The 72,089-nt window shown below is 37.8% G+C and overlaps 1 protein-coding gene and 2 long non-coding RNA genes across 6 annotated transcripts in view; all 3 read right to left on the bottom strand.

The window, feature by feature from the left end:
- Positions 1-40,860: 40,860 nt before the first annotated feature.
- Positions 40,861-54,705, bottom strand: LOC140037678 (uncharacterized). The gene is made up of 3 exons (XR_011841654.1): positions 54,335-54,705; positions 41,634-41,691; positions 40,861-41,080 (listed from the first exon to the last, which is right to left on the bottom strand). It is a non-coding gene; the product is annotated as an uncharacterized lncRNA (long non-coding RNA).
- Positions 54,706-59,337: 4,632 nt separating this feature from the next.
- Positions 59,338-62,473, bottom strand: LOC113733728 (uncharacterized). Its single transcript, XR_003459127.2, has 3 exons — positions 62,164-62,473; positions 60,111-60,168; positions 59,338-59,557 (listed from the first exon to the last, which is right to left on the bottom strand). It is a non-coding gene; the product is annotated as an uncharacterized lncRNA (long non-coding RNA).
- A 5,289-nt stretch (positions 62,474-67,762) lies between these two features.
- Positions 67,763-72,089, bottom strand: part of LOC113734921 (inositol transporter 1-like) — an 8,534-nt gene continuing 4,207 nt past the window's right edge. For 2 of the 4 annotated variants that reach the window (XM_027261690.2, XM_072082529.1), the window contains exons 4-6: positions 70,492-70,599; positions 70,220-70,405; positions 67,763-68,800 (exon numbers count right to left, since the gene is read on the bottom strand). In XM_027261690.2, coding sequence (XP_027117491.1) covers positions 68,150-68,800; positions 70,220-70,405; positions 70,492-70,599 — 945 coding nt within the window. In that variant the 3' untranslated portion in view covers positions 67,763-68,149. The remainder of the gene's footprint in view (positions 68,801-70,219; positions 70,406-70,491; positions 70,600-72,089) is intronic. The other 2 variants (XM_027261691.2, XM_027261692.2) reach the window with 2 other exon arrangements.

The following is a 72,089-nucleotide window of genomic DNA, read 5'->3' as shown; positions in this document are numbered from 1 at the left end:
TAACTCTATACCAAGTGGCGACTCCATTTTTCATATAAAAAATCCTTTTTGAACTATTTTTCTTGGGTCAAATCGTCGCATTTTCAAAAGTCCCATTTAGACCCATTTTTATTTTTATCAAAAAAATTCACTTTTTCCAAACCAATAAAATCACAAAAACTATCATTTTATTTATTTATCAAAAAATGGGGCGCGACAGTAACCAAGAACAAGGATGCTTTGGACACACTGGAGATGCTATTTTATGACTCAAATGATGTAGGAAAGAAACCCTAAGAAGATGGGCACTAGACATGACACAAAACTCAAAAGCTGAAATTTGGGATCCTAGAAGGACGGCTACCCGAAACTGGAATTTTGGAGCTGCTGGATGCTGAGTTTCTGGTCAGTGTTTTGGTAGGTACATGGTGCCTTTAGGGTGCTCAAATTAGGTACAAATCAGTCCTCAAAATTCAGTCCAATCGGTTTGCAAACTAGCTCAACCGATTTTTAGAAACTCAAGGATCCAAAGGCGGTTTGGCCAAGGTATGGATGGCGGTTTAGGTTCGGTTTGGAAAACTATTTTGGGTGTTTTTTTTTGTTTGGACTGTCCAGGTCGGTTGGGGTCTTGGAAACCAATCAAGAATGGAAAACTCAAGATTTGGAAACCAACCAAGAATTGGAAACTGAAGATTTGGAAACCAATCACGATTTGGAAATCTTAGAGTTTGGTCTGATTTGGACTCTTGGACTTGTTCAAGGTTTGGAAACCTTAAAGTTGATCAGATTTGGAAGTCTAGAGTTGTTCAAATTTCGGAAATCTTGGGGTTGGTCAGATTTGGAAACTTGAAGTTTGAGCAAGATTTGGAAACTTGGAGTTTGATCAAGATTTGGGAACTTGGAGTTTCTTGCTAGAGCCGATTGTTCTTTCCTTTTTTTTTTCTCTTTTTCATTGCTTTGTTTTCTTGGCTCTTCAAGAAACACAATTGCAGATCCAATTTCATCCAAATTACAAGATCAAAAACCCAAGAAGATCAAGAACACAGATGAAGGTTATTTCAATTTACAAGGACTTCCCAAGTCAGTCTTTGGTGGTCCAAGAACTTCAAGAATTTCATTCAAGAAGCTCAAGAACTTTTCCAAATATATGTTGGTATTCAAGGTTTGCAAGAAACAACACAAAAGTTCAAGAATCAATGGCAAAACAGGTTCGGCAGTCCCAAACAGAAAATTCCAGCAATCGACTCAAGAACAATGAGGTATGTGGCACCTTTTTTTTTTTACCTTTGCTGGGTTGTTTTGCACGCCCTAAACAACACAACTACCAACCAAAATCAGGCCACAACCGAGACAAAAACTACAGCAAATAGAGAAGGAAAAATCTTGGCAGTTTACTACAATGCAAGATGCGCCTAGAAGGGAAGAACCCTAGCTGCCGCAAAGATTTTTTTGTTTTTTTTTTTTTAATCTTTTGCTGGGCTGTTGGCACAACCCAAGGATGACACCAACCCACAAGAATGAGACTATTGTCTATAAAAAAATGAACAGCAAAACAATGAAGGGAAATCTGGACAGATTGCAACACAAAAACCCTAGCACAAACAAGAAACCCTAGCTGCCAAGGAGACAACCCTAGCCATCACCTTCTTGTTTGCTTATTGCTTCGGCTATGACTAACAACTTTGACAGATTTTGGACAAAACGATGAGTAAGACTACGGGCAGATTTTATGATAACAACGACTCAAAACCACGAACAACTTGCGAACAAATTTTGGACAACAAACCGCAACAATAACAACCACGGCAGATTTTTTTTTTTTTTTTTGAATAAAGCACAACAAGGGCGGACAGATTAGAGCAAGACTCAATGACAAGAATGTCGCGCCCCACTTTTTGGTATAGTGTGTGAGTGTAGTATGGGACATATGTATGTGAACGTGTGTGAAAGTGAAAAAAAAGGCCGTGGGATTGTGAAATGCGACGGTTTGGCCAAATAAAGTTCAAAAAGGGTTTTTTTGATGAAAAATGGAGTCGCCACTTGGTATAGAGTTAGGGTGTACCAAGTCACCCAAAAATGATTTTTTGTTTTTGAACAAACCCTTTTAAAGAACTTTTAGGTCTTCGTAACCAAAGAAAGGGATCGGGGGTCACATTTGATAAGGAAGAAGGCAAAGGCAAAGCCTAAGGTACTTCCTTACCCTAGCCAAAGCTAGTTGCGTGACTTAGCCCCACTTTTCCTAATTCTTCTACCCAAAGTATGTATTGCATGTTGGATATGACTAATGGATGCTAAAAAAAATGCTATCCTAAACCTAAAATGTCTCTTATGAGGCTTTTTTGTCCCAACCACATGAGTTGTGGTGGCCAATAGGGAAAGTCCTCATAGAGGTCACGGGTAATGCAAATGAAGACTCAAATATGGGTGCGAGTGTGAAAATGTAAGAGACGTGCATGTGTGCAAATGTAAGAAAAGTGCATGTGTGCAAATTGAGAAAATAATGGTGTATGTGTGCAAGTGGATGAAAATATGGTAGTAGATACATAAGTGCAATTGGGTGCAATTTGTGAGGTAGAAAATAAATGATAAAAGAAGAAAAATGTGCAAGCATGGCATGTGGATTGAGAAAAATATAAGTAGTGAGAAAATGTGGATGAAAGAGTGAGGAAGTGATATGATAAGAATGAGAGTGCATGAACCTAGAGGAATGCATCAAGTCGGGTACGGGAATGACTCCTAATTTCACGACTTTAATTTTCCCTTTGATTAGAAGGAAAGACTAGCGTGCTAAGACTATTGTGTAGCCACACTCGCTCGTTTCCCTTACCGAAAGGGGACCCTCAAGCAAATGTACCCTATAACTATAATGGGGATGCAAAAACCTAAAATGAAGGGGAAATGATTGGAGGAGCATGCTAAATGCTAAAAAACTAAGAAAAATGCATGAAGTGTAGTGAGACACACAAAAAATGCATTAGCGAGAGGGACGGGCCTAATGGGTCTAGCATTGGACTAGCCCATATCTATGAATTCCTACTAGCATTGGACTAGTGGAAAATCGAAACAATGAGCCACGACTAGCGTTGGACTAGTGTGGTGACGGGAAAGGAATCACAGCTAGCATTGGACTGGTGTGATAACATGCATTTATTACAGTCTAAGAAAATCAGATAAAGCATAATAAAGCAAACAAGCACATAAATCACATGAGACACATAACACATAGGCATGATATCTAGATGCACGTCCTAAGAAAGCGGTAACACATAGCACATAGCATGCAAACCACACAAAACAAATAAAGCAAATAAAATCTATTACATTCGAGGGGAAGCCTACTACAATCTAAGGGGAAGGAATTAAATGAAATGATATAATAGCCTAACTATTACAATTGTGGCATTCAAGTGCCTTTCAAATGATCAAAAATTGAACTAAAATAAAATAAAAATACTAAATTAAAAAAAATAAAGCGAATAAATAAATAAATAAAATGAAAGCATTCAACATGGCATGCGATTGAGCACATAAGGTCACATAAGGCACATAAGGTCAAATAAAGTCAAGAATAAAGGATAGAGTGTACCTCCCTTGAGTTGATGCCCTAATAGGGTGAAATCACTTATTTACCCTCCAAAATAAAAGAAAAGGTCAAGGCATCACTTTAATTAACAAATAATCATAAAAGATGAATATAAACATGAAATTGAATTAATTGAAACATATAAACAACCTACTTTTAAGAATTTAAAATAAAGAGGGACTTAAGAGCACAAATTAACAAAGTTTTGGGGTCAAAATTAAAGAAAAATGAGGTTTAAGGGCCTATTTACAATTAAATGAGGGACTCAATCGAAGGAAATTACAAGTTGTTAGGGCCATAGTGAAATCGTGCAAATGTTGAAGGACCAAAACGAAATTTAGAAAGATCATGCAAATTAGAATCGAAGCCCTCTTCTTCATTTTACTTTCTGCAACTTCCGAAACTCCAAGCTTCTGCAGGTTTATGCGGCAAAAACGCACTAAATCATCGCAAGACACAACCATAAAAATGGAAGAAATCAACTTCGGAAATCATGATTTTCTTTCCCTCTGCTCGACTGGCGAGTTCTCAGGTTCTGGCCAACTTCGCACTGGCCAGAATTCCTCTCGATTGCGTACAGAAATTACATACAAATCTCCTTTTTGGTTCAAATTTCTGGTTCAGGCATTTCATCAAACAGGTAAGGGGCGTTAACAACATTGAATTGATTCATCAATTTGCTCAATAACAAAAACCAAAATTTACAACAACCCAATCAGTTTTCTTATAGACAAGGCCCGACACATTAGAAAGAGATGAAAGAATTTTTATTGGGGATTTCGAATTTATGCAACTGGAAACAGCAACGGAAAAATTGCAAGAAAACAGCAATGGAAAAATGAAAGACAGCAATGCATCAAAATTTCTTAAACGTGAGGCAACGATTCGGCCAACTTAGCCGGTCTCTTCACACGAAAAATTGCAAACAAAATATCCTTCAACAATATTTTTCAACCAAGCATTTCATCGAACAGATTGGGCCTGTTAGAAATTTCATCAATTCTCACTCAATTTGTGTTATAACCGGCCCCAAAATTATCAGGACAGGAAAAGATTTCGGTCCAATCAAACCATAAAGCATGCGCAGTCAAAGATTATGGACAAACGCCGGAAAATTGCAGCGAACCAGCTCACAAATTTTGAGATTTTCCAGTGTCTATAGTTCACGTTTGAATGGAAAAACTGAAATTTGAAGAAGAAAAAGGGCTTACAGAGTTTGCTTGATGAAGATTTGCAGATGATGATGGTGAAGCCTGAGATTGTCTTTGTCCGATGAACCACTGCAGGGGACAATGAACAATTTCTCAATTTTTGGTTCGGCCGAAGCTTTCCCTTCTTTTCCTTTTTCTGCTCTGTTCTCTCTTTGCTCTGTTTCTTTGCCAAAGTTCTTCCTTTTTCCTTTTACCTTCCGTCAAAAACCCTCAACCGAAACCCCCTCTCCCTGTTTTCCTCTTGGGTTTTCCTGGCCAAGACCTTTTTGTTCCCCAGCTCTTCTTCTTTTTTTTCTCCCGAAGACTCCCCCTTCACTTTTCTTCTTGCTTAGCTCCTCTGTTTTTTCCTCCGACGCCCCCCAGTAACTTGGCTCTCTTTTTCCTTTCCCTCCCGTCGTCCTTAGCTCCTCCCTCAATTTTTCAGCCGTCCCCTTTTGCTCTCTCTTGCCCAAAAACCTTAGCCGCCAAGAACCTCCCTCTTTTTTCTTGTTCTTTTCTTCCCCAATCTCCCCTCTTTTTCTAATCCTTTTTTTCTTCGTTTCCCGTAGCCCCTTTTTCTCAGCTCTCTCATCTCGCACTTTTGTTTTTGCTTTCCGAAAACCTCTTCTCTCAATTTCCAGATTTTCTTGTTCTTGTTCTATTTCCACCCCAAAGCCTCCTCTGTTTTTCGGCCCTTTTTGTTGCTCAAATACTCCGCCGCCACTGCCCTCTCAACTCTTTCCTTTTGCTCCGTCCTCCCTTGCGTTTTTTTTTTTTTGCCTTTTTCCTTCCCTCATTTCTTTTATCCGTTAGTCTTTTTGTCCCCCCTTGCCTTGGCTTGCGGCTCTTTGGCATTTTAAAGGCACCTCAAAAGACCAAACCTAATATGAAGGGCCAAGATTTTAAACCCCAAAGTAGGCTTATGTGTCTGATTCTTTGTCCCTTTGATTGACTTTTCCCTTTTCCTTTTTCTTCTTTTTTTGTTTTTTTTTTAATGCTAAAATGTCTAAAAATGAGATTAGTAAATCAAACTAAAATAAATATCAATAAAACTAATAATGAAAAATAAAGTCAAAAATTTGGTGTCTACAAAGAACACAAACGACACAAATAGAATTTTTTTTTTTGTGAGACAAGGCAGCGGAAACAAGGAGAACTAAGACAAAACAGCAGATATAACGGAAGATACCTCAACCAAAGATCTGAAGCCAACTGATACGGTACTCGATCAACTAGTTTTGAAATACGTAGCATGTTTACCCAAGGATCTAGCGAGGTTGTCCAACACTTGGATTACGGAAACCTAGAATCAAACGGATGACACGATTTGATTGTAGGCGGTAGAACGACAACTCCACAGAGATGATTACTCTAATGGATAGGTCGGTAGAATAATCTAGGACAAGACACAAGATTACTCACAACCCTTGCCAAAGCAAGTAAAAGGCTTGAATTCTCTCTCAAGAAGAAGAATTGAAAATAACAAACTTTATTAATAAAACGTCTACCCTTAATGCTTACAAAGCAAGCCTTTATATAGGCAAAACTAATGAAACCCTAATATCGAAAAGTTAGATGGTCGACTACTCCTTGGACAAGGTGGGCCGATCCATGGACTCTATAAAAAGGGCCTAGTGGTTTGGCCATCCTTAGACAAAGGTGGGCCGAATCCATGGCTAACAAAAAGACTAATCTAAACTTAAGACTCCTAACACTAAGGGCTAATCGGCCATGGCCCACTTGGCTCTTCACGAGCTCTCTTCACGGGTTTGAATCATCGTGTAGACAACTGGGTTATCACCTTCCAACCCTTCAATGTCTCGATGATCTCTTTGTTGGTTTTGAACATTCCGCACAAGGGTTTGGAGTGATTCCTTGAATTGCTTAGCCCGTGCATGTGTGATTGGGCCCAATGGTACTCGAATTGGGTCATTGCGTGGGCCAAGGTCCTTGCACATATCATCCCTTGAATTGGTGACCTAATGAAATGAAAGATTTTTCTTATTTACCCTCCAAAACAAATAAAAAGGGTCAAGGTATCATTTTAATTAACAAATAGTCGCATGAAATGGAAATAAACACTAAATTGAATCATTCAAAACATTCAAATAAACTAAACAACCCATATTCATCAAATTGAAACAAACAAGGACCCAATTGAAAGAATTAAAGAAGTATGAGGGGTTAAAACATTATTATTAAAGAAGTATGTTAGCTGGAATTTCTTGCTTCTGTACTAAAGCTATCTTGGGAATTTTTTTTTTTGTTTATTTTTGAAATCTAATTTTGATTTTGATTTTTGTTTTCTTTCCTTTTCTACTTTTCTTTTCTTTCCAAAGAATTAATTAATGGAAATAAAACAAAATAAACGAAAATAACAATTTAAGTAAAATCAAATAAAATGAGCAAAAAATAAAAATAAAAATAAAATTTTGGTGTCTACAACTTACCCCTCTTTATCTGAGTTTCAAAAAAACTTGAGACAAAGACGTAGACACCAAATACTTACCTGTAATTATTCTGCCTTGAAACACGTAAACATAAAACGGTCAGCGGGATAAAACCCGGTCCTGCCGAGGTTGGTGGGATAAAACCCGATCCTAACGTGATATAAAAAACATAGTAGTGAGATAAACTCGATACTAACGATTATAGAAGACACGTTAGTGGATTGGACCCGATGCTAACGGTGAAAAAAAAGGGCATACGTTAGTGAGTAAGACTCGATGCTAACGGCGAAAGAAAAACACGACACACGTTAGTGAGTAAAACTCGATGCTAACGGTGAAAGAAAAAACACGTTAGTGAGATAAACTCGATGCTAATGGTTATTGAAGACACATTAGTGTGTTGGACCCAATGCTAATGGTGAAAGAAAAAATGGCACACGTTAGTGAGTAAAACTCGATGTTAACGGTGAAAGAAAAATACGGCACACGTTAATGAGTAAAACTCGATGCTAACGGTGAAAGAAAAACACGTTAGTGGATTGGACCCGATACTAATAATGAAAGAAAACACGACACATGTTAGTGAGTAAAACTCGATGCTAACGGTGATAGAAAAACACGTTAGTGGGTTGGACCTGATACTAACGGTGAAAGAAAACACGGCACACGTTAGTAAGTAAAACTTGATGCCAATGGTGAAAGAAAAAACGGCACATGTTAGTGGGCGAAACTCGATGCTAACGGTGAAAGAAAAACACATTAGTGGGTTGGAGCCGATGCTAATGGTGAAAGAAAAAATGGCACACGTTAGTGAGTAAAACTCGATGCTAATGATGAAAAAAAAACACGTTAGTGGGTTGGACCTGATGCTAACGGTGAAAGAAAAAATGGCACACGTTAGTGAGTAAAACTCGATGCTAACGGTGAAGGAAAAAATGCATTAGTGAGGTAAATTCGAAGCTAACGGTGAAAGAAAAAAGTACGTTAATGGGTTGGACCCGATGCTAACGGTGAAAGAACAAACAAAAAGGCACGTTCGTGGGTTGGATCCGATGCTAAAGAGGTATAAACGGTCTTAATATAACTTTAAACTCTCAATTTTCAAAACTTGCCCCAGTGTAGGGCCCTTTCTCTTCTTTCTTCTTCTTCTTTTCCTTCTTTTTCCATTATCGACCTTCCAACTCACTAGATGCTGACTTACGTTTTTTCATCGATTTCAGCCATGAATACCTGCACAGGGGGGTTACTGAAGTACAACATACACTTAAATTTCTTGTTTTATTTTAAAAATTGATACAACTACTACTCATGAGAGAGCAGCGTGATTGATTCGAAAGTATATTACTTGACTCTTGGGTGAAATCCTCAAATGCATTACAAAAATTTGCCCCAGTGTGGGTCTATTTTGTGAAATCTCACAAATAAAAATTTGTCCCAGTGTGGGCCCATTCAGTTGCAAAAATTTTGTTTGGATGACTCTCCATTTATTTGAACAAAGTAAAAAATTGTGTTTCCTAAGATTTTAAAAAAAATAATCACATACTAATATACAATGTAAAGAAATTCAAACATCGTGCTTATACTCGTACAGAAAATTTCATGATGAATCTCTCCAAATAATACCAAATTATAAAAGATTTCTTCCTCATTTTAGTATCGATGCTTAAAGTAATGGGTCACCACTTCTCGTTAGCTCATCTTTTAGGGCTAAACAAGTGGGTGTTATTTCTGATTTTGAGGCAGCTAAGGAAAATGAGAGGTTAGGATCTGTCTTATTCTTGTGCCCAAATTATATGTAACCCATTCAATATCACATTTTAGTGAAAACAAATAGTCTGTCACCTTTATTTCTTAAGAAAACTTAGTCAACATATAAGATTTATAAGCTTGTAACATATGGATAGAAACGACAGCTAAGCATGTGGAAACTGGTTATGGCCTTATGATCATGAGTAATTGGTAGATTCCTTAGGAGCATAATACTTATTTCGTGTTGTCATGAAAGATAAGTCAGCGATGGATTTTATGAGCTTGTAATGTGGCTTGAAAATGATAGTTAAAAAATAAGATTTTCAAGGACATTGCACTGAAGATCACATTTCTTCTCAAAAATTGCCCCAATTTTGGGATTCAAAGATCTTGGACTTTGTTTGACTTTTATCATCACTCAATAAGGACTTTCAGTATCGAATCTTTTTTTTGCATTTTCTTTGCATTTATTTTTCTTGCTTTTTCTTTTTCTTTCATTCTCTTTTTTTTTTAAAACATGCTTGTGGATTTTCACATGATGAGCAGGATCAACCTCACACCTAATCAATTCAGAAATAATCTAAAAAATTCCTGGCATCAGTATGTGAACATCATTTGCCAATTAATTAAAAAATTTCTTGACAGAGATATTGCAAAGAACAGAAGCCAGGACTTTCGACTTTTGTTTGGGGTCAGATGCGGTGCTTAGAAAAGTTAAGGTTTGAAAGCGAATTTTAAAAGTGGTTTAAATAATCTGAAATCGCATTGTTGCGCCGACCCTATTTTTAGGGTTAAATCAAACTTGCCCCAATTTATTCTCAACTGAGATTCTTTTCTCTTTCATTTTCTTCTCTTTTTTTCAGCTTTCTGCCATTCCTTTGACCTTTTCAAAATTTGTCCCAGTGTGGGGTTTGCGATTCTCAGGGGTTGCCAAACGAAATGATCATTCTGAAGGTTCAAAAGGGGTAACTAAGGATAGAATGTTTGATTGAAAAAGAAGAGGGTCTGACTTTTTATTCCGTTCCTTACATTAACTCTGAAAGGGAACTTTCATTAATGCGCAATTTCTTACATGTATCTAAATTAATTGATTGAGGAAGACTCCTGTTCATCCATATCTGTGAAACATAAATGATCCGCCGGACAATACTTTTTCTTTTTCTTTTCTCTTTCTTTTTTTCAAAATTGAAGCCCAAAAATTAATGGTAGAATCAAATTTTTCCAATTGTGGTTCTCTCCCTTCTTTTAATTTTAGCATTTTAGCATTTTTGTCTTTTCTCTTTTTTCTTTTTTTTTTTTGCAAAATTCTCTAATCTCCTTCCCCAATGTAGGGTGCAATCATAAGTGCTTTTGAAAAGAATCACCCATCTTAGCTCAAATGAGGATGCAAGGGATAAATAGTGTTTAAATTGTAGAAATGATGGCCAAAGTATTATTCTTAAGTCTCATGACAACCAAAGTAAAGAATAGCTCATTAAGAATCCATTCCTTTTTGATATTTGAAAATTTTTCCAATGTAGGGTAGTGATCATTAAGGCTCTCATTTGAAATGAAATTATTCATTTAAAGGTTCATATGGGAGCGCAAATGATAAAATCTGTATAAATAGAGAAACAAACGCTTGAAGTATCATTCCAAATTTTCAAAACAAACAAGAATAATGTACATTTTTGCTTTCACTTAGATGTGGATTGAATCTGATTAGACCCAGTGGACATTTTTCAAGCAAAGATTGCCCTAATTTGTAATTTATCAATCAATATGACTGATTTTTTTTTTTTTTGGAGTTAATAGAAATGGGCAAAATATGAATTGTACAGTGAAGATGAAAAAAGTATTGCATTGGGTTTTTCGAGATAGACTAATCAGTTTGAGTGGCTTCTTTTAATTCCAAGCACTCTTATTGTACAGTTTAGATCACCAATCTAGTGTGAATTTCCATGCAAGAGGTTGAAAAATCTCAATTTAGTCTTATTTCTTAAAATTCATCATGAAATCTCCCAATGAGCAAAATAAAGAATGAAATGTACAGAAATATATATAAAACAATAATTGCCTAAATAACAACTTTATTATTGCAAATGTTTGAAAATTTTTCCCAAATATAATACATATAAGAAAAGAAAAATTCTAAAGAACTCCTTTACGCATGTATACACCCTTTTTCTCTCTCAATAGCTTTTTTTTTTAAATAACTAAATCATGAAATCTCTTAAATGTTTTAAACTAGTACTTTCATATGGATTCTTCAAATTTACATTGTAGGGCCTGCCTCAGAATCAAGTAACACTTGTAATTTTCAAACTTTATTAGATAAAATTGTTATCAGATATAGAAAAAATACTTTTTATCTTATTGAGACATCTTTTATAAATGCAGGGGAGGGGAAAAATAAAAGAAAAAAAATACCCAGAGTTAGTAAGCAAAATTGTAAAATCGATATGCATGTCCTATTGGAGAGCCCTTTTATGTCAAGCATAGGTCTAGTATGAAAAATGCAATCCTCTGAGGTAGACACTATACGATACCTGATGAATCCAACCAACTTATTGAGTGAAAAATAATTTGAAAATTTTGGCCAATTGGAGTGAGAAGAGACATTTGTCCTAAAAATGAGAACAAAGTCCGAATGGATTGATCACTTTGATTACCACATAAAATGATGTGTGAAAGAGCCTACTCTTGAACGGATTACAATGCCTCGACTATTTTATTCAATGAACCTTAGATCGATACCCTAAAAATGGGTAAACCGGACAAATGGATTAAATGAAATTGATGATTTATTTAAAATTGACTAGATCACCCTAAAAATGGGTAAACTGGTCAAATGGATTATTTAAAATTGATGGATTATTCAAAATTGATCGGATTGACCTAAAAATGAATAAACTAAAAAAACAGATTAGATGAAATTGATGAATAAAATGGTCCAATGGATTGAATTAAATTGTCCTAAATAAACGGTTCAAATGGATAGAACGGAATTGTGGATTTATTCAAAAATGATTGGATTGTACAAAAAAATGAATAAATGAGTCAAATGGATCGGATGGGACTGATGATTTATTCAAGAATTGACTGGATTGCCAACCCATTTAGAGTTTGAAATTGTATTGCAATGCATTAGTCTATGAGTCTTCTAAAATCAAAATTTGGCCTTAGTATATTTACCATCTCAACAATGAGCAATTATTTGTGAATTCCTTCAACTTAATGTCCTTTACGCAAGGGATTTTTACCAACTATGTTAAAATGACCAACATATGATTGTTTGATGCTCATATTCTAATGTGCAAAAGTTGTTCCATCATTCTCAGTGTCGTTATCGTGGAAGTGATCGGATCCTACCTTACCTTGTGCATTACCCCTTTGGATGGTACAAAAAATATAGACGTGCAAATCTCATTGGATTACATATCCGAGACACAAGGTGGTTTATTCCTATCATGGAATTCCCTATGTGGCATTCCCTTCTAAGGCAGATGCATGATGCAAGTTTATTAAAGCAATAAAATATGCAATTTAAATGAAAACGTGATATAAAGGGACCCCTTGTATGCCCGGGTGGGCCTAAAATGACGTGCAATTATTAACCTACGAATGCAATATATCGAAATTTTAAACGTGCAATAACTTATCTAAGAAGGCAGGTCCTAAAAAAGGATCATGCCAGATCTTTTATTTTCTAGTGTTTATAAATGCAATAGATAAGAACAAGGAAATGTTAGTTCAACAAATAATCACATGACACGTTGAGGCAATTAAATGATACAAAAAGCAATAAGAAAAATAATGAAAAAGGGGTGGAATCCCTCCCCTCGTGCCTAGTGTTCCTAGTTGGGTAGGTTGACTTTATCCTAGGCATTATCTATCATGATGCATGAGGTTGGACTCACTAATGCATCTAAACTTGATGAGGTTTTCGGCTCCCAAGCCTTCAGACCAAAAGGCGAAAGGTCATCAATCCCAGAGCCTTCGATCGGTGACTCGAGTGATTCCTTAGGCATCGCTATAGAGGCAGTGCACACCATCCGCCTACCTAAAGAAATCGATTCTAATCCTACGAGAAGATGTGGGATGGCGCCCACGAAAAAAGAAAAAAAGGGTAAAAGGTAATGCATGCACATATGAAGTATTTCCTTTCGAGGGGAGAGATCATAATACCATCAAATGTAGGCGAAGGTTCAAGGGTGTCTATCCCCCACCCACCCAAAAAATGCAAGCGCGATACAAGTAAAAGCAAAGAAACAATCCATTCATCACATACATGATGTGCGAGGAGTGATTACGCGCGTGGTAGATGCAAAATACCCAAAAAAAAAGAAAAAAAAAAGAAGAATTCACCCTAAAACCTCCAAATGTGATATATAAAAAGGTTAGAAAAAGAAAAAGATTGACTAAATCAAATGCTCGGACTCTCAAAGTCCCCAGTGGAGTCGCCAGCTGTCGCGCCCCATTTTTAAAATAAAATAAAGGTGTTCATAGAAAATGGATTTTGGTTTAATTTTTGATTGAAAATGAGAGTTTGATTTTTAGAAAATAAATAAAGAAATATGGGCCTAAATGGGACTAAAAAGTGCGACGATTTTAACCCAAAAATAATAGTTTAAAATGGGTTTTTAATGAAAAAAATAGGAGTCGCCACTTGGTATTGAGTTAAGGTGTACCAAATCACCTTGTGACGCCCCCGCTTCTCCCAAGGGCGAACCCTAGGGTATCGGCGGGACGCCTGCCTAACTCGCGCCACGACTCGAAACACAAAACTAATAAAACTATATTAAATCAAAAGAGAACTGTTTAGAATACATACAACCACCAAAAGTTCTATTTACATCTTCAAAAGTATCGAGTCAAACCATTCTAATATACTATAACCACAACCAGCAGAAGATAGACCCTAAGGAGGGTCCTTATACAAACCACCAAAACAAAAACAAACATACTATATGTCCAACTATTACAATCAAACCTAACTAGACTAGTGTACGTGCCAAAAGTCCCCGCGTCGGCCCCCGCTAAGGAAAACAAAAGGAAATGGGTAAGCTATATGCTTAGTAAGTAAACAGGGGCGAAAGCGTAAATTTCACGTAACAACAGTTACACAGTAAGAGTAAAGAAAAAGCAGAAAAGTAACATCACATAATAAGGCTACAGGTGGCTCCAAAGCCAATTCATGTGCTAGGTATGATCTCCTGCCGACACTCCGTCGACCACAATTAATGGTCCGTAGAACTTCACTTGTACTCCCACCGTACACCTTATCACCCTCTCTGGCCAGACACCTCACAAACTTGCTCGAGCGAACGAAATTGAGTTTGGTTCACAAGCTCGGGTCACAAACTTGGTCCACATAATCGGTGAACCGGATTCACAAACTTGGTGACCTCAACCAGGTTGGACTGACTTCGACCAAGCCCTAACCGGCTCGAATAGTCCATCTAGGTCATGAGATCGGGCCCCAAACTCACAAACTTCACAAAATTTATTCAAAAGTCACCCCGAACCACAAGCTCAAGGGGTTTAGTTCCAAAATGATTCATATACATATGTCATGTACAAATATGTGCGCAAACTAGGGTTTAGGTCGAGTACGATAAAGTACACCCTCGCCTAGGTACCCTTTTCATACATATCGAAACACATAAGCAACTGACACGTAAGAGCGGCCTGAATACTTACACAACGAACAAAAGAGCAAAAATTCGAAATTTGTGCCGCGAAGTGTAGCTAGTAGGCCCCAACGGCTCCACCTAGCTCACCACCGTCTGAAATGGAAGATTGCGTCACATAATATCATAAACGGCTACTAACATACTTAAAACAAGCAAAACGGCAAAATCGGCACATAAGAGTGCGGAAACGGCATACGGAAATCGGAAATGACGGCCTAGCTGTTTTGCCGTAAAAACCGTTTTGAACACAATCGAGGCTACAAGTGTCGGATCAAGGTACATGAGGTACCATTGTGAAGCTAAGAGAAAGGGTTACAATTTTCATGAAGACACCTCAATCCGGATCTAAACGGAAATAGGTCGAAAGTACAGAAAACCGTTCCAGGAATTCGCACTCTAGAGTAACGGACAGGGTAGGTTTGCTGGACCGTAACTCCCAGCTCACAAATCCAAATCAGGAAATTCTAAAGGCATTAGAAATCTGAGACATAAGGGTAAAACTTTGATGTTTTGACCAAGACCTGAATCCACTCAGAACAGAACAAAAGTTGAGTGTCAAAGTACCCGTCAGAACTGTCCAGATTCAAGGCCGTTCTGACGATCGATCTTGTTTCGGTCATAACAGGAGCTACAGAACTCGGATTTTGACGCACTTTATACCGTTTTGAAGCCAAAACCAAGATCTACATTTATTATGAAGGAGTCAACACCCAAATCATACGGGATCAAAACGGAAAAACGCACGGTCAGAGGCTGATTTCAAAACGTAGCACAAACTAATGTCTAAAACAGGCCTGAGTGTTTTGTCTATAACTCAGGATACACTAATCCGTTTGACCTAAAATTTTACAGGCATAATCAGGACTTAAGGAGCTACAATGTTGAAGATGGCAACTTTGTCCAGTTTTGACTGTAACAAGGTCAAAAATGCAAGATACTATACCGGAACCGGAAAAACAGATTCACATAACGCATTCTGCTGCAAACAGCATAACTCAGCCCATCTAAATCCAAATCCAGAAATTCTAAAGCCATCCAAAATCTTAGAAATAGGGCTACATTTCATCAGAAGACCTTAACAACCAATTCCAAAGTAATTCCACCAAAACAACCAATTACAGGCGCAATTCTTACATTCGGGTAAAACCAGGACAGCAAGGGTAATTTTGACTTTTCTCATTCTACGCTACTCCAATTGACCTGAAATTTTTTAGGAACCTCTAAAATATCATTTTCTACAACTTTCATGTTTTAAGCCAAGGCTAATTCGGCTTCTAACTAGGAGCTATAAAACCGGGCAGAATGTTCTTCACAAAACCCTAACTTGTGTACTTTTCTTCCAAACAGAAATTGGTTGTAATTAATCACTTTTTCCACCTCCTAGAGTCATTACATATCATTTCCAATCATCATAGATAGCCACACAATCATGTTCATATTAAAACAGGAAAATCACCAATAAATAGAAAACTTCACTACTTCAACTACAAATCATGATGTAATCCATAATATTGCACCTTATACTACTACTAATCACAAATTAAGTATCATTAGAGGAAGGAAAGTGGTTCTTCACAACTCACCTTAGAAACAAGAGAGATGGAGCAATAGGTCCTCTTAGCTTTCCAAATAACTCCACACAACACTTCACTATCACTCCCTTAAGTGGTTTTATGGAGCACAAACAAGATTGGAAGGTTGAGTGAGTTGATTGAAGCAAGATTGAAGCAAACTTGGAGAGTTTTCTTTCTTCCTTTCTTGAGAGAGAGGGCCGGCCAAGTCTTAGAGAAAAATGGGGAATTTTTGGTGATTTTTATGATTTATTTGGTCAATGGTAAGACAATGAATAGTGGTCTTAAAGTTCCTCCAACCATTTGGTGACACTTGTCACCATATTTAATGCTTGCCTAACTTTTTTTGTCTCTCTTACACCTATCCACTTGGTACCTTTAAATATCTCATAACACTCGATAAATTAAACCCAATATCCAAAACTTAACCTAACTGGCCGAATTTTTTTTTCCGAACTTACCGCACCAGTGGGTCCCACGTCTGATATACATTCTTAATTTCTCAAAAACTAACTGATACTAGAAAAATCATTTAAAACCTATATTTACTCATAAAAATTATCTGGGGAATTTTTCTAATAAAGAAAATGTGGAAAAAGACGGGCGATAAATAAAACTCCACTTAAGCTTTCTAATATTGTAACACTAGAGGTTTGCTAATGCAGAGTTTACTAACCATTTTCAAACTTGTTAAACCTCTGTAAACTATAACGAATCCTATTTTTTCTTGTGCCAAAACACACACTAGAATACCGCATAAACTAGGGTTTTATCATAAGCAAAGTTAGGGTTTTCAATCTTAGCCAAGCTTAGGATTTCTCCTTAGCCCTAAAACCTTAATTTCACCAGACCGAATAATAAATGACCCTAATATCAACTTACGAACTGACTGGGGCCTCACAATCTCCCCCACTTAGGACAATTTCGTCCTCGAAATTAATTCTTTGGTCAAAGCGTACCTTTGAAACCCGTCGAAGGGTTAGTCACCTCTTGTTGACCCATTGCATACACTCTTGCTGGCCCTTTGGGTCGATTTTTCCCTGCATTTGACGACTTCGTTGTGGTCCCTTCTGTTGGTGGTTTGAGTCCTTCCTTCTGCATCTTAGGGCACCGGGCAATCAAATGTTCGGTGCTACCACATTTGAAACATTTCCGTACCGAACTATTTTTCCAGAAATTTTCATCGGTGTGATTGCCCCCACAGAAACCACAGGTTGGCTTAGTGGCCGTACTTGACCCTCCACGTTGGGCACTCCTCTGGGGCTCTTGCATTATCTGACCTCGCCCAAAGCTATTCAGGGTTCTTGTAGGTCGTGGACCATCTGTGCCTTTACTCGTCTTAGCTGGTGGCTCGTTTCGCGAACTCTGTCCAACCGTTGAGTCATTCGAGCTGGGTTGCCTCATTTTCCGGTCATGGAAGGCTGTAATCAGTCCCCTGGCAGTCTCAATCCGTTGTGCTTTTTCTAGCGTTTGGCTAAATGTGTCCAACTGAGCAGCTGCTAGAGCCTCCTGGATCTCCACATTCAAGCCTTGGACAAAGCGACGAATTCGCTTTTGCTCTGTTAGTACCAGCTCTGGGGCAAAGCGAGAGAGTTTAGTGAACTGAGTCTCATACTCCGCCACACTAGATGTCCCTTGACGCAGGCGGATAAAATCATCTTCCCGTTTTTCTTGCACAATGGGTGGTAAATATTTTTCATTAAATTCCCGTGTAAAGTTGATCCAAGTCCAGGGGGTTTGTTCGCGCTCCCATTTGGTTTTAATCACGTTCCACCAGGCTCGAGCGGCCCCTTCAAACTGGAAAACAGCAAAAGATATCTGCCGCTCCTCCGAATACCTAAGCGCGGCAAATATATCTAACATACGGTCTATCCAGGCCTCTGCTAGGTCAGGATTGGGTCCACCTATAAACTTAGGAGGTGCAAACTTTTGGAACCGTTCTAAAGCACGGTCCTCTCCTTCGTGATTACCTGGATTATGTCCAGGATTCCCAATACTGCTCCCCTGGCCCTGTTGATTTGTCATTCGCTCTAGTAAATCGGCCATCCGCTGGATGGCTGTAGCGATTTGATCTGGCTCTTGTCCTTGTTCTCTTTCAGGGCTTCGTGCTCGCTCTCTATCTCCACCTCGAGTACCGGAGGCCATTTAAGTGCAAAATTCTATAGATCGGAACATTACATATACTTATTATCCAGATTATGAGCAAAAGTACGGACGTAAAGCGTATGCACAGAAGACACACAAAAGATAAGTTCAAAATGCTTTTCAAATATATACATATATTTACAAAGTCACACCAAAAGATTTACACATTACCGACCTCCAGTCGGTACAAAACCCAATATACATATGAGCACTGGCTCCAAAATCTAGTCAGCCAACCAAATAACAAAAGAGAGTAGTCATGCTAGTTCTAACAAAAGTCACACACTAGCTAAACAAAAGTACAAAAGCGACCTTAATCGCCTCCCCTAGGACCCAGGTTCCTAACGGAACCTAACGTGTCCACCTCGTCCATCCTCTCTGGACCGGTGGCTCGTGGCGGTGCCTCTGCGGCTAGATCTAGTAGGAGCTCACAGTCGACAGACATACTCCAAGCCCTATCCCTCAGCTGCCTCTTCATAGCGAAGAGGTGCTGGTGTGTGTCCTGAAGCTGACGGTGCAAAGCGTCCGTCCTCTCTCTCTCCTCTCGGAGACCCTGCTCCAAGTCTCCAATGCGCATCGCCTGCCCAAGGACAACCTCTCTAGCCTCGTCTAACTGTCTAATCAGGCTGCGTCGCTCGTCGTCCACAGCCAGGACGATCTCGTCAGGATAATAGTATGTGTACCAACATCCACAAGGTCGGTGCGCCACCTGACCAAAAGGGGAGTATAAAGTGTAAAGCTCTCCAGGTCTCTGCCGATAGCGGATCGCCCGCTTACGCAGCACTCGATCCTCTACGCCTCTCGTACTCGGAAATTTCAGTCCCACGCCACTGGGTCCTGCACCACTCGAACTGCCCGGATACATACCTACAAAACATTAATTCATCAGTTCACCGGCATTTCAGCTTAAAAGATATCATTCAACTTAAAATGGTCAAATATGCCTAGTGCCTATCGCGTGTGTCCCACTTGCCCAAATCCTCTAACCTAGGCGCTCTGATACCACCGGTGACGCCCCCGCTTCTCTCAAGGGCGAACCCTAGGGTATCGGCGGGACGCCTGCCTAGCTCGCGCCAGGACTCGAAACACAAAACTAATAAAACTATATTAAACCAAAAGAGAACTGTTTATAATATATACAACCACCAAAAGTTCTATTTACATCTTCAAAAGTATCGAGTCAAACCATTCTAATATACTATAACCACAACCAGCAGAAGATAGACCCTAAGGAGGGTCCTTATACAAACCACCAAAACAAAAACAAACATACTATATGTCCAACTATTACAATCAAACCTAACTAGACTAGTGTACGTGCCAAAAGTCCCCGCGTCGGCCCCCGCTAAGGAAAACAAAAGGAAATGGGTAAGCTATATGCTTAGTAAGTAAACAGGGGCGAAAGCGTAAATTTCACGTAACAACAGTTACACAGTAAGAGTAAAGCAAAAGCAGAAAAGTAACATCACATAATAAGGCTACAGGTGGCTCCAAAGCCAATTCATGTGCTAGGTATGATCTCCTGCCGACACTCCGTCGACCACAATTAATGGTCCGTAGAACTTCACTTGTACTCCCACCGTACACCTTATCACCCTCTCTGGCCAGACACCTCACAAACTTGCTCGAGCGAACGAAATTGAGTTTGGTTCACAAGCTCGGGTCACAAACTTGGTCCACATAATCGGTGAACCGGATTCACAAACTTGGTGACCTCAACCAGGTTGGACTGACTTCGACCAAGCCCTAACCGGCTCGAATAGTCCATCTAGGTCATGAGATCGGGCCCCAAACTCACAAATTTCACAAAATTTATTCAAAAGTCACCCCGAACCACAAGCTCAAGGGGTTTAGTTCCAAAATGATTCATATACATATGTCATGTACAAATATGTGCGCAAACTAGGGTTTAGGTCGAGTGCGATAAAGTACACCCTCGCCTAGGTACCCTTTTCATACATATCGAAACACATAAGCAACTAACACGTAAGAGCGGCCTGAATACTTACACAACGAACAAAAGAGCAAAAATTCGAAATTTGTGCCGCGAAGTGTAGCTAGTAGGCCCCACCGGCTCCACCTAGCTCACCACCGTCTGAAATGGAAGATTGCGTCACATAATATCATAAACGGCTACTAAACCCTAGCCACATAATATCTTTCTTTCTCACTTTTCTTTCTTCCTCACTCTCCCCAGCCACAGCCTTTGTTTTTTTTTTTCCTCCAGCCCCGCCTCCCTTCTCCAACCGCCACACCAAATTCTCCTCCCTTGCTTTTTCCTTTCAAGCTCACGGCCCCTCCTGGCTTTTTTCTTCCTCTCCTCTTCACTCTATCTCTCTTACCCGAAGCCTTTTTCCTCTAACTCTCTCGGTCTCTCCCTTTTTTTGCTCTCTTAGTTTTCTCTTTTCTTCCTCGGCCAGCCGCCAGCTCTCCTCTCGTTTTCTAGTTTTTCCTTCGTTCGTTTTCTCCTCTTGTTTTCTGTCCGCTTACTTTCTCTTCCGTTAGGGCTGCATTTTTTCTTCCATTTATATGGCACTTACCCCCCCTCTCAAACCTTGGGAACAATGTTGGGGATGGGTTAATCCTTTAGGGGTTGATTTTAAACCATTAGATGGTGGGTTTTTTTTATAAGAATTGATAGTTGATATGGCACTTGTTCTAGAAGACTTGGAAAAGGAGGAAAATGGAATGGTATCAAGAGAAAATCCGACCCAAAATGGCAGCTGGAATTTCTTGCTTCTTTACTGAAGCTATCAGGGGAATTTTTATTTTTTATTTATTTTTTTTGAAATCTGATTTTGATTTTGATTTTTGTTTTCTTTCCTTTTCTACTTTTCTTTTCTTTCCAATGACTTAATTAATTAAAAAATGATTTTCTTAATATAATGGAAATAAAACAAAAATAACAATTTAAGTAAAATCAAATAAAATGAACAAAAAATAAAAATAAAAATAAAATTTTGGTGTCTACAGCAAGAATGAAGAATTGTGTTGGAAAAGCTAACTTAAAGTTGGTGCACAAAGTCAACTCTTAATAGTAACTACTTTCTCTCTCGTTTGGTACACTTATGCACTAACCTTCCAAGATATCTCCCTTAATATGGTAATTATTTACCCTTAGTAGTCTAATATTAATTTCTCAAATTTCCAATTAGTCGTACCAGCGCGACTTTCGGAAAACTATTGACGCGCGCGCTATAAAAGCTTAATTTTAACTAACTCACATCTAATCTCTCAATTAACTTTTCTTAGTCTACTACTAATCATTCTTAATTCTCCAAGATTATTGCACTCTCGAATCGAATATAGTCTCGAAAAATGTGTACTCGTTATTTCTCGCTAAACGAGTAGTAGAAAAATTAATTTTGCTAACAGAACGTTTTAAAATTATAAAAGAGACATTTTTGCATACAAATAGATTTGAAACAGATGAAATAAATTATTTGGGATAAACGGGTGAATAAATAATTAAATAAACCAGTAAAATAAGAAAATTTTTTGGGTCCTCACACTTAATACCTACCCGGTTGACGGAGTGTCATCACGTGGAGGTATTGGATCGAGCCTTGGCAAAGCAATTGGAAATCAGCTCCTAAGAGCTCCCGTATCCTTATTGAGTGTGTTTTATTGTTATTTATGAATTACTTAAACTTTCTAGCTTTATTTCCTGTATAAGTGTTATTGTTACCTAAACTATGTGTTTGCATGATTTTTTTCTTGGCCTCACTAAGCGTTAGCTCACCCCATTAGTTTGTTTTCCTTAACAGGAGCTCGAAATGGAAAGATTTTGGAGAAGCCGACTTGATCACCTTTTATTTTGATTTTTGGATATAATCGATTAGTTGACCTATGGTGGTTGTATTTTGAAAAAAAGTTGATGTGCTTTTGGGAACTCGTGATATAAAACTTGAATGGTTAATTAAGGAAGCGACTTTTCTTCATTTTGGCTTTTATGGTTGGTGGTGTATCGTTAAGTTTAAATTTGACTTGTATTGAGTCCTGGCGAGAACTAGACAGTCATTCTGCGAATACCCTTGGGTTCGTCCTAGGGAGAAGTGGGGGCATCACAAGCAATACTCAAACGAAAATTCTAGCAACTTTGACACTAGAACAATATAAGATATGTGACTTCTTTTTTTTTTTTACTCTAATGATTCAAACACAAAACCAATAGACTCACGGATGAAACTTGGGCAGAAACAATAGACAAAAATACTGAAACAAATCTGGAAAATTGTGGACAGCACACCAATAAGACGCAAAAAAAAATTCGGACTTCACAAGAAACCCTTCCCACGATTAGACACAAAACCCTTATTACCTAGCAATGAAATTGATGGATAAAATGTGACGCCCCCACTTCTCCCTAAGGCGAACCAAAGGGTATCCGCGGGACGCCTGCCCAACTCTCGCCAAGACTCAAGCAATTTCCGTCCAAGCTTAATATAACACTAGACGTTACGATTAAATACCATAAATACAATCAGTGCGTAAGCTTTCCAGCTTATCAATATTCAACATCTGCCCAATCATTACATCGAAATCTCGAAATACATCAATATTCAAAATATACATCAATCACAAGTCTAGCCCCAAAGTGTAACGGAAACCCTAAAACAAGAGTACGCCAAGAGGGGTTTCTCCAACATTTCTCCAAATCCAATCCTGTTAAGAAAAACAAATCTATAGGGTGAGCAAAACGCTCGTGAGGCCAAGAACACACATGCAAGCACTTTGTTCAAATAGCAATCCCAAATTCATTAAATAAAACAGGATATTTCATTAATCAATCATTTGAGTAGGAAAAGTAAATCAGAAACAATTCAAGGATATAGTAGCTCTCAGGAGCTAAGTTCCACTCGCTCTGTCGATGTCATTCGTATACTTTCCCGCATTGACCCTCCTGTCAACCGGGTCGGTATTTCCATTTCCGTAGATCACCACTTTCTTCCTCCGTCCACCGTACACCCCAAGGGCCCACAAGTCATTTGTGAGGCGATACTCTACGAGTATGCCAAGCAAGACCTCTTATTAGGTCGAGTTTATTTATATCTCATGGCTCGCCCGAATCCCCGACCAAGCCCATTGCCGGCTCGAGTCTAAGGTTGGCCTATGAGTTTGGGCGTCCCCCATTCATTGGAAGTCGAGGAGGTTCACTCCGACGACATATGTAATCATAACATAACATTGCATTTCATTCATTCATTCAATACGTTTCATTCATTTAACATATTTCAATCATTCATTTGAAATTAGGACGAGTGCGATAAAGTACGCACCCGCCCTTATTTTTTTAAAACTTCCAACAATTACCACAAATAAGCAAGTATCAAAGATTCACACACTTGACACTCACCGAGCAATTCAATAAGAATTATTTTCTGGGAGTTCAAGTGTCCACTGTGAGATCCTCTTGAAGGTCTCCTTGCGCGCCTGGCAATTAATAGTGGATAATCACACAATTAACCCATTTATCAAGAAGATTGTACACTAGTACAATCTAAGGATTATTTTGCAAAAGGAACCTCAATTACACGTAAATCGAGGTTCAACTTGCCTTTTATTATGTACAATATTATTTGAGTTTTTATCATGAAAATTGAGGACAAAACGTTTGAATAATACTAAGAGAATTAAGAGTTTTGGAAAAACTCCTTTGCTTTGAAAATTGAGAAATTTCAGTTTTATCCTAAATCTTTGAAAATTCGGATCTCACTCGATATAAGCCCAAAATTGGTAAACTTTATACCGTTGGAAACCTCTTAGAAAGTAATATAAGTTCCTAGGAGACACGTTTCCATGAATCGAAGTGGAAGGTGTTCAAAAATGAGCTTGAAGACGCAGGGTTGGTTTACAAGGCAGAATGAAGTTGGATTTTGGCCAACTTCGAAAATTCGGCACGATTCGCACGTTGCAAACCAGCCTCTGAAATTTGTCACTCAAGTAGTGTTGCAAGTGAGGTTTATAACAAAACAAGCGGACCAAGAATCGGAGTTTCGAGTACCGAGATACGGTAGCCCGAAGTTAGGGAAATTCAAGACTGGAGAAGAATTTCCAGATTTGAACCTCCAACATTAGAAATTTAATTAGGTATCGAAATGAACTTGGATTGGCACCAAAATTGGCAGTATTTTACTCCCATATGAAAGGTACCACTCTATCAAATTTCAGGGAAAAATACCTTCGGTAAGATAGTTAATTGGTCAACCAAAGTTCAGGAAAATTATAAGGCAATCTGCCTTGAGACTTTCATTACCCATTTCAAAACGTTTAATCAAGCAAACTATCCAATCGTGGTTCATTTGTGAAATAAAGGTCTAAGATACATCCATGATACCTTTGGTAATGGTTTAACACCAAAATTTCAATTAATAAAATCACTCCCAAGTTTTGTCCAAAATCAGTCCAAATATTACGTTTTTCCAAAACAGGGCAGTCCACTTGTTTCAGTCACAAATCAGTCAATTTAACTCGGAATTGAGCATGGCTTATGCCGTTGGAAAATACATTCATAAGGTTAAAATATCACAGAAGAAATCGTTACCAAATTCGGCACCCATCTGGTTCAAAATCGGGCATCAAGTTGCTGCCTGAATACTTCATTCCAGATGAACAGAGCAACAGGACAGCGAACTTAAAACATTTGGTTCGGCTTGCTCACAAAGAATCAGAACGTGCATTATATACCAAATTAAAGCCAGGAATGTCTAGTTTCCAACGCCACCAACGACACATGATTTTGACATCCGAGGACAGAGTTATAGCCAAAATACTACCACTGGTCAGAATCATACGCGAACAGTTTTCCAGATTGCTAGTTTCTCAAGAAAAATTCATTTGCTCTATCAAACCTCAATATTTTCCAATGAAATTTTTCACACATATAATACATCATATAAGCATCTAATTCAAGCCATTAGTTCATTAAAACTGGCCTTAAAATGGCCGAACAAAACAGGGGTAAAATCGGAAACTTTTGCTTCTTGCACCCAATGAAGTTTCTATCAATTTCACACCATTAATCCATCATTTTAACCACTAAACCAACAATATAACCACCATCAATCATCAAATCAGCAACAACCCAAGTGTGGGAATCCATAGAGCCCACTTTTCAAATTTTCCAACAATATCAAGACACCCATACACATGCAATAGCTTAAAGATGCATTTCTACTATCATAATCCAAGTTTAAGGTGTAGGATGAGGTTATACCTCCTTGTTGCTTTAAACCAGAAATTTCGGTCCTCAAGATGCTCCAAGAAACCGTGAGAAACTCCTCCTTTTACTAGCTAGATGATCTCTCCAAGTGACAAGCTAAGTGTAGTTCAAATTTGGTGTGAATCCATGAAGTTTTTGTGCAAGAATTGAAGATGAAAATGACATCTTGGTGTTGTTCTTTTTTGCTGCTGATAATTCGGCCAGGAGAGAGACTAAGAGAGAGAGTGTTTGGTCCAAATTTAGCTTCTTAAGGAAGACACAATGTGTGGTGCAAAAATCATCCCCAAAGTCAACTCTCACTAGGGTGCGTTTGGGCGCGTTCCGGCTCGATTTCTCGCGCGTTTGGTTCACTAGTGTACTAAACCTCTAATGCGCTTATATTTAGGTAAATTTTATTCACTCTTAATTGTCCCGAAATAAGGGTCTAAAGTCCCTCAAATAAAGTCGCGCGCGTGAAAACGCGTACCGTCAATTTTAACGCTATAACGCGAAACTTCCGAGAAATTCTGATAACGATTGCACTATTAACTATCACTTGAGTTTTTATTCATAAGATTACCTATTTTAGGACCATAGTACGAGTCTCCAATATTCCAAGCTTATTGCACTCTCAAGCGGATAAAATCTCCAAGCACTATTCACTATTTTTACTAAACGCGCTCCCGGAAATTAATTCTTGAAACAAGTCACTTTTAAAATATAACGAAGTTATATTACCATGTATTTAGGTCTAATAGATTTAGAAAATAATACTCGGAATAAATGAACAAGTAAATAATTAAATAAACTCAAAATAGGGTTTTAATAGGAGTTTTACGAGTCCTCATATGAGTCGAGTATTAACTCCTCAAATCTCCAATAAATTTGTATCCATGCGTCTTTTGGAAAACTATCCACGCGTGAGTAGTATATGCTCACTTAGAACTTATTCACCTTTAATTCTCGATTAACTTTTCTTAATCTGCTATTGTCCGTTCTTAATTTCCCCAGGATAATCATACTCTCGAATACAATATCACCTTGAAACACTCGTGTTCATTATTTCTCACTTAAACAATCCTCCGAAAATTGAAGTTGTTAACGGGGCGTTTTAAAAGTATAATGAAGATATTATTCCATACGAATGGATTTAAAATGGTCGTAATAAATTATTTGGGAGAAACAGGTGGTTAAATACTTAATTAAACGGTTAATATTTGATAAAAATAAGAAAATTTTTTTTTTTTCGGGTCCTCACATCCTCCCCTCCTTAAAAGGAATTTCGTCCTCGAAATTCAAATTTAGAAAAATATCACATCCCTCAATAGTCATGCTTAGCAAGTTAATCAATAACTTACACTTTCCAATTCTTATCTCATAATTTCTATCCGCCCAATTAACAATCATGTTTTTGATCACCAATATGCAATTTAACTTCCAAGTCGGATAGTAGCTTAATTGGCTTCCTGTCTACCTCATATAGGAAATGTTTGTACTTCTTTAATGCGAGTATCACAGTCACTAACTCCAAATCCTGAGTTGGCTACTTTCTCTCGTGATATCTTAACTTTCCAAAAGTATGCACAATCACCTCGTCATGCATCAGTAGTATACATTGTAAACTATCATTTGAAACATCTATATAAATCACAACACTGCCTCCTCAGCTTGGTAAGGCTAATACAAGTGCATCGATTTAACATTTTTCACTTTCAAAATTCCTCCTCACATTTAAAATCCCACATAACTTGCCAAGTCTTGCACTCTTAGAAAATTCCTTGATCACACCAAAGGAAAGGTTCGACTAACATCAAGAACTCCAAATTTCGGTAGGATTTTCTAGTCGTTTCCTCTTAAACAACTTCTACTGTAGTTGAGTCAACAATAATTCCTTCCTTAGATATTGTATAACCTGGAAAGGCTATTTCCTTCCAATTGAACTCACATTTGTCGAACTTAACGAAAGTTGGTGCATTCTTGGGGTTTGTAAAACATTCCCAAGTACCTTTCATGATCTTCTCAAATCTTAGAGTATACCGATATATCATCAATAATGCTACCACAGATTAATCCTATTACGATCTAAAACCCCAATGCATTCAGGTCATAGTTGCTACTAGTGCATTGGTCAACCCAATGACGTAATTGAAAGTTCAAAGTGTCTCTATCTTGAATTGGAGGTGATTTTAAACACATCAGTCTCTAGAGTCCTCAACTGGTAATAGCTCTACTTTAAATTCAACTTGAATAATATCACGGCTCCTTGCCATTGGTCGAAATTTTCCGACTATGTGAGACAATGGAGCATTTGCTCTTAGTGGACACATCGTTCAAGTCTCGTTATTGTATATATATATATATATACCCTCAAGCTTCCATTCCAAATGTGATATCCGACTCCTCAATCATTATGCTCGGAAATCTAACAAAGATTTTTTTTTTTCCTAACCCAAGTCTCACAATATTGATATATCAAATTGGTAACCAAACATTGGATTCCAACTTCAACACCAAGCTCCCGACTTGGTCACGATTCCTAGTCGCCTCCAGACCTTAGGGTGGTCTATATTCTCAAGCACAATCTCGACCATGTCTAATACCGTTCGTGTCTTATTATAAGTCTAAAAGTGTGAGCAAGATTTTGAATATACATGTAAGTCGTAAAACAAATCAAAAGCGGAGTAAAGTTTCATATGTCATAATGATCATAATAGGTACATCAAGTTGGAATAGATTTATCAAATCATTTCAAAAGGAAAAAGGGAAACAATAAGATCGTAACAAAACGTGCCAAATTGCCAAGATACAAAACAAAAGACCTTTCCCTTTTCCACAAGGTTAAATTTCCAAAAGTGCTAGTCTAGTCTAGGGTACTACAACCCCTATCCCTCGAGTGTAGTCAAAACATCCTCACTCGTAAAACTTCCACTACTAGAACCCCCTTCATAACCATTAGTACTAATTACTTCCATCTGGCACTTGATTGCTTTATAGCGGCCTAACTGGCTGTTGAGTATTTTCTCTTTTTGATAGGATTACCAGGGCAATTCGAAAACTTATGCTTGGTACTACCGCACTTAAAACATTTTCCTTGCTTTCTCCAGCACCTGGCTTCAGTGTGGTTAATCTTGCCACAGTATCCACAAGTTACATGAGAAGTGACGGCCTGACTAGTTTGAGAATTTCCTTTGTGTTTCTTCTCCAGTTCTACGTTCTGGCGTAGCAACTCAGTTTTCTCTGCATATTCTTGTTTCCAACGTCCTTCCCAGTACTCAACTAGTTTTCTTTGAAATTCTACCTCATTTCGAAGAATATCCATTTCCTTAAGCATTTCCTCCAAGGTTGTCATCTTGCCGGTTGGTTTAAGTCAAATGCTAGCCTGCCAGGTAGATCAGAGGATCAAACTAAGTAACTATTCATAATGGAAGCTCGAGTCATAGTACTCTTTCATTCTTTTGCTTATAAGTTACCCCGGAATACCAATCTTAACTATCCTCTGCTTAATACGGCGAGTTCTTAAGTCTCCAAGAGATTGTTATCATTACTTACAAACATAACCAGATGCAGGGACCATATTCCTTAATATAAAATTTTCAAGTCTTAGTTCACTCTTCAATACTTACTTATAAGTTACTCGAGAAGAAACTCCAATATCTTGTTTTCACTAGTACCTTATTTGATTCCCTTAAATCGATCCTACTATTTCGAGATTAGATTCTCCGTGAAACTTAGATGGAGCGAACTTCAAGAATTGCTCAACTCCTCAACCTTACTTGGTTCTTAGGTTGGTTGATTGGTTTAGGGTTTTAGTGCTCCACTAATCATGCTAGGGCATCAATCGTCTGATTAATAGCAATAACTACACGATTATTTTCATTCATTTCTAGGGTTTTGATTCAGTCCAGCAGTCACTCTATAATCGTCTCCTTGAGCTTGGGGTTGCTTAATCCCTCACCCTCACTCCTTTTCACTCTTTTGGTCACCCATAAATTTAACATATTTAAAGGCATGACATAAAGTGAGTGCATATAAACGGAGTTTGAAAAGTGATACCTTCATCACGCCAACAAATACAAGAATAAAAAGGGAAGATACCAAAATAATCGCAAATGGGTACAACCCAATCATGGATTTGAAATTATGAAACAGTAAAGTCAATCATGCCATGAGTGACGTTTAATTGCCTCAAAAGGTAGGAAACATTGTGAAACAAGATACAAAATGCAATGGCCTTTAAGCGAGTGCCACCCCTTCTATCTTTGGCAAAAACTATTAAAATAGTTTAAATCACTAAGTAATTGGCGGAGCCAAAAGTCTTAATTACCTCCGTAGGATCATTTTCATTTCCAGCACTAGGAGTTTTAAATCTCATGTCCCTTATCGAATATCTTGTCATTCTCCACTTGTTCAACCAAGATAATACACCCAACCATCGACTTATCCATCATGTCTTTAATTTCGGACACTACCCCAACAAGTCGATTCTTAGTTTTTTTTTTTTTAAAGCTTCTCACAAGGAGCTTTTGTCTTCCTCGCTCCTTAAATATCTCAATCTCCACTTTAGGAATTCTAGTAGTCTAGACATCCACAATCGCCATCGGTTCTCGATTATCCCCTTGAATCACCCTATTTTCCTCAAATAGCCACTTCCGATGATCGGCCACTATAAACACTCCATTACTTGGGCACGAGTAAGTCCTTTGGAAATAACATATCGTACTAGTTCGGTGAGTTGGATTACACTTCCAACGAGCCCTTCCCTAGGCCCTTCACGGCCATGGTTACCATAATGCGTCTCCAAGACGGTGCAATGCCACCATTACTTTCCGTAACTTACAACTAAGATTAAAAGCTTAAATGGGACCAAATACACTAAATAACTGGATTTGATCACCCCATATTATCCCACATGTATCACACAAGATTAAGACTCCTTATCATCCACTAATTCAAACCTAAGTTCTAGTTTTCGTTTTCACAAGCAGTCACTTAACTTTCAATCCAATTCTACAGTCCGGCATCCTAAACATTTAAGCCTAGGATACACTATAGAGATCTAAAGCCTAAGCTCAGATACCAACTGTGACGCCCCCACTTCTCCCTAAGGCGAACCAAAGGGTATCCGCGGGACGCCTGCCCAGCTCTCGCCAGGACTCAAGCAATTTCCGTCCAAGCTTAATACAACACTAGACGTTACGATTAAATACCATAAATACAATCAGTGCGTAAGCTTTCCAGCTTATCAATATTCAACATCTGCCCAATCATTACATCGAAATCTCGAAATACATCAATATTCAAAATATACATCAATCGCAAGTCTAGCCCCAAAGTGTAACGGAAACCCTAAAACAAGAGTACACCAAGAGGGGTTTCTCCAACATTTCTCCAAGTCCAATCCTGTTAAGGAAAACAAATCTATAGGGTGAGCAAAACGCTCGTGAGGCCAAGAACACACATGCAAGCACTTTGTTCAAATAGCAATCCCAAATTCATTAAATAAAACAGGATATTTCATTAATCAATCATTTGAGTAGGAAAAGTAAATCAGAAACAATTCAAGGATATAGTAGCTCTCAGGAGCTAAGTTCCACTCGCTCTGTCGATGTCATTCGTATACTTTCCCGCATTGACCCTCCTGTCAACCGGGTCGGTATTTCCATTTCCGTAGATCACCACTTTCTTCCCTCCGTCCACCGTACACCCCAAGGGCCCACAAGTCATTTGTGAGGCGATACTCTACGAGTATGCCAAGAAAGACCTCTTATTAGGTCGAGCTTATTTAGATCTCATGGCTCCCCCGAATCCCCGACCAAGCCCATTGCCGGCTCGAGTCTAAGGTTGGCCTATGAGTTTGGGCGTCCCCCATTCATTGGAAGTCGAGGAGGTTCACTCCGACGACATATGTAATCATAACATAACATTGCATTTCATTCATTCATTCAATACGTTTCATTCATTCAACATATTTCAATCATTCATTTGAAATTAGGACGAGTGCGATAAAGTACGCACCCGCCCTTATTTTTTTAAAACTTCCAACAATTACCACAAATAAACAAGTATCAAAGATTCACACACTTGACACTCACCGAGCAATTCAATAAGAATTATTTTCTGGGAGTTCAAGTGTCCACTGTGAGATCCTCTTGAAGGTCTCCTTGCGCGCCTGGCAATTAATAGTGGATAATCACACAATTAACCCATTTATCAAGAAGATTGTACACTAGTACAATCTAAGGATTATTTTGCAAAAGGAACCTCAATTACACGTAAATCGAGGTTCAACTTGCCTTTTATTATGTACAATATTATTTGAGTTTTTATCATGAAAATTGAGGGCAAAACGTTTGAATAATACTAAGAGAATTAAGAGTTTTGGAAAAACTCCTTTGCTTTGAAAATTGAGAAATTTCAGTTTTATCCTAAATCTTTGAAAATTCGGATCTCACTCGATATAAGCCCAAAATTGGTAAACTTTATACCGTTGGAAACCTCTTAGAAAGTAATATAAGTTCCTAGGAGACGCTTTTCCATGAATCGAAGTGGAAGGTGTTCAAAAATGAGCTTGAAGACGCAGGGTTGGTTTACAAGGCAGAATGAAGTTGGATTTTGGCCAACTTCGAAAATTCGGCACGATTCGCACGTTGCAAACCAGCCTCTGAAATTTGTCACTCAAGTAGTGTTGCAAGTGAGGTTTATAACAAAAGAAGCGGACCAAGAATCGGAGTTTCGAGTACCGAGATACGGTAGCCCGAAGTTAGGGAAATTCAAGACTGGAGAAGAATTTCCAGATTTGAACCTCCAACATTAGAAATTTAATTAGGTATCGAAACGAACTTGGATTGGCACCAAAATTGGCAGTATTTTACTCCCATATGAAAGGTACCACTCTATCAAATTTCAGGGAAAAATACCTTCGGTAAGATAGTTAATTGGTCAACCAAAGTTCAGGAAAATTATAAGGCAATCTGCCTTGAGACTTTCATTACCCATTTCAAAACGTTTAATCAAGCAAACTATCCAATCGTGGTTCATTTGTGAAATAAAGGTCTAAGATACATCCATGATACCTTTGGTAATGGTTTAACACCAAAATTTCAATTAATAAAATCACTCCCAAGTTTTGTCCAAAATCAGTCCAAATATTACGTTTTTCCAAAACAGGGCAGTCCACTTGTTTCAGTCACAAATCAGTCAATTTAACTCGGAATCGATCATGGCTTATGCCGTTGGAAAATGCATTCATAAGGTTAAAATATCACAGAAGAAATCGTTTCCAAATTCGGCACCCATCTGGTTCAAAATCGGGCATCAAGTTGCTGCCTGAACACTTCATTCCAGATGAACAGAGCAACAGGACAGCGAACTTAAAACATTTGGTTCGGCTTGCTCAAAAAGAATCAGAACGTGCATTATATACCAAATTAAAGCCAGGAATGTCTAGTTTCCAACGCCACCAACGGCACATGATTTCGACATCCGAGGACAGAGTTATAGCCAAAATACTACCACTGGTCAGAATCATACGCGAACAGTTTTCCAGATTGCTAGTTTCTCAAGAAAAATTCATTTGCTCTATCAAACCTCAATATTTTCCAATGAAATTTTTCACACATATAATACATCATATAAGCATCTAATTCAAGCCATTAGTTCATTAAAACTGGCCTTAAAATGGCCGAACAAAACAGGGGTAAAATCGGAAACTTTTGCTTCTTGCACCCAATGAAGTTTCTATCAATTTCACACCATTAATCCATCATTTTAACCACTAAACCAACAATATAACCACCATCAATCATCAAATCAGCAACAACCCAAGTGTGGGAATCCATAGAGCCCACTTTTCAAATTTTCCAACAATATCAAGACACCCATACACATGCAATAGCTTAAAGATGCATTTCTACTATCATAATCCAAGTTTAAGGTGTAGGATGAGGTTATACCTCCTTGTTGCTTTAAACCAGAAATTTCGGTCCTCAAGATGCTCCAAGAAACCGTGAGAAACTCCTCCTTTTACTAGCTAGATGATCTCTCCAAGTGACAAGCTAAGTGTAGTTCAAATTTGGTGTGAATCCATGAAGTTTTTGTGCAAGAATTGAAGATGAAAATGACATCTTGGTGTTGTTCTTTTTTGCTGCTGATAATTCGGCCAAGGGAGAGACTAAGAGAGAGAGTGTTTGGTCCAAATTTAGCTTCTTAAGGAAGACACAATGTGTGGTGCAAAAATCATCCCCAAAGTCAACTCTCACTAGGGTGCGTTTGGGCGCGTTCCGGCTCGATTTCTCGCACGTTTGGTTCACTAGTGCACTAAACCTCTAATGCACTTATATTCAGGTAAATTTTATTCACTCTTAATTGTCCCGAAATAAGGGTCTAAGGTCCCTCAAATAAAGTCGCGCGCGTGAAAACGCGTACCGTCAATTTTAACGCTATAACGCGAAACTTCCGAGAAATTCTTATAACGATTGCACTATTAACTATCACTTGAGTTTTTATTCATAAGATTACCTATTTTAGGACCATAGTATGAGTCTCCAATATTCCAAGCTTATTGCACTCTCAAGCGGATAAAATCTCCAAGCACTATTCACTATTTTTACTAAACGCGCTCCCGGAAATTAATTCTTGAAACAAGTCACTTTTAAAATATAACGAAGTTATATTACCATGTATTTAGGTCTAATAGATTTAGAAAATAATACTCGGAATAAATGAATAAGTAAATAATTAAATAAACTCAAAATAGGGTTTTAATAGGAGTTTTACGAGTCCTCATATGAGTCGAGTATTAACTCCTCAAATCTCCAATAAATTTGTATCCATGCGTCTTTTGGAAAACTATCCACGCGTGAGTAGTATATGCTCACTTAGAACTTATTCACCTTTAATTCTCGATTAACTTTTCTTAATCTGCTATTGTCCGTTCTTAATTTCCCCAGGATAATCATACTCTCGAATACAATATCACCTTGAAACACTCGTGTTCATTATTTCTCACTTAAACAATCCTCCGAAAATTGAAGTTGTTAACGGGGCGTTTTAAAAGTATAATGAAGACATTATTCCATACGAATGGATTTAAAATGGTCGTAATAAATTATTTGGGAGAAACAGGTGGTTAAATACTTAATTAAACGGTTAATATTTGATAAAAATAAGAAAAAAAATTTTTTTTTTTTTTCGGGTCCTCACATAAAAACTGACTCAAAACAATAAAAACAAAGGGTATAACTTGATACCTCTAACTAGCTCTGATTACCAACTGATACAAACGTCATCAACTTGTGACAAAACCCGCAAGAGACAAGTGCACAGGATCTAGAGGGACGGAACACGTTTGGACAATGGTGGAACCTTGACCCGTTAATCACGTGGCTAATGAACCCTGGTATAGTTTAGATGACGCCACAATCTAGTGCGATTCTAGATTGATAAGCCGAACTTGAAGATCCTAGGGAATTAATCTAAGAAATTCAAGTGAAGCTCACAAGAAGCCAATGAGAGAACTCTCAATTTTGTATTAAACGAAATCTGATTAATAACACAAATAATAGTCCTATTTATACTAATAACTAGGTGAGAAAACCAAGAGAGATTAGGCTTCAAGTGCGGCCCAACACCCTAGCTAATCCTCGGCCCAAAACTAGCAAGACTACTCGGACATCCTCAAGCTCACAACGAGCTCTTTATTCGGTCCTATGCTCAACATGAGCTTATTGATCTAGTCCAACAACCACTAATTAAATACTTAAACTCCAAATAATTAGTCGATTAACCACACCACTCTAATGAGGGCCATGGCCTTCAAGTATTGCTTCCTTCATCGAACAAGGCCTCTAACAAGATGACTTGCCCTCCAAACTCATGCGTAAGGCCTTCTATAGCTTTAGGTGTGACGCCCCCACTTCTCCCTAAGGCGAACCAAAGGGTATCTGTGGGATGCCTACCTAACTCTTGTCAGGATTCAAGACGAATACCGTTCAAGCTTAATACAATACTCGTTATCATGGTAAGATAAAATAAGAAAGAAAAGTCACCTCCATAAGTAATTTTCAAATTTATACCACGAGTTCCAAAATACATCAATTATCCAATCCTTACATCAAGTTCTCAAAAGTTACATCAACTCTCGAAAATATACAATCATCACAAGTCCAGCCAAATACATTGGAACCCCTAATACCCAAGGTACATCCGAAAGGTTCCTCCAGATTTCATCTCATCCATTCCTGTTAAAGAAAATAAATCTATAGGGTGAGCAAAACGCTCATGAGACCAAGAACACACATGCAAGCACATTGTTCAAATAACAATCCAAAATTTACAAGTCGAGCAATAATATGTCAAGAAATTAATGATTCACCGAAAAGTAAACAGAAACAATTCAAGGATACTGGAGCTCTCAGGAGCTATATTCCACTGGCTCGATCAAGAACCTCCACGAATTGACACTCTGTCAATCGGGTAGGTTTAGTCCGTAGAACTCCACTTAACCTATTCCCTTTCACCTTACATACCCCTATTTTGGGCCCGCCTGTCATTTGTTTAAGGCGATACTATTCGAGTATACCAAGCGAGATCTCTCACTAGATCAAGCTTTTATTTTTCCCATGGTTTACCAAGGAGCCCGACCAAACCCATGCCGACTCGAGTCCAAGGATGACCAATGAGATGTGGGCATCCCCCAAGCATGTTTGGGTGTCGAGGAGATTCACTCCAACGACGTATGCAGCCATAGCATACTATTTCAAGTCATACAAGCATGTGACATATTTAAGCAATCAAGATATTCAAGCATTTCAAGTACGAGTTATTTATTTCAAGCGAGAACGAGTTTGATAAAGTACACCCTCATCTCAAATTTCAAAATCTCAAGTATCAATATCAAGTAAACATGTATCGAGTTCACAGGAGTTCAAGTAGACATACACTTGACACTCACCAAGTAAGCAAGAAGAAAGGCACTTGAAGTTCAAGCGTCTACAGTGGGATCCTCTTGAAGGTCCTCGTGCGAGCCTGAGTAATTAATAATGAACAATCACTTATAAACCCCAACCATTAAGAAAGATTGCACACTTGTGCGATCTTAGAAAATTTCACAAAAATGAGCCTTAATTATTCGTAAATCGAGGCTCAAAAGTAGGGTTTTAAAACACAAGCAAAATCTGATTTCCATCTTTGAAATCGAGTGTAAAACGATCAAGTGATATCAAAGGAAAGAGAGAGTTTGAAAAACTCCATTTCCTTTAAGTTATGAATTTCCAGATTTGTTACACTCACTTTGTAAAAATCGTACCTCACTCTCTACAAGTCCAAAATTGGAAAATTTGGTACCGTTGGAAACTAATTCCAAAGTACTAAAAGTGCCTAGAATACACTTTTCCATGATTCCAAATGGAAGATATTCAAAATTCAGCTCAAAATTTCTGTTCTAGACTATCGAGGTAGTTTTGGGGTTGATTTTTTGCCAACTTTGAAAATTCGGCAAAATTCACAGAATTGGAACTAGCCTCTCAAATTTGAAACTCAACTAGAGTTGCAATCAAAGTTTAAAACACAATAAGCAGAACAAGAATCGGAGTTTTGAGCACCAAGATAATGTAGCTCAAAGTTGCTGGACATTTTAGAAAATTATGAAATTTCCAGGTTTAAAGTACCAACTTTGGAATTTTGTTCGAGTATCGAAATGGACTCGGAATGGCACTAAAATTAACATTATTACACTACCATATAAGACTTATTCCTCTACCAAATTTCATAGATAAATAAGTACAGGAAGTTGGTTAACCAAATCTCCAAAGTTCCAAAATTTTCCAAGGCAAATCTGCCATGTGAGTTCAGTTTTCCATTTTCAAAATGTTTGGCTTACAAAGTACCTCAAACATGGTCCATTTGCATAGAAAATGTCTAAGAGGTATCCAAAACACAATTTTGTTGATTAACACCAAAAATTTCGAGTACAACTCCCACACAAGATCAGGACATTCAATTAACCAAAGAAGGTTGTGTTCAACACTAGGTCAATTTCAAACTTTGGTCACAACTCACTCAATTCAACTTGGAATTGAGCGTGGTTGGTGGCGTTAGAAAACACATTCATAAAGATACAATTTCTCAGAAGAAACCATTTTCAAAATCTGTCCACAACTAGTCCACATTTGAGCCTCAAGTTGTAGTTCATGTTCTGCCTTCCAGGGAACTAACGAGACAGGACAGCAATCTTTAAATGAATGGTTTGGCTCACTCAAGTGGAACCAGAACGTGAATTTTATACCAATAGGAAGCTGGGAATGTCTATTTTCCAGTGCCACAAACGGCACTTAATTTCGATATTGGAGTAAAAAGTTATAACCGAAACAAGATGACTGCCTGGGCAATCCGGGAAAATTTTCCAGTTCTGCCAAACTTTGGAAATCAACACATTTGACCAACCAAATCATGTTATTTTTCAATGAAACTTGCTACACCATCCATATAACATGTATACATTATAATCAAGCCATTATAACCTCAAAATTTTGCACCAAAGTGCACGAACAGGGCAGGGGTAAAATGATCACTTTTGCTCATTGCACCATCCTTGAGTTTCTACCAACAACCCAACATTATTCCACTAATATAAGCACTAAACCAACATTAATTTCATCATCATTCACCAAATCAGTCGATCCAACCAAAGTGGAAGTTCATAGAGCCCACACAACAATTTTTTTAACATAACCAAGCTACCCATATGCATGCATGAGTTTAAATGTACACTACTACTCCCATAAAACAAGAATTGAAGGGTTGATCGTCACTCACTTGCTTTGATGTTCAAGACAGAAATTTTCGGCCCTCCTTGCTCAAGAAAAACAGTGGACTGCAGCTCCTTTTCTTAGCTAGATGTAATCTCCAAGTGTTAAACCAGGTGTGGTCAAATTTTGGTGGAGTTTGGTGGTGTTTTTGTTGAAGAAATGAAGATGGAAAAATAGAGAACTTTGAGTTGTTTTTGCAAGCTTACTGGCCGGCTGTCTTGGTGAGGAGAGAGAGAGTGGTTTGATCAAATGAAGCTTCCAAGAGAAGCTTTAATGTGTGGCCCATGTGTTTGTCCAAAAGTCAACTCTCCCTCGCGAGCGCAGGCGCGCGTTTTGTGCTCGATTCCTCTCGAGTTTATTTCACTAGTGCACTAAACCTCTAATGCACTTATATTCATATAAATATTATTCACTCTTAATTATCCCAAAATAAGGGTCTAAAGTCTCTCAATTAAATCGTGCGTGTTAAAACGCGTATTTCCGATTTAAGCGCGATAAAGTGAAATCTCCAAAAAATTCTTATAACGATGGTACTAATAATTATCACTTGAATACTTAAGCATAAAAATACCTATTTCAAGACCATTGTGCAAGCCTCTAATTTTCTAAGCTTATTGTATTCTCGAATCGATTATTGACTCCAATCGCGTATTCACTATTTTCACTTAACAAGCTTCCAAAAATTAAATTTTGAAACAAGTCACTTTAAAAATATAACTAAACTATAAATCCATATAATTAGGTCTAAAAAGGTTAGAAAATAATATTCAGGGCAATTGGCCAAATAAATAATTAATTGGGCTTGAATTAGGAGTTTAAAATAGATGAATTTTGTGAGTCTTCACATGAGTCTTGTATTACTTCCTCAAATCTCTAATAAATTTGTATCAGCGCATCTTTCAAAAAATTATCGACGCGCAAGCTGTATACACTTACTTAGAACTCATTCACCTTTAATTCCTCAATTAACTTTTCTTAATCTACTATTGATCATTCTTAATTCCCCAAGATAAATGCACTCTCGAATAGAATATCACCTTGAAACACATGTACTCATTATTCCTCACTTAAACGAACCTCCGAAAATTAAATTTGCTAACGGGACGTTTTAAAAACATAAGGAAGACATTGTTCCATATGAATGGACTTAGAATGGTTGAAATAAGTTATTTGGAGAAAACAGGTGAATAAATATTTAAATAAACCAATAATACTTGATAAAAATAAGAAATTTTTCAGGTCCTCACATTAGGTTTCCCAACTTGCTCTTGGACAGTCTTAATGAGAAGGTGTAGTGCATCCTTCATGCGTTTGGCATGTGCTCATGTGACGGGATCTAGGGGAACCTTCACTTGTTGTACTTGCATAGTTTGAGCTGCACTCCCATTCGCATCATCGAGTCTAAAGTTGGGCAAACAAAACTAGAGAGCATGATAGAAGAAACCATTACTTTTCCTCTTGCTTTACACATGATTTTTGCTAAAATTTCAGCTCATATGTCACTACCAAGGTGGAATCAAGCAAACATAAGTAATCTAAGTCCACACCAACCCAAAATCACCCTTCTAACGTCACTCACAACACAAGAAAGAAAGTAACAAAAATTTCAGCAGCACCACCCCTTATTTTCCTTAACTTTTCCTTCCAAACTCAACACCTATATATATACATAGCAATCCAACCTCAATCACAACCACAAGTTATAGGCTATAAAGTACACTTGTTTAAGGCCACAAAACCATCCAAATTAGCCAATTATCTAGCTCAAAATCAACCACAATAAAGCTGGAAATTTGTAACCCTAAGCTGAAATTTACAACTACTAGCTGAAATTTTCTATAATCAAGCCAAAATAACATATAAAAGCTAGAAAATTCACATGGCAAAGCTACTAGATCATAAATCATCATATCAAAGCTGAAATTTCTCACTCAAAGCTGAAATTTTCCAACCACCACACAAACCATGAAATTTTCCATGAAAACTACTAAAATCAAGCCTTAAATCCACTCATATGCAAGTCATAAAAGAAAAGATGGTTTCTTGATGTAGTTACCTTGAAACTCTATGAAGAAATGAAAACCAAGAGCTTCTTTCTCCCAAATCTCTCCACCAAAGTCCTTAATCCTTCCTAAAGGTCACCTTTTATGTAGTAGTTTGCAAGATTAAGGTGAAAACTCAAGGATTCAAGCAAGATTGGAAGTTGGAAGTTGGAAGTTGAAGTTTTTCCTCTCTTTTCTCTATCAAAGTGGCCGGCCAAAGGAAAAGAAAAATGAAGGATTTTTGGGTCAAATTTTGTTTTATTAAAGGCTAAGAATGTGGCGGCCCCACTTCTCCCTAAGGCGAACCAAAGGGTTGGCGGGTCGCCTGCCTAGCTCTCGCTAGGACTCACGCACTCTAGTAACTAATTTCACCAAATATAAATCGAGAATAAACCTTACTTCTCGAGCAAGTCACGTACTTAAATAATTCATACAATTCAACTTATACAGCCCAAAACACAATTCCAGGTACCAACGAAAACGTCGAGCTTAGTATACTTAAATTCAACTTAATTTACAATTTAAAGTTCCTAATCCAGGGCACAGAAGCACCACAAGATTCACATTTTCCCAAAAACACAAAAATCATCCAAAAGATACTAACGTTTCCAAAAATACAATTACAAAAGTGGGCATTCAAAATATAACATTTCTGTTCTAGTTGTCCAAGACTTCATGCGTTTCAGAACCTGTCAAGGAAAACAATTTGGAAGGGATGAGCCAATAGCTCAGTGGTGCCTCGAAACATGCAATTCACATAAGGCAATTTAACAAGTACAAATAGACATGTAAGCATTTAACAATTTAATAAAGCGAAATAACATGACAAGAAAAGGATACGGGGCTCTCAGGAGCCAAAGTCCACGCACTTGATCAGAAAATTTATAGTAGTTGACACTCCGTCAACTTTCACTACCTAAACTCCATGTAGACATTTTCCCTAATCTACACATCTCCTAGCAACGTCTTCTCCCTTATTTTCGGGCCCGACTCCAACACGAATTTTGCAAGCACTTTTACCAAGACGGCAGAGAGGTACCTCCCACTCCAATAGAGCGTGGTACGTGCATCCGTTTGGTTTATTTAGTCGACGAGACCACGCTCCAATCGACATTGCAACACTTGTACTTGTGATATTTCACGCAATCACATAGCATGTAACATTTCATGATATCTCTAGCAAGTACTTTTAACAAGTAGTTCAACTAGCAGTTAAACACGATTCATGCAAGAGACACTCACCTCAAGTGAAGTGTCTAGAATTCCAATCTTTGATCGAGATTGTGCTCTTCACCAACTCCTAGAATCATACAAATAATTCACATAAATTTCCACTTTTGAGTTGGCGAATTTAACTCGAGTCAACTAGCATTTAATTTCACTCAAAATCCCAAACTAGTATTAATCATTTTCTCAAAGTGAAATCCACAAATCGAGTGAAATTAAATTTTGAGGTTTCTTTAAAACCCAAACACTTGCTAAATTCGTCAAATATTCCAACATCCAAATTCTAGAATCATATAAGCCATTTAACACCAATTTGGTGTCACAAGTTGAGAAAAATCACATTTAAACAATTTAGAGGAATTTTCCCCTCAAATTTTTCCCAAACATATCTTGGGAAATTCCTTTAAGAGGCAATCATATAAACCAAGTAAAACTAGTCGTTAGAATTTCTATAAAATAGAAACTCCTTAAGTTTGCCAAATTCCACGACCAACTCAGTCCAATGTTTTTCATGAAGGCAAAAACTTGAGTTTTTAGGAAAATTTCCAGATTTGACAAATTCCTCAAAATAGGGCATTTGGTCTAGTAAAATTCAAGGTTATCAACTCAAAATGGACCTAGTAACAACGGTTAATGCTAGAAAACATTTTCGGGACAACTTTGGTCCACATTTACCCACAATAAAATCCAAACATCAAACCATTTCTAATTTCAAACAAAAATTCTGTTTTGGTATCTTCTTGAAGAATAAGATTTTGGTCCACTTTTTGGACGTAACCTCTACTAGATTTTTGTCCCAAATTGAGCTATACAAACCCCTTAATTAATACACAAATCATTTGAGCTCAAGTTATCGTGAAAACAGTTCACAATTATCATTCAAAGCTGGAAAAATTTCAGGTGCATTCGGTAGCAAGTAGTCCATTTCCCCTTCAATTTATCCAAAATTTTTCAACTACCCAAAAGCTACATTTTCACCCAAACAATACTACCCATATAGGTTAACATGTATACTGTGACAGCCCCACCTTCCCCTAAGGCCAACCAAAGAGGTTAGCGGACTGCCTGCCCAGCTCTCGCCAGGACTAACGGTGCAATATAGAGCGATCTATCACGTTCCGGAACTTATAACGCGCGCAAATAAGGCAAAAGGGCAAAATAACCCAAAATAAAAGAAACAAAATCCGGATTCGGCCATGAATAGTAACCGACTCGTCCGAACCCAACCAAACATCGAATTACATATACCACATAACATTTAGCCTTTACAAACCAAAATGACATGTAAAAGTGATACAAAAGTCACTACATATATGGCTTGCCAAAACAAAAGTGAAAACGGCCCTAATGATACATTTAGGGTCCCATTTTATATACAATACAAAAGAGTCATTCATCTAGTTCATTCGGCAACCATTTATCAAAATTCATTCCAAAAGTGTCATATTCCTGTAAGGAAAACAAAAGGAACGGGGTGAGCTAATTGCCCAGTGAGAATACAACTCAAGCAACCAAGTTCATGGATACATCAAGCTTAACAGTCCAATTTACCAAAATAAATAAAGCCACACATTAATAATGAGGATAAAAGGATACGGGTGGCTCTCAAGAGCCCTTTTCCTCATTTGAATTCTTGATCAGGTCTCATCGACTCTCCGTCAATGTCTGAAAGGTAACCAACCGTAGACTCCTCTTAACTTCCATTCCCTTCCTCCTAACATTCCTCAACCGGACCCGAAATCCAAACACTTGCAATGTGGTATTACTCGAGTAAACCGGAATCAAGAGTCTCTCATACTACAAGATTCCATATAACGTTGCCCCAAGGTACATTAATTAACACGACCAAGCCCTCGCCGGCTCGATTTAATCAATAACCAATGGGGATTGAGCTCATGGATAATATTTGAAGTCGTGGAGACTCGTCCAAACGACATCAAGTCATGTATTTCATTTCATGTAACATTTCATATAACATTTCATAAAACATTTCATATGGCATTCCAATAACTTTCCAATAACATGAGAAACAACAAGTGAGAGTGATAAAGTACACTTTCACTTCAAGTAATTAACATTCAAAGCACCAAGTTCAAGTAGCAAAGCCATATAATAGCACACAAGTGAGTAGTACACTCACCAAGCTAGCACAATGTAGTTTCAAGCACTTTAGTCAAAAGAACGTTGTGCACCACCGTCACGCCCTAAAAACATGCAAACAAATACAATGAGACTCGATAACGAGTCATAAACCAAGGCCAAACATGACCCCAATAAGGTTCCATAAACATTTACAAACAATAGAGGAAACCAGAAATTTCGTAAATGTAACTAGCATTGGCCCGGAAAAATACAGTTTTGACGTCATTTTGCGGTAATAGCACAAATTCCACTACGAGTATCGGATGAGGGTGTAAGACCCACCATCTCGAAGCTAAAAGACAGGGCTACAACATCACCGAAGGTCACTCAACCCAGATTTGAGTGCAAACAGGTTAAAAATTCAAGATACTTCATCAACAACGTAAAACAGATTCACCAAAACGCGTTCTAGCGGAAATATCATAACTCAGGCTCTACATGTCCAAATCCAGAAATTCCAAAACCAAATGAAAGCTAAGAAATAGGGATAAATTTCATCAGAAGGCCTCAACACTCAATTCGGAAGCAATACCAATCAAAACAACCCATTACAGTCGCAAATCCCAATTTCGGGTAAAACAGAACAGCAATAGTATTTTCGACTTATCTCACTCCACACAAGTCCGATTGACCTGAAATTTTGTAGGCACCTTTAAAATGTCATTCCCTACAACTTTCATGTTTTGAGCTAAGACCAATTCGGCCTCTATCTAGCACCTAAAAATTCAGACAGAATGTACCCTTAAGAACCCTAGATTTTCCAATTTTGCTTCCAAAACAGAAATTGGTTGCAATTAATCACTTTTCCCACCTCCTTAAGTCATTATAGATCATTTCCATACATCGTAGATAGCCACACCATCATGCTTGAATTAAAACAGAAAATTCCCCAAAAATAATAAAAAGTCATCAATTCAACCACAAATCAAGAATTAATCCATAAACTTGCATCTTCTACTTCCACTAAGCATGATTTGAGCATCAATTAAGGAAGGAGGGTGGTTCTTCACAACTTACCTTTAAAACAAGAGAGAGAGAGCTATGGACCACCTTAACTTTCCAAATAACTTCACCAATCACCTCAAAATCACTAAGTGGAGGAGTTTTATGGAACAATTGGAAGATTAATCGGTTGATTTGAGAGATTGAGCAAGATTGGAGACCAAAATTGTGAAGAGTTTTCTTTCCTTTGAGCTTCAAGAGAGTCGGCCACCCTTGGAGGAATTTTGATGATTTTTGGGTCATTTTTGGTTATTTAAGTCAATGGTAAGAAAGTCTTAAGGTAGCCCAATCAAATGGTGACACTTGTCACCTTTAATTAAATGCTCACCTACCTTGTCTCCCTTATATCAATCCACTTGGCACTCTCTACTTATCTCTTAACACCCGATAAATTAATTCCAGTATTCAAAACTTAATCTAGCTGGCCGAATTTTTCCGGACTTTTCGCACTAGTGGGTCCCACGTCCGGTATCTGCTCTTAATTTCTCAAAATCTATTCGATACTAGAAAAATCATCTAAAAATTATATCTGCTCCTTAAATTTATCTAGAAAAATTTTCTAATCACGAAAATGCAGAAAACAAGTCATGAAAAAAATAATAAAACTTAGAAAATGAAAATTACGGGTTCTCACACTCTCTCCCCCTTAAAAGAATTTCGTCCTCGAAATTTCTCACCTTGGTTCACAAATAGCTCAGGGTATTGTTTTTTTTCCACCTCCCAGGTAGCCTTTTCTATCCCATGATTTTTTTTTTCTTCACGAACACTATTCTCTCTCCTACCCAAACCCTGCGATCCTTACAAACCATACCAAGACTCAAACGATGATTTTTCCCCAAAGGATTACTACTTTCAGGTAGGCGTGATATCTATTTCGTCCATCAGAATTGGGACTAACAAATGGATGAGTATCACCGGGATCTACTAATATTTCCGCAGAAATACCGCAATCGTACCTTTCTCAATCTCAGGAGAATCGGGGACCTGTTGTGGCTCCAGTGAATACACTCGAGCTGCGACCTTAGGTTTCGTCCCATTCCCCTTATCCGGTCCCGTGTTGGTCTTTGACATAGTTTGAGCTCCCCTTCCTTCTTGCGTCATAAGTAGGCAGGTAGCAAGCTTGTGGTCTGCGCTTCCACAACGCAGACATTTGCCTCCTTTCTTCCAGCAATTGTCTTCAGAATGATTCGACTTTCCGCAATACCCGCAAGGTCCGCGTGCTGCAGAAGCCGAGCCTCCTCTCTGGCCTCTCCCCAACTGGCTGCCTCGTGACGGGCTCTCTCGTGATACTCCCGGTACCCTTTCTTCCCCAATTCCTCGCCCAAACTTGGAAGGGGTACTCTCATTCCCCTGCCCCGAATTATTTCCAGGAAATTCTCGCTTTTTCGCCTGGAAATTTCTTACTTGCAATCTGGCACTCTCTACCCGTTGGGCCTTCTCAACGGCCTCGCTAAAAGCATTGATTTGAGCCACTGCGAGGTCCTTCTGAATCTCCACGTTTAGGCCCTGGATAAAACGCCTAATTCGCCGTTGCTCCGTCACAATCAACTCAGGCGCAAATTTGGACAGGCGGGTGAACTGGCTCTCGTATTCCGCCACCGATTGAGCTCCTTGGCGGAGTCGGATGAACTCATCTTCCTTCCTTTCCTGAACCAGAGGAGGGAAGAATTTCGCGTTAAACTCCCTCATAAAATTTACCCAAGTCCTGGGCGTTTGTTCCCTCTCCCATTTTTGCCGAATGACATTCCACCAGGAGCGGGCCGCCTCTTCCAGCTGGAAAACGGCAAAAGTCACCTGCCGTTCTTCGGTATAGTGCAGGGCGGCAAAAATATCGACCATCTTTTCGAGCCACCTTTCGGCAACATCCGGATCAGGTCCCCCGATGAACTTGGGTGGGGCAAACTTTTGAAATCATTCCAGAGCTCTGTCTTCGCTCTCAACATGATTGCCAGGGTTTCCAGGATTAGGGTTTGGATTCTGGCCTTGTTGCTGCACCACTTGTGCCAACAGGTTTGTCATTTGCTGCATAGCGGCAGCTATCTGTACATTAGGGTCAACTCTCGGTTCAGGATGGGGTCCAGAGGAGGTTTCTCCAGTACCCCGGTCTGGCGTAGGTTGCCTATTCCCGCGCCCACGGCCCCGTCCACTACGTGTGCCGTCCATACAATCTAAGTCGATCTAGGTCACAAAATAAATATACTGTTAATGGGCAATGGGCACCTAACCCCTCCTTTTCGCAGCCCGAAACAGGAACAAGTAAACAAGAACAATTAACTACTCCACTCCCTCGTCGAGCATTTAAACACATAACACATATACAGAGAACACATAACAGTATCAACATGTATACAGAACAGTCAGTCAAGTACATATAAAGTCATCCATAGAATCGCAATTTCTAGTTCGCCCCATTCTTTCTAACCTAGACTCTCGTCTCTTTCGTATCCGGGCGCAAGAATCCCATTTAGGATAATTCACAACTCGAGCCGGCCGGTCCCAAGCGTAAATCATCCATATTATAGATTCCTACCTGACATATATATCTATCTTCCTCAAGTTGCATAATAAAGATTTTTACACTTATAACATGCCCCATTCATAACTTACGCTCAAACGAGCACTTAGACATCTCCATGAAATCAGGACCATAACACCACTTGGCCCTAGGCTCACTCCGCGCAGAGACCACGCGAAGTGGCTCTGATACCACCTGTGACAGCCCCACCTTCCCCTAAGGCGAACCAAAGAGGTTAGCGGACTGCCTGCCCAGCTCTCGCCAGGACTAACGGTGCAGTATAGAGCGATCTATCACGTTCCGGAACTTATAACGCGCGCAAATAAGGCAAAAGGGCAAAATAACACAAAATAAAAGAAACAAAATCCGGATTCGGCCATGAATAGTAACCGACTCGTCCGAACCCAACCAAACATCGAATTACATATACCACATAACATTTAGCCTTTACAAACTAAAATGACATTTAAAAGTGATACAAAAGTCACTACATATATGGCTTGCCAAAACAAAAGTGAAAACGGCCCTAATGATACATTTAGGGTCCCATTTTATATACAATACAAAAGAGTCATTCATCTAGTTCATTCGGCAACCATTTATCAAAATTCATTCCAAAAGTGTCATATTCCTGTAAGGAAAACAAAAGGAACGGGGTGAGCTAATTGCCCAGTGAGAATACAACTCAAGCAACCAAGTTCATGGATACATCAAGCTTAACAGTCCAATTTACCAAAATAAATAAAGCCACACATTAATAATGACGATAAAAGGATACGGGTGGCTCTCAAGAGCCCTTTTCCTCATTTGAATTCTTGATCAGGTCTCATTGACTCTCCGTCAATGTCTGAAAGGTAACCGACCGTAGACTCCTCTTAACTTCCATTCCCTTCCTCCTAACATTCCTCAACCGGGCCCGAAATCCAAACACTTGCAATGTGATATTACTCGAGTAAACCAGAATCAAGAGTCTCTCATACTACAAGATTCCATATAACGTTGCCCCAAGGTACATTAATTAACACGACCAAGCCCTCGCCGACTCGATTTAATCAATAACCAATGGAGATTGAGCTCATGGATAATATTTGAAGTCGTGGAGACTCGTCCAAACGACATCAAGTCATGTATTTCATTTCATGTAACATTTCATATAACATTTCATATGGCATTCCAATAACTTTCCAATAACATGAGAAACAACAAGTGAGAGTGATAAAGTACACTTTCACTTCAAGTAATTAACATTCAAAGCACCAAGTTCAAGTAGCAAAGCCATATAATAGCACACAAGTGAGTAGTACACTCACCAAGCTAGCACAATGTAGTTTCAAGCACTTTAGTCAAAAGAACGTTGTGCACCACCGTCACACCCTAAAAACATGCAAACAAATACAATGAGACTCGATAACGAGTCATAAACCAAGGCCAAACATGACCCCAATAAGGTTCCATAAACATTTACAAACAATAGAGGAAACCAGAAATTTCGTAAATGTAACTAGCATTGGCCCGGAAAAATACAGTTTTGACGTCATTTTGCGGTAATAGCACAAATTCCACTACGAGTATCGGATGAGGGTGCAAGACCCACCATCTCAAAGCTAAAAGACAGGGCTATAACATCACCGAAGGTCACTCAACCCAGATTTGAGTGCAAACAGGTTAAAAATACAAGATACTTCATCAACAACGTAAAACAGATTCACCAAAACGCGTTCTAGCGGAAATATCATAACTCAGGCTCTACATGTCCAAATCTAGAAATTCCAAAACCAAATGAAAGCTACGAAATAGGGATAAATTTCATCAGAAGGCCTCAACACTCAATTCGGAAGCAATAGCAGTCAAAACAACCCATTACAGTCGCAAATCCCAATTTCGGGTAAAACAGAACAGCAATAGTATTTTCGACTTATCTCACTCCACACAAGTCCGATTGACCTGAAATTTTGTAGGCACCTTTAAAATGTCATTCCCTACAACTTTCATGTTTTGAGCTAAGACCAATTCGGCCTCTATCTAGCACCTAAAAATTCAGACAGAATGTACCCTTAAGAACCCTAGATTTTCCAATTTTGCTTCCAAAACAGAAATTGGTTGCAATTAATCACTTTTCCCACCTCCTTAAGTCATTATAGATCATTTCCATACATCGTAGATAGCCACACCATCATGCTTGAATTAAAACAGAAAATTCCCCAAAAATAATAAAAAGTCATCAATTGAACCACAAATCAAGAATTAATCCATAAACTTGCATCTTCTACTTCCACTAAGCATGATTTGAGCATCAATTAAGGAAGGAGGGTGGTTCTTCACAACTTACCTTTAAAACAAGAGAGAGAGAGCTATGGACCACCTTAACTTTCCAAATAACTTCACCAATCACCTCAAAATCACTAAGTGGAGGAGTTTTATGGAACAATTGGAAGATTAATCGGTTGATTTGAGAGATTGAGCAAGATTGGAGACCAAAATTGTGAAGAGTTTTCTTTCCTTTGAGCTTCAAGAGAGTCGGCCACCCTTGGAGGAATTTTGATGATTTTTGGGTCATTTTTGGTTATTTAAGTCAATGGTAAGAAAGTCTTAAGGTAGCCCAATCAAATGGTGACACTTGTCACCTTTAATTAAATGCTCACCTACCTTGTCTCCCTTATATCAATCCACTTGGCACTCTCTACTTATCTCTTAACACCCGATAAATTAATTCCAGTATTCAAAACTTAATCTAGCTGGCCGAATTTTTCCGGACTTTTCGCACTAGTGGGTCCCACGTCCGGTATCTGCTCTTAATTTCTCAAAATCTATTCGATACTAGAAAAATCATCTAAAAATTATATCTGCTCCTTAAATTTATCTAGAAAAATTTTCTAATCACGAAAATGCAGAAAACAAGTCATGAAAAAAATAATAAAACTTAGAAAATGAAAATTACGGGTTCTCACATATACTGCCCAAGTAGTTCAAAAATTTGTCAAAATTGACCCCCAAAATTCAACTAAAATCTGAAAAATTTCCAGAATCTTTGTACAGCATATACCTTCCTTTTTCCTTCAATTCCTCAACATCATTTCAACTACGAAAGTGGTGCATTTTCGCTCAAATGACCATATACATTCAGCTTAACATTTACACAATCCATGAAGCTCAATTTCTTGTCAAGAATCAGATCAAAAACTCGAACACAAACTGGGAAAATTTGGACAGTTTGGTTCAACAGCAGAGCAGTTTTCGTTTTTTGGTCACATCTCATTCAATTCAACTTAGATTTGAGCATGGTTGGTAGCGTTGGAAACTACACTCATAGGGATACAATTTTTTCAGAAGAAATCGTTTTAAAATTCTACTCATAACTAGCTCGAAATCTGGCAACAAAGCGCAGCTCATATCCTGGCTTCCAGTGAACCAGTGGAGCAGGACAGGTGACTTTAAAAGACTGCCACGGTTCACTCAGGTGGAACCAGGACGTGAATTTTGAACCGTTGGAAAGCTGGAAGAGTCTAGTTTCTAATGGCGCTAACGGCACTCAATTTCAACGTCGGAGGGCAGAGTTATGATCGAAACAAAATGGCTGCCTGAGCCATACGAGAAAAATTTCCAGATTTTGCTGGTTTTGGAATTCATCACCTTTGGTCAACCAAACCTCAATATCTTTCAATGAAACTTTACACACAAATCCAAAAACACATAAACATCAAATACAAGCCGTTAAAACCTCAGAATTTTGCATGAAAAAGGTTGGTCTTGGCTGGGACAGAATCGGAACTTTTTGCTTTAAGGGCTCAATGAAGTTTCTAGCAATAATGCACCTTTAATCTACTTCCTTAAGCACTAATTCAACAATAAAACCATCATCACAAAACACACATATAAACACATAAAACACCTCTAGCTTCATCAATCATTAGCTTTGTAACGACCCCACCTCCCCCTAAGGCGTACCAGAGGGTTCGGCGGGCCGCCTGCCCAGCTCTCGCCGGGACTCAGTCGTTCGCTACAGTCCTCAATTAAAAATTGAAATAAATCACAAGAATAAATAGGGCATTGATCCAAACTTAAAGCGGAACTTATATACATTGCCAACCCAAAAGAGAATATAAACATCAAATATACAAGGGTTCTCAATCCTTCATACGTCCAGCCCGTGCCAAGCACTAGGGCGAGAACCATTACAAAAGAAACAAAAGACCTAGACTAGGCTAGTCTATGCTCTCATCCTGCTCGCCGTCCCCTGCTAAGGAAAACAAAACTAAAGGGGTGAGCTAAAAGCTCAGTGAGGTTCCAAACAGATAATCAAACAATCAAACAATCAATTCAATACATTAAACATGGAGTATCAATAATTCAAGAAACATTTACAATGGAAAGCAATAGTAACATTCATTAAAAGGATACGGCTCACAAGGAGCAATTCGTTCATTCATTCATTCGTTCTCCTGACATTTCCCCTTATTCCTCCAATCATTTGAAAATGCATTTTTCATTTATCAATAAACCCTCATTCGTTCGTTCGTTCGTTCGTTCATTCATTCACCCCCGTCCTGGCCGTTGGCCAGTCTCCACCAACCTACAGGGTAATACTCAAGTATACCAAACATTCACCCAAGTCCCTAATCGCCCGACCGAGTCCGCTTCTGGCTCGAGACGACCGGTAACAAGGGGCAATGGCCAGTTCAGCCCAAAAGGCTTACATTCATGCGCAAGTAACATTTCAATCATTAAATCCTTGAAAATTGCACAGTTATTTAGGTCGAGTGCGATAAAGTACACACTCGCCTAGAAAGCTCGTTTTGGAAATCATTAAAAGCAATTAACACATTAGCAAATGATAACAACAAGTCATAAAGTCAAATAAGGAACACTCACCTAGATATACAAAATAACGTGCAAAATATCCTTCCGGATATTACCCTTAGTCACCAATGAAACCTAAGGTTGAACAAGAGAACATATTACAGTTTATCGAGCAAAACATTTAAGGGAAACAAAGAAACCCGACTAATTAGGAGTAAAACGTGTAAAGATGACTTTCAAGTAAGAAGAGGGTTGTTTGAACCCCAGGATGAACAATCATGTTTTAAAATGGAAAACCGGTCATGGTATTGGCCAAACAAAAGTATACAAGTTCAAATAGAAACCTAGCCCTCGAGCGAAAATTTGGGCAGCACGCCCTTTGTGTTTACCTAATTTTCCAGCCATTTTGGCTTCATTATTTTTCCTCAACCACAACCCAACATCACACATAAGCAATTCAAGTCAAGAGCCGTTCCATAGGCTCACAATATCATAAGAATAAGAATTACAACAATCACAAGTGCAGAAATTCAACTTAGCACAAGACAGATTTGACGTACGAATGCGGAAATAACATATCCGAAGCTACGCTTATCGGATTGAGACGAAACCTATGCCGTTTCGAAGCTAAGACACAGAGCTACAACATTCTAGAAGGTCACTTAGTGCAGTTCCTAATATAAATTAGTCAAATTCTCAAATTACCAAACCAGAAACCAATTCGTCGGCTGTTTAAACGCAGAACACTGTAATGGACATATCTCAGAGTACACAAGTCCGAATCAGGTGTTCTTAGAGGCATTTGAAAGCTAATTCAGAATAATACAACTTTCATGCTTTGGCAAAAAGCTAAATCAGAATGGATCCTAGTCGAAAAACGTGATAAACTGGACTTAACTGATCACACGGACTGCTTGGGAAATACTTAAAACAGTAAGGGTATTTTGGACTTTTCATGTCCTACGTTGCTCCGATTGAGCTGAAATTTTGTAGGCACCTATAAAATACCATTCTCTACAACTTTCCTTCTTTTACCTAAGGCCAATTCGGCCTCTAACATAGGGCTACAAAACCGGACAGAATAGAAGAACAATTTTCCAGAATTCTGAATTTTTCAGTTTCTAGTGGAATTTTCTCAATTTTCTGGTTCTAATCACCACCAAACAACCTTATATAACCTTAATTACAACATTTACAATCATACAACAAGTTTAGACAGAGAGCTATGAAACCCTAGCTTGCTTATTCATCCCAAAATTCATAACAACCACTTGCATAATCATGAAATTAAGCCAAAACTTAAGCTAAAAATCATCTTAAACCCAAAATTTAAGCAACAAGGATCATGACCAGATTTGTACCTCTAAAGCAAGACTTGGATGAGTGATAGTTCACTCCCTTTGAAATTTCTTGGTTCCTCAAGCTTCCCAACTCACAACCTCCACTTTAATCGGTTTGGAATTGGAATTCCTCACTTAGTTGTAGCAAATCAAGAAGATGGAATGTTTTTTTTCTTGCTCTCACTTTCTCACACTCTTTGGTTCGGCCAGCAGCAGAAATATGGAGAGGAAAGGTGAAAAAATTGGTTAAGTAAGAAGCCAAAGTGTCTTGGTCAAGATGCTCTTAGGTGGCGACACTTGTCGCCACCACCACCTTTCTTTTTTTTCTCTTTCTTTTCCTTCTTTTCTAGCCACTAGTTTTGGTCAGCCTTAGCTGTAATATAAGAAGATATTTTGCTCAAGTATCAATGAACTTGTAGGGTAAGAAAGTGGTGGTCAAGTGGTGCGTTCAATCAGTAGTGCGCGGGACCCGCCGGTTCGCGCCGTTTTTCTTAAAAACTCACGTACTAGGGTTTTTACTTCCCACTCACTAACCTTATATCATTGCTACCAATCACATATTATTTCTCACTTAAAAGTCACTTTTAATCCTCAAATTTAATCCTTACTCTGTACCGAAAATTCATCCGGCGAAAAATCGCGAAAACCCTAATTTTGCTCCAAACTTAAAACCGAAGCGTAAAACCCTATTCTCTAGGTTTACTTACACTTATTGTGAAATAATTGGGTAGTGGGCTTTGACAAATAATAATTTTCAAATAAAAGGGTATTTTTGAGAAAAATACAAGAAATTTGCGAGTCCTCACAAGCTTAGAGGTTCAGCAACCCAACAAGTTTTACCAACGCAAGTTAACATTTCAAGAACCACAAGCTGCAAAATCTGAAATTTTTGGCTAAGGTGCTAAGCTGGAGTTTGTTACCTTCAAGTGGGTTGTTTACTAGCTAAATGTATTGTCTAGTTCCTCAAGTTGCTCCTAGATCCACAGAGGATCAGCCGGCTCTCTTGCTCTCTGTTTCCCTCTCGGTCTGGCCAGTCACCGCAACAGCACAGCAGCGACTGAAGATGAAGAGGGCTGGGGTTCTGTTTGGTGAGCTTGAGATGGTTCTGTGGTTGGTGGAAGGAAGAAATAGGAAGCTGGTTTTTCTCCTTCACCCTGGTCCGAACAACCCAGCAGTAGTAGCAGCGGCAGGAGCAGCGAGAGTAGCAGCAGCAACAACGATCCTCTCCTTCCTCTTGCTCGATCTGGACAGCAGCAAGAAGTGGAGGTGGAAGCTGAAAATGGAAGCTTGAAGACTAGGTGTGAGTGGCTAAAGATGAGAGGCTGTTGGAGCTTGGAAGGCAGCGGTTTCTGCTTCTTCTTGCAGCAGAGGAGCGGAAGTTTAGAGGGGTAAGAAAAGGGTGGTAGCTGGTGACAAGATGGGAGGAAAATTGGGGTAGTCTAGGGAGTAGTCTAATTGACTTTTGGGCATGGTAATAATGGTGGGAAAATTTTGAATTGAATCGCGTTTATGCGCGAGAATTTTATCTACTGGTAGGAATTCTCCATTTAACACATCCTCAGCTTAGTTGTACATTTTTATAACCTCTACATATCCTACATTTCAACTTAGGGCTACATCGCGCGTCAGTCCGCAAAAATTTACCCTAATGCTTAGTCGAACGCGAACCGTCAAATAAATTTTTTTTTTTAAATTCATGTAAATTAAAATATAATATTTTTATAAGTGAAAACATCATTAATAATATAAATACACATTATTAAATATAAATACATATTATTTAATAATTTCAACATTTAAATAATATTTTGATTTTAATTTTCAAAAATTAATGAAATTTTGAGATCCTCACATCCTTCCCCCCTTAAAAGAATTTTGTCCTCAAAATTCTTACCTGTTCAAGTGAATAACTCTGGGTATTGGTCCTTCATGTCTTTCTCTACCTCCCAAGTTGCCTCCTCGACATCGTGATTTCTCCACAAGACCTTAACTAAAGCAATCTTCTTATTCCTCAATTCTTTAATTTCACAATCCAAAACCTTAATCGAATGCTTTCATATTATAGGGATTCGTCCACTTCAATCTCATCTAAATAAATAACATGACTTGGATCGAGATGATATTTCTTAAGCATAGATATATGGAAGATGTTATGGACCTTGTCCATACTTGAAGGTAAATCCGACTTAATAAGCCACTTTTCCAACTCGTTTTAGAACCTCAATCTACGGTATAATGGTTGGTTCTGGAATCTTTTCTCTCCTTTATCTCTTCTGGTTAAAGCATACGACTAAATTCTGGGTGATATTCTTAGCGGAGACACAAGGATAACGTTAAGACTCCTAGCCCTACTTAAAGGCAAGCTCAACTGGTAAACTACTTCACTAATTGGTTTAAGAATCTTAAAGGATCCTCAAGTCAACTTTTTTTTTTTCAACCTAAGCCAAAATACGTCTTATAACGGAGCTGACATTATTGTGCCCAAGTACTTGAAATACACCAGAATTCATTTTAGGCTTCCCAAGCCCATAATTCCATGCACTAAAATTCCGTCATAAATTCCAAACCAAAGTAGAGTGGTATATTTCCAATAAGACTTACTAACCCTCTGGACTCAAAATGGTCAAAGAAATCATTCATTAGCACTCGATTTTCTGAAGAAGCAACTTTGTACAAGCCTTGTTTCTTTGTCTCTAAAAACGGCTAATGAGAATTTCATCCCAAATGCATCAGTCACGATTCGAGAAAGATAATTGAGGCTTTCGTGCATAACGGATATTTTCAGGGGAAAAATATACTTTAAATTTTTCAAACAGAGTTAAAGGTACAGACTTTTCTTCATGACCCAAAAATCCATGTTTTTACCAAAATCATTAATTCAAACTTCCTTTTTCCCCTAGTAATTTAAGAAGAGTAATTCTGCAATTTGAGACTGAGCTAGTAAGAGTAGATTTATATACATATATATGGAGGGGAGACGTACACAAGAAAGAGGTTTTAACAATAATCCTTCCTCAAATTCTTATTAACTATAAATCTCATTTGGTTGAGGAAAAGCCTTCTTACATTATTATCATAATTAAATTGACCTTTGACACTAAATACACTTGTAAGAAAATGTGGTCCAAATTTACAATTGACCAATCGAGTTTACAAATTTCCAATAAAACTGTTTTGTACTAAATATGTCAAAAGGAAGGGAAAGTTTTTCTTTCTCTTTAGTTCGAAGGTGAGTCGAGATGGAAAAAATTAAACGTGCAGTTATCGAAATTTAGGTTTTAGTCCTAAAGCGTCAACATTTGTAAATGGACTCAACATTTAGCAGATGTTTAATGTTGGTCATGTAAATATTTGGTCAAAAGGATGCACTTAAACCCCACAAAATTTTGCTTCTGAAATTAACGCTGTTATTAGGAATATATCTACTTGTGGAAAAAGGGACAACAAGTATTTGGAATTATACGTAGTGTTGGTGGAGTACAAGTAAAAAAAAATAAAAAAAAAAATTTCCATTTAATTCAAATGATTAGGTAATGGGTCCAGGTCGGACCAAAGGAATTAGATGTAAAACTTAGAAGTTTGAATATCCATAATAGATTAAAACCTGTCCACGGGACCGATCACAAAATATATACGAAGCATTGCTTAAGTTTTCCCCAGGGACGAGTCGTACTAAGCACTTAACTCGACCAATTCACCTTAACACCAGATACTAAATCTAAGAGTCATAGATTAAGTACCAAAGTTCCTACAAGAATACCAAAGTGTACAGGAGGTTCAAATGAGATATCAAGGATCCTTCACAACCCTCTCTACTTTGTGTGGGCAGCTAGACACCAAATGCTTAGAACTTCTACTACTAAAGCACTTATAGTTCTTTTTCCAACAGTTGTCGGCAGAGTGGTTTGGTTTCTTACAATAATCAAAAGGGAAATTGGTACTAAATCCCCGTCACTTCCCTTGCGCTTCCTTTTTGAACCATTGGAGCTTCCTTCACCCCCGTTTCCTTGGTTGTTAACCACTCCTTGAGACGCAATCGGGATAGGAGGACACACTTCCTCGGACTTGTCATATATTAACTCTAACGCCTCATAGTATTTCTTCTGTATGTCCACGTACTTTTTATCCAATTCAAGCTTCTTCACGAACTCTTGTTTCCATCGTCCTTCCCAATATTCCATTAGTTTCATCTGAAATTCCACTTTCTCTTGAAGAGCCTCTATTTCTCTAAGCATCTCTCCCAAACTCGCCATGTCCTCGTTTTACTGACCTCCGAAAGTTGACCTTAGCTACTCTTTACTCGGATAGACAAGTAATCTAAGCACAGGTAGGGTGACATAGAAAGGTGCTAGAACACTACTCCTACTCTGGTATTTACCCTTAATTGTCATTACTATCATTTACACTCGGATTAAAACGCTAATGCGTATGCTTTTTCTAAGATCCCATGTTCGTATCTAATTCCCACTTGTACATCCGTCTCCAAAACGTGATAGGGGAAAAATCCTGCTCCTCACATTCCAATAGATCTCTCAGCAATCTTCAATTAGAGGAATTATCCTAATCTCTTCAAAACCCTGCCTTCCCGACTACAGTCAGAAATTACTCTCTTAGGGCCTTGTAGTAGCAATACAACTCTCAATCTCTAGTTATTGACAACCTTATACTTCCATCCCAACACTGACCAGGAACCCAAAAGCGTCACTCCTAGTTAACTTAGAGAACCACGTCCCACTCTTTTCTTAATTCGTGTTTACGTATTAATCACCATTAGAAGAGGGTCATAGCCAAATACTCTTTTTAAGAAAAACTCCTACTAGGGTTATTTGAAATTAAAGTCCATATCCCTCTATCATAACTTAAACTCTATTCTCGCCTAGCTCCTATCATGTCCTACCAGGATTTGAGCAACTTCCTCCAATTGGGCAATAGAAAGCTACTAATCTCTCTTCCTACCATCTTTAATTCTTATAGAGGACCAGAACTTAAAATAGCGTAGGGCGATTTATTAATAAAATAGAAGTTTTGAATGCAGTCAAAGATCATATTTCATAAATTTATAACAAAGGAGGTACACAAGTGCACTACAAAAGGGCATTCCATCTTCAAAAGAGACATACAAAGTCATGTTACACTTACGAATCCAAATAAGCACAGAAAATAGTGAATAAACAAGTAATTATATCATGCATAAGCAAGGACGAGGACCAACTGAGGGTTTGGCTCACAAAAGATCCATAGGTTTCTCAATTAAAGCCTCAAGCTTCGAGTTCAAACTCAAAGAATAGATACACTAACTAACTTAGGAGTCAAATAGGAACCAAGTCAATTCACACTGGGACTGGCCATTTCCAAGTGCAAATCGACTCAATCCACATTATACCTCGTAGATGGTTCACAGGATTTCTTACTTAAATCGTCAATCTAAGAAGCATTCCCCAATTTCACACCCATATATATATAAAATTAAAACCTTAAAGGATACCTCGAATTCTAGGGTTTATCTTAGTCACACTTGTTCCGATAAATATCGACTAGTATTATTGTTCAAGAATTTCACCTACTACTTTTCAAATCACCTCACCCAATTCTTTTCTTTTCGTATAATAGAGGAAACTCTAGTCCCCAATATTCTATCCAATAATCACTTAACACCACAGTCCGGCAGCCTAAGTTTTAAAGCCTAGGATACACTACAGAGATTTGGAGCCTAAAACTCTGATACCACCTGTGGCGGCCCCACTTCTCCCTAAGGCGAACCAAAGGGTTGGCGGGTCGCCTGCCTAGCTCTCGCTAGGACTCACGCACTCTAGTAACTAATTTCACCAAATATAAATCGAGAATAAACCTTACTTCTCGAGCAAGTCACGTACTTAAATAATTCATACAATTCAACTTATACAGCCCAAAACACAATTCCAGGTACCAACGAAAACGTCGAGCTTAGTATACTTAAATTCAACTTAATTTACAATTTAAAGTTCCTAATCCAGGGCACAGAAGCACCACAAGATTCACATTTTCCCAAAAACACAAAAATCATCCAAAAGATACTAACGTTTCCAAAAATACAATTACAAAAGTGGGCATTCAAAATATAACATTTCTGTTCTAGTTGTCCAAGACTTCATGCGTTTCAGAACCTGTCAAGGAAAACAATTTGGAAGGGATGAGCCAATAGCTCAGTGGTGCCTCGAAACATGCAATTCACATAAGGCAATTTAACAAGTACAAATAGACAAGTAAGCATTTAACAATTTAAGAAAGCGAAATAACATGACAAGAAAAGGATACGGGGCTCTCAGGAGCCAAAGTCCACGCACTTGATCAGAAAATTTATAGTAGTTGACACTCCGTCAACTTTCACTACCTAAACTCCATGTAAACATTTTCCCTAATCTACACATCTCCTAGCAACGTCTTCTCCCTTATTTTCGGGCCCGACTCCAACACGAATTTTGCAAGCACTTTTACCAAGACGGCAGAGAGGTACCTCCCACTCCAATAGAGCGTGGTACGTGCATCCGTTTGGTTTATTTAGTCGACGAGACCACGCTCCAATCGACATTGCAACACTTGTACTTGTGATATTTCACGCAATCACATAGCATGTAACATTTCATGATATCTCTAGCAAGTACTTTTAACAAGTAGTTCAACTAGCAGTTAAACACGATTCATGCAAGAGACACTCACCTCAAGTGAAGTGTCTAGAATTCCAATCTTTGATCGAGATTGTGCTCTTCACCAACTCCTAGAATCATACAAATAATTCACATAAATTTCCACTTTTGAGTTGGCGAATTTAACTCGAGTCAACTAGCATTTAATTTCACTCAAAATCCCAAACTAGTATTAATCATTTTCTCAAAGTGAAATCCACAAATCGAGTGAAATTAAATTTTGAGGTTTCTTTAAAACCCAAACACTTGCTAAATTCGTCAAATATTCCAACATCCAAATTCTAGAATCATATAAGCCATTTAACACCAATTTGGTGTCACAAGTTGAGAAAAATCACATTTAAACAATTTAGAGGAATTTTCCCCTCAAATTTTTCCCAAACATATCTTGGGAAATTCCTTTAAGAGGCAATCATATAAACCAAGTAAAACTAGTCGTTAGAATTTCTATAAAATAGAAACTCCTTAAGTTTGCCAAATTCCACGACCAACTCAGTCCAATGTTTTTCATGAAGGCAAAAACTTGAGTTTTTAGGAAAATTTCCAGATTTGACAAATTCCTCAAAATAGGGCATTTGGTCTAGTAAAATTCAAGGTTATCAACTCAAAATGGACCTAGTAACAACGGTTAATGCTAGAAAACATTTTCGGGACAACTTTGGTCCACATTTACCCACAATAAAATCCAAACATCAAACCATTTCTAATTTCAAACAAAAATTCTGTTTTGGTATCTTCTTGAAGAATAAGATTTTGGTCCACTTTTTGGACGTAACCTCTACTAGATTTTTGTCCCAAATTGAGCTATACAAACCCCTTAATTAATACACAAATCATTTGAGCTCAAGTTATCGTGAAAACAGTTCACAATTATCATTCAAAGCTGGAAAAATTTCAGGTGCATTCGGTAGCAAGTAGTCCATTTCCCCTTCAATTTATCCAAAATTTTTCAACTACCCAAAAGCTACATTTTCACCCAAACAATACTACCCATATAGGTTAACATGTATACAGCCCAAGTAGTTCAAAAATTTGTCAAATTCAACTAAAATCTGAAAAATTTCCAGAATCTTTGTACAGCATATACCTTCCTTTTTCCTTCAATTCCTCAACATCATTTCAACTACGAAAGTGGTGCATTTTCGCTCAAATGACCATATACATTCAGCTTAACATTTACACAATCCATGAAGCTCAATTTCTTGTCAAGAATCAGATCAAAAACTCGAACACAAACTGGGAAAATTTGGACAGTTTGGTTCAACAGCAGAGCAGTTTTCGTTTTTTGGTCACATCTCATTCAATTCAACTTAGATTTGAGCATGGTTGGTAGCGTTGGAAACTACACTCATAGGGATACAATTTTTTCAGAAGAAATCGTTTTAAAATTCTACTCATAACTAGCTCAAAATCTGGCAACAAAGCGCAGCTCATATCCTGGCTTCCAGTGAACCAGTGGAGCAGGACAGGTGACTTTAAAAGACTGCCACGGTTCACTCAGGTGGAACCAGGACGTGAATTTTGCACCGTTGGAAAGCTGGAAGAGTCTAGTTTCTAATGGCGCTAACGGCACTCAATTTCAACGTCGGAGGGCAGAGTTATGATCGAAACAAAATGGCTGCCTGAGCCATACGAGAAAAATTTCCAGATTTTGCTGGTTTTGGAATTCATCACCTTTGGTCAACCAAACCTCAATATCTTTTAATGAAACTTTACACACAAATCCAAAAACACATAAACATCAAATACAAGCCGTTAAAACCTCAGAATTTTGCATGAAAAAGGTTGGTCTTGGCAGGGACAGAATCGGAACTTTTTGCTTCAAGAGCTCAATGAAGTTTCTAGCAATAATGCACCTTTAATCTACTTCCTTAAGCACTAATTCAACAATAAAACCATCATCACAAAACACACATATAAACACATAAAACACCTCTAGCTTCATCAATCATTAGCTTAGAGGTTCAGCAACCCAACAAGTTTTACCAACGCAAGTTAACATTTCAAGAACCACAAGCTGCAAAATCTGAAATTTTTGGCTAAGGTGCTAAGCTGGAGTTTGTTACCTTCAAGTGGGTTGTTTACTAGCTAAATGTATTGTCTAGTTCCTCAAGTTGCTCCTAGAACCACAGAGGATCAGCCGGCTCTCTTGCTCTCTGTTTCCCTCTCGGTCTGGCCAGTCACCGCAGCAGCACAGCAGCGACTGAAGATGAAGAGGGCTGGGGTTCTGTTTGGTGAGCTTGAGATGGTTCTGTGGTTGGTGGAAGGAAGAAATAGGAAGCTGGTTTTTCTCCTTCACCCTGGTCCGAACAACCCAGCAGTAGTAGCAGCGGCAGGAGCAGCGAGAGTAGCAGCAGCAACAACGATCCTCTCCTTCCTCTTGCTCGATCTGGACAACAGCAAGAAGTGGAGGTGGAAGCTGAAAATGGAAGCTTGAAGACTGGGTGTGAGTGGCTAAAGATGAGAGGCTGTTGGAGCTTGGAAGGCAGCGGTTTCTGCTTCTTCTTGCAGCAGAGGAGCGGAAGTTTAGAGGGGTAAGAAAAGGGTGGTAGCTGGTGACAAGATGGGAGGAAAATTGGGGTAGTCTAGGGAGTAGTCTAATTGACTTTTGGGCATGCTAATAATGGTGGGAAAATTTTGAATTGAATCGCGTTTATGCGCGAGAATTTTATCTACTGGTAGGAATTCCCCATTTAACACATCCTCAGCTTAGTTGTACATTTTTATAACCTCTACATATCCTACATTTCAACTAAGGGCTACATCGCGCGTCAGTGCGCAAAAATTTACCCTAATGCTTAGTCGAACGCGAACCGTCAAATAAATTTTTTTTTTTAAAATTCATGTAAATTAAAATATAATATTTTTATAAGTGAAAACATCATTAATAATATAAATACACATTATTAAATATAAATACATATTATTTAATAATTTCAACATTTAAATAATATTTTGATTTTAATTTTCAAAAATTAATGAAATTTTGAGATCTTCACAAAGAATGGTTGTAGTCAAAGTCAAAGCTCCAAGGCTTTGGTGACAAATGGCCTTCCAAGGTTAATCCTCATCTCTTTGTCTTCCTAATGCTAAAATATCTAACCAACTTCTAATTATCCCTTAACACCTTATAAAATAATATTCCTTTACACAAAACTCCTCTTAATCTTTAAAAATTTATCGCACACACCTTACTAGTGGGTCCTACTTCCATAATGCACTACGAACTTATCCTGCACTAACTTATACAAGAAAAATAGTTTAAAAACTTGACTCACTTATAAAAATATCTGAAAAATTAAGGCAAGCAAATAAGTAAGTAAAGTAAAATTAAAAGGAAATATAAATTAATTTTCCAAAAATAAGAGAAAATTTAAAATAATTTTCGGGTTCTCACAATTCCCATATCTCCATTTTGCCTATATATTTCCTTTACTTGTTTATAAATTCTTTCCACTTTTCATGTTGGGATCTTGGTTTGACTGAAAGAAGCAAAAAAAGAAACCATAAAGGCAATGGAATAAATTAGGGGTTAATAGCCTTAGTCAACAAATGCAATTCTTGAAATTGCTGCCTCAAGTAGAGGAGATTGTATTTTGACACCCAAAAAAAAGAAAAAAAAGGAACCATACCTGTGAACTTGGTTGTTTCTAGTTGGTTGGTGAGCAGGAGAGGGGTAAATAGGGTCATTGGTAGGCTATTGATTTTTTTGCTTTTTTTTATTCTTTTGTAGAGGTGGCAATATGGGCGGGATTTGTTTAGATTTGAAATGGAATCGAGTAATATGGGTTTAGACCCAATCTTACCCATATGTATTTTGGAACTAAGTTGGATAGGATCACTTTGGGATGGTTTAGATTGATCCCGCCCAATACCCAAGTCCATTTCCTGTATTTTTTTTCCTTTAATTCTTTTTTTAGTTTATATGATTTAATATTTTTTATTTATTAAATTTCTTTTAGTCTTCTTGTGAATTTATATTTTCCAGAATTCTTTTTTCCCTTAAATTTTCTTTTATTTATTTTCTATGTATATATTTTTTGAATTTTTGAATTCCAATGTTGCTAAATTTTAGTTGAGGAAAAAATAAGTCTTATAAAAACTTAAAAGGACTTGTATTTATGAGTATAAGGAAATGGCGTTTGAAACTACGAGCCATCATAAAACTACCAAAATTGGACAAAGTATTTTTAATAAGACCGCAAATTATGAGCCATCATAAACCTTGTTTGGATTGCGATTTTTCACAAAAAAAAAATTTTACGTTTTCCATGAACACATTTTATAATTACTTTTTTATCTTATATACATCGAATCATTACAGTATATATTTTTTTATAAAAACTCTTAAAAATACCATTGCAAACAATATTTACAGGCCTAAAAGAGCCCTCACCAACCCCTTTTAGGCCTTCTTCAGCCTAACTGTGCAATCATTGAGTTTCCATTTCAAACCAAAAAGTTTCTTTCGACATTTTTTTTGGCGACAGAATTTTTACTAAAAAAGGGAAAAATTCTCTAAGGGGAAAAAGAGTTCAGGAAACTAGATAGGGGTTTTAAGCATAATTACAAGGAAAAACTGCAGGATTTAGCTAGAAGAATAAAAATGATTCACTTGAATCATTAAAAAAATATACAACAATTGATAGGATAAATTTTTGGTGAGATCTTTGGGTCCCAATAAGTACCCAAGTATTTTCCAAAAGTTTTCATCAATTAATAGGTATAAATAGAATTAAGCATGTCAATGGGTAGGGTTTGAATTGGATCCTTTTGATCCAAATCCAGACCCATTAAATTTAGTTGGACTTAAACCCATACCCAAATTTTTATGGGTCTAAAAATGTAAGTCCAAACATAGACCTTCCGCTGTATTTTCTAAGAGAGAATTGCACCAATCGTCCCTCACATATTATTAATATGAAAATTTAGTCTCTCAGAATCAAAATGATCAGTTTTAGTCCCTAGCAAACAAAGTGATTACCTTTGATCCCTTTTCACTTTTCCAAGCAGATTTTAGCCAGAACTTACTGGGCTCACATGACATGTCCAATTTTTAAAGGGAAAAAATGAAAAATCAACTTGATCAGAAATTTGAGAGACTAATAGTGCATATCTTTAGTTAAATATTCATCAAAATACACAAAAACTATTCCACCATTACTTGAAAATCTCCAATTCATCTCAACCCAAAATGAACCATATTTGCAGACTCCTTGATGCGAATTCCTCCGTGACGGTGAAATTCATCCTCGCGAAACCCACGATCTTGATAGAGAATTTTCCAGGTTTGGTTGGCGGAATCCCATTCGACCCAATCTAATCCTCTAAATTGCGAACACTCTTGATACGATGTCAACCCGCGACTTAACGAATTAGCGAACCAAGAAATTTTGATAGGATGGCGCCACAAACAAGTGCGTTTCTTGTTTGATAAGCCAAGTTGGACTTCTTAGAAAACTATCTAAGATGTTCAAGGAGTGCTTGCAAGAAGCCAAGAGAATTCTCTCAATTTTATTAATGAATCAAAATCTGCTTGGTGTTATAGGTTTGCAGCTTATTTATAGATTCTTACAACTCAAATCCTAATGAAGCTTGGAAACTAGAAATCGGCCCAACTATGGCCCATCATGGCTGAATCTACTAACTAAATATGGCCAAAAACTAATAACTAAAATAAGGTAAATAATGACTAAAAATGGCAAGGACCACAACACTTAAGCCACTTGCTTTATTCTACTAATTGAAAACGAAAAAACTGATTAACTTGAAACTTGCGAAGCTTGGTGCATCTTGTAACTTGAAATGCCTTGTGTCAAGGGACTTGGTCCTCTAGTTGGAGTAGAATCACGTACCCCGAACCATCTTCAAAGACCGAACTTCCTTCCTTAGCTTCTCGTACCACGCGTACCAAGATATTCAATTGCTCCTTCATTCGCTTGGCACGAGCTCTAGTAATTGGTCCGGTAGGTATCACCACATCCTTGGTGTTCGCATGGATGCCCGCATCACTCCTAGTTGATTGAGATTCTTTCGAAGGAAATTCGTGATTGAAGACAAGAAAATAACAAGCAAATGTACTATAAAATATAAATGCAAAAAAAAAAAAAAATGTGGTTCCTCGCCCAAAACATTCTAGCAAATTTGATTCCTCGCCCAAAACATTGTCAACAAGCACATCTAGCAAATGTGCTTCCTCGCCAATAAAGTTCTCAACATCTTCAACAAAATTTGCATATGAGAACCATAATAACAATTGACCAAATCCTGCCCTTTTGACAACTCTCTTTCCACCATAAACCAAATCAACCCAGCCCAGTCGACCTCCTCAAGCCTCCTCTCTCTGACACACCTCGTAAACTTTAAAACTTCCTCTATCACCTTAGAGCCATCATCCTGCAAAACCAGCCAACCCCAAATGATCTCTTCAAGAAACAGACCTACCTCCTCAGAAACCATTAATAGCCCATCTTCGCCACCTCCTTTTGCAGCAAGACTTTGGCGACTTCAGCTCTTAAGAGGCAAATGCAGAGCATTCCCAGTGATATACATATTAATTTAATTATACATACATGGATCTGAGTAGGGTCTGATATAGGTTTGAATTTGAATATGAATCATAGAAAATTAGACCATATTCATACCCATAATTCTTTTACAGGGTCTAGGTCTTGGTGAAATTTGGATTTGAGAAATTAAATTCAAACCCTATCTAAGTACATTAGATCTGAGTTAGATCTGGATAAGATCAGATCCATTGACATGCATAAAATGAGATTAATCTCATTTCAAACTCAATCTCAAAATTAAAATATCCATCCAACCCAAAGTCACTTGAGCATGAATAACCTATCAAAACTTCGAACAAATTGCCATCTCTATCTTTTTGCTTCAATATGTATGGAATGTAGTATTCATTTTCACGTAGATAATGGAATCATAATCAAGGGTTATTCTATTCTATATCTTTAGGGCAATTGACAAGAGATGGATCAAGGTGCTAATTATTCGAAAAAAGTTTAAAATTTTTTCATTAAAATTTTCTAAATTTGAGATGAATGATAACGTTTAATGTTTAAAATTTGAAGTGTATCCACCCCTTGTATTTTGTCTGTTTATCTCACGCCCTAAGGGCACATAATAGAAAACACCAATAATCAAGAAATTCAATTTATTTTTAAAATTTATTCATTATTTTGGTCTTAAAATTTTCTAAATTTGAGATGAATGATAACGTTTAATGTTTAAAATTTGAAGTGTATCCATCCCTTGTATTTTGTCTGTTTATCTCACGCCCTAAGGGCACATAATAGAAAACACCAATAATCAAGAAATTCAATTTATTATTAAAATTTATTCATTATTTTGGTCAAAAACACATACGGTTTAAAGATGCAATTTATCCTATAACAAATATTTGACAAGACACAGCTGGTTAGAACAAAGCCTGAATCAAAGCAGTGAAAGGCCAATATAGACATATATATATATGTATATATATATATATATATATAAAACTTTGTCCCCTCCCGCACCTCCCCTGCAACTCCAACTGAACGACCATATGGAATCGAATCCCTGACCAGTCAGCGAGGAAGGAATTTAACCACCTTCCCTAGAGCTCGTGATTTTTTCTACATATTTATTGTCAAATATAAAAACCAATTCTCCACAAAATAATTTCAACATACATACTTAAAAAAATTTTACAAATATTTTTTCTATTAGTTGCACACACATTGATGCATGTCTTTGAACACTAATTTTTATAATTCAACTAAACATACTAATATGAACTACTCAAGAATGACTGCAAATTTAAAAAAAAATAATAATAACACACCATAAGAAGTGTTATATTCATCTCTCTCCAGCTCTAAACATCTCTGGGGAAGTCTTAAGCCTGGCAAGTTCAGACCACAGCCCAACCGGAGGAATGCTTAAGTTCTGAAGAATTTCCAGCTAAAAATCACAGTACGTGCTTAGATAAAAAACCAGCGTGATAACCCTATATAGAGCAGCTCATAAGGGAAAAGTAAATAACAGCGTACTTCAGGCTTGGTCTCCAGGTGCAAGAAGTGGTTCTCTGCTATTACTACTTCCCCCAGCCCTTTCCTTCCAGATCCTTTCCACTTCTTCAAATGTCAAACCCTTGGTCTCTGGCACAAAAACAATCACAAAAGCAAAAGCAAGTACTGTGATACCAGCTAAGATCAAGAAAGTTGGACCAGTACCTAAAGCTCCAGTTATGGATAGAAAACTTTGTGCTACTATCAGATTCGAAATCCAGTTCACAGTGGCAGACATGCCACCACAAATTCCTCGGTAGGATTCTGGATATATCTCTGAATTTACAGTCCATGGCACAGGGCCCATGCCAGGAGCGAAAAAGGCAATGTAGAGCACCACGCCAATAACAGCAAGCCACCCATAGAGCCCAGTCGCATGTGAAGATGTTTGTAAGAGAAAAGCACCAGCAAGAAGAACAAGGGACAGAAACACTCCTGCTAAGCTACTAAGAGCCAACTTCCGGCGGCCAACATGATCAATGAGGTAAATTCCCACGATTGTACCAATAGCATTCATTGCTGCCACAAAGAGGGAGAGGAGAAGTGCTAATTGATTCGAATGGAAACCAGCCATCTGCATGATTGTAGGGCCGTAATACATGACCGTGTTAATACCTGTAAACTGCTGAAATGCCTGCAAAATGAAATTACATCTACGGTCAGTCAATTGCAGCAGTCTGCTTGTAAGCAAAAATTAGCTAGCCACAACCTATAAATGACAATTTTAAATGAACTTATCAAGCACTGTGTTTTATCAAACAGAGTCATCAAACAACATAACATGGCATCTAATTATTAGTCAAAATACTCTTAATACGTTCTCTGATGATAAATTAATAGCACAAAAAACTATCGAAAGAAAAGAGACCAGACCATTCATCGAGCTATATATTTAATCTGAAAATTTATATTGCTCTTACAAAATTTGAAACAAATAGTCAAAGCTCTAGGCAAGCAAGGGAAAATAATCTGCATAGAATCAAATACTTCAATTAATCTCAGCATTAATTATGAGTTCACTGGTTGCATAACCAGAAATAGATGATAAAACATACTAAGCTCTTGCAATTAGTTTATTCTCGTAATACCAGAAGCCATTAAGAGAACAGAAATTCCAATACAAGGACGTTACAATTTTCAACCTCAGAAAAGGACCAATCAGAGTCTCAATCTAGAGCTCCAGAATTCTGGATTCTTGCAACATGAACCATGAATTTCCTTTTATACCCCCAATTCTTTCTTTTTCCCTCTTTTGGGTCTTTAAAATGTGTGGGAGTATCTCTATTATAGGAACTGACCTTTCTTTGGTCATACAAGAAAATCCCGATTTTCTTCCATCATAAATTAGAAGAATAAGACTAGAAGTAACAAAGTGCCTTAACCTGAGGAAAAAGGTACTAGCCAGAATTAACTCAGACATGATTACCCTTTACAACTTCAACCTGTGGAAAGTCAAGTGTTCTTTTCTCTTAAAACTTGCTCACAACACAATGTTAAACCAAAAGCATTCTTTCTGTGATCTCTAAGCTTTCTCAAATAAGGCAGAGATAAAGGAAGAAGAAAACAGTTCGACAAGTTGGACTCTTCTTAGAAGGTTGAGACTTCATGTACTGAGAGGTAGAACATAAACAAAGGAAATCAACATCTTATTAGGAGGAGAAGTGGTAAAGTATACCAGTTGAATGAAAGCCACCAAGAAACCGATTTCCTATCCACAAGAAGAAGATATTGAAGAAGAAATGGGGAGAAGACAGGTCAAAGCTGAGAGCTTGGGTATTTTATTGACTTGATAAAATACATATACAATTGCTGAATTTCCTTTTTATCCTTGAAAGTAGAACACAAGACTTTGTAAGGTTGAAGAAGTGACATTTCAACAAACAACCCCTACATCCCCCCCCCCTCCCGGGGCGGATTTTTCCACCCCTTTTCCTTAGGATTTACAGCAGTAAAACAAGAACAGAACATTAACGAAAGGCCCCAGAAAGAAAGGAAAAAAAAAAAAAAAAAAGCCCAGCACAGAGTTGTGTTCTAGTGAAGTGTTGATATTTACCTGAAGTCCAGCTCCAGCAAGAAAAGCAAGCCTCATTTCTTTCGATTTGAAAACATCCCAATATCCGACAGTGTTTCTTCTATTGGTTTCTTCGTCAAAAGCAGCTGCAAGCTGATCAATTTCCTCCTCCAACCGGTCAGGATCATAAATTTTTGAAAGCACAGCAATGGCTTTAGATTTATCCTTCTGCAGATTATAAATGAGTCCTTAATTAGGATGTAAAGCATCAGTAGAATACATCTTCACAGGAAATACTATGCTAATAGGCGCACCTTGAGGTAAAGCCAGCGAGGAGATTCAGGCAAAAATAGCATGAGAAAAAACTGTATAACAGCAGGAACTCCAGATACTCCAAGCATCCATCGCCATGTTCCTCGGACCTGCCCAATTTTTAAAATCAGAAGATCACACAAAACGTATCAAGAACTACTGACATACATGAATGTAGAACCAATGTCAAATATTACTGCAAGCCAACAACTGACTAAAACCAAGCAGACCGATCAATTTTCTGGAAGACCATATCATTGAACTTCCTTTCATGTGACCCCCTTTTCTTAAAATTCTTCCAGAGGACTGGTGACCCCAAAACACCAGAAAGTTAAGGCGGTATATTATTCTAGTCCTCAACTACTATTTGAACGTGGACATCACCGCAAACATCCTCAGAATATCATACCACCAGAATAACAAGTTTCATTTAGAGAATAAAGCTAAGATGTCCCAACATCTAATACCATGTCCATCATATGAAGTTAACGTCAAAATCCATGGTGAGCCACTTGAAGTCTATCAGATTACAGAGGCAAGATAAAGATTGGTCCAGAATTAGTCTTGCAAACACTTGCCTAAAAGAAGCAAATCTTGCCACAATGCCACAGATGCATTCAACTGATCTGCCAAATTTTATAGCAAAATTTGTCCAAGAAAATGTGAAAGTTAATGACTAGGACAGGTGTCCAATTTTGGCATCAAAAAAGGCCCATTCATACGATTGAGAAACCAAAAGAATACATTGAAGAAGACGTAACAAAAAGAAAGAAACAAAGGGCGAGTTGACAGTTTCAGTGCACGGAAACTAGCTTTACATACAACTACATAAGTTGGAGAATGCCAACTTAAATAAATAAAAACAATAATTTAACTACAAAACATGAGGTCACACAAAATGCTACTATCTGACTCTCAGAAAATTAATGTGTAATAATGGAAAATTTCAAACCACAGCCTATTCAACCACATAAAATGCCCAAATCAAAGGACAATTACTTAGCTTCGGTTTTAACCTTTCTAGCTACAAATGAGATGAGACAACATAAAGAGAAATAAAGTTGTTTCAGTCTACAATGGTCGTTGTCCAGCTGCCCAGCTGCCAATATCTACACTTCATTTTACTAGGTAACATCATATGGTGCTGCTATTATCCAACAAACACACTGGTATCATATAACTAAGAGCAGAAACTGGTCATGTTTCCAAGTACATATGGTTTCTATAACCATTTAGAGATCGCATAAAATACATGTTTACAGACTGATAACAGGAACAGTGATAAAAACTCTATATGTTCAGGGAAGGTATAAGGAGTCATGCAGAATCATTTATATCAATCAAATAGAACTCAGTCAATAAAACCCCAAAATCTGTATTCAAATCATCATTCTTTATACCATACGCAAACAGAAGTATCAATGGTTCATCTGACGCAAGCAGATGCAACTGCTGGACTTTGACGCAAGCAATTCCAAGTGCTGCATTGCATATGCTAGACATATTGTGTAAGGTACTTTCCAAAATCATAAATACATTAAATCAATCAACTGCAAGATCACAGCATTAAATTAACCAAATGCAAGATAGACAAGAGAAT

This window comes from Coffea arabica, chromosome 3c (genome assembly GCF_036785885.1).
Source record: "Coffea arabica cultivar ET-39 chromosome 3c, Coffea Arabica ET-39 HiFi, whole genome shotgun sequence".
NCBI classification, from domain to species: Eukaryota; Viridiplantae; Streptophyta; class Magnoliopsida; order Gentianales; family Rubiaceae; genus Coffea; species Coffea arabica.
This window is presented reverse-complemented; position numbering and strand designations above follow the sequence as displayed.